The 69,348-nt window shown below is 37.2% G+C and overlaps 8 protein-coding genes, 2 long non-coding RNA genes and 1 pseudogene across 10 annotated transcripts; 5 read left to right on the top strand and 6 right to left on the bottom strand.

Moving 5' to 3' along the window:
• The first annotated feature begins 2,768 nt into the window (after positions 1-2,768).
• On the top strand, positions 2,769-8,231 carry MAB1 (Transketolase family protein). Its single transcript, XM_088247147.1, has 16 exons — positions 2,769-2,927; positions 3,116-3,192; positions 3,301-3,375; positions 3,597-3,677; positions 3,772-3,798; positions 3,918-3,980; positions 4,158-4,244; positions 5,049-5,174; positions 5,285-5,418; positions 5,512-5,584; positions 5,706-5,771; positions 6,938-6,976; positions 7,056-7,180; positions 7,262-7,376; positions 7,577-7,682; positions 7,882-8,231. Exons 2-15 carry the CDS (start codon positions 3,142-3,144, stop codon positions 7,643-7,645), a joined length of 1,131 nt encoding a protein of 376 aa, XP_088103273.1. The 5' UTR covers positions 2,769-2,927; positions 3,116-3,141; the 3' UTR covers positions 7,646-7,682; positions 7,882-8,231.
• Positions 8,232-16,423: 8,192 nt separating this feature from the next.
• LOC110745102 (hydroxyproline-rich glycoprotein family protein) lies at positions 16,424-22,204 on the top strand. The gene is made up of 11 exons (XM_021945180.2): positions 16,424-16,759; positions 17,167-17,239; positions 17,571-17,645; positions 18,256-18,317; positions 18,408-18,476; positions 18,840-18,868; positions 18,957-19,164; positions 19,256-19,498; positions 20,034-20,087; positions 20,598-21,639; positions 21,918-22,204. The coding sequence occupies exons 1-10, from the start codon at positions 16,646-16,648 to the stop codon at positions 21,591-21,593; spliced, it is 1,923 nt and encodes a 640-aa protein (XP_021800872.1). The 5' UTR covers positions 16,424-16,645; the 3' UTR covers positions 21,594-21,639; positions 21,918-22,204.
• A 314-nt stretch (positions 22,205-22,518) lies between these two features.
• LOC110745103 (leucine-rich repeat protein 1) lies at positions 22,519-24,822 on the bottom strand. The gene is made up of 7 exons (XM_021945182.2): positions 24,532-24,822; positions 24,288-24,420; positions 23,714-23,785; positions 23,239-23,382; positions 23,056-23,127; positions 22,870-22,941; positions 22,519-22,752 (listed from the first exon to the last, which is right to left on the bottom strand). The coding sequence occupies exons 1-7, from the start codon at positions 24,617-24,619 to the stop codon at positions 22,674-22,676; spliced, it is 660 nt and encodes a 219-aa protein (XP_021800874.1). The 5' UTR covers positions 24,620-24,822; the 3' UTR covers positions 22,519-22,673.
• A 242-nt stretch (positions 24,823-25,064) lies between these two features.
• Positions 25,065-25,678, top strand: LOC148297748 (uncharacterized). Its single transcript, XR_015834507.1, has 2 exons — positions 25,065-25,366; positions 25,477-25,678. It is a non-coding gene; the product is annotated as an uncharacterized LOC148297748 (long non-coding RNA).
• Positions 25,679-27,034: 1,356 nt separating this feature from the next.
• On the bottom strand, positions 27,035-30,203 carry LOC148297747 (protein FAR1-RELATED SEQUENCE 5-like). Its single transcript, XM_088248108.1, has 4 exons — positions 30,188-30,203; positions 27,620-29,797; positions 27,432-27,523; positions 27,035-27,079 (listed from the first exon to the last, which is right to left on the bottom strand). The coding sequence occupies exons 1-4, from the start codon at positions 30,201-30,203 to the stop codon at positions 27,035-27,037; spliced, it is 2,331 nt and encodes a 776-aa protein (XP_088104234.1).
• A 7,358-nt stretch (positions 30,204-37,561) lies between these two features.
• Positions 37,562-40,027, bottom strand: LOC110745108 (leucine-rich repeat protein 1-like). The gene is made up of 8 exons (XM_021945189.2): positions 39,322-40,027; positions 38,971-39,103; positions 38,820-38,891; positions 38,560-38,703; positions 38,324-38,395; positions 38,064-38,144; positions 37,905-37,957; positions 37,562-37,786 (listed from the first exon to the last, which is right to left on the bottom strand). The coding sequence occupies exons 1-8, from the start codon at positions 39,398-39,400 to the stop codon at positions 37,746-37,748; spliced, it is 675 nt and encodes a 224-aa protein (XP_021800881.1). The 5' UTR covers positions 39,401-40,027; the 3' UTR covers positions 37,562-37,745.
• A 93-nt stretch (positions 40,028-40,120) lies between these two features.
• On the bottom strand, positions 40,121-43,039 carry BBX13 (B-box type zinc finger protein with CCT domain-containing protein). Its single transcript, XM_021945186.2, has 4 exons — positions 41,885-43,039; positions 41,207-41,407; positions 40,442-40,704; positions 40,121-40,348 (listed from the first exon to the last, which is right to left on the bottom strand). Exons 1-4 carry the CDS (start codon positions 42,791-42,793, stop codon positions 40,246-40,248), a joined length of 1,476 nt encoding a protein of 491 aa, XP_021800878.2. The 5' UTR covers positions 42,794-43,039; the 3' UTR covers positions 40,121-40,245.
• Positions 43,040-50,050: 7,011 nt separating this feature from the next.
• On the bottom strand, positions 50,051-50,812 carry LOC148297746 (secreted RxLR effector protein 161 pseudogene; annotated as a pseudogene).
• A 9,094-nt stretch (positions 50,813-59,906) lies between these two features.
• On the top strand, positions 59,907-60,341 carry LOC110760204 (S-protein homolog 1-like). Its single transcript, XM_021962435.2, has one exon. The coding sequence runs from the start codon at positions 59,907-59,909 to the stop codon at positions 60,339-60,341; it is 435 nt and encodes a 144-aa protein (XP_021818127.2).
• Positions 60,342-64,400: 4,059 nt separating this feature from the next.
• LOC110760210 (uncharacterized) lies at positions 64,401-66,016 on the top strand. The gene is made up of 2 exons (XR_002527234.2): positions 64,401-64,711; positions 64,796-66,016. It is a non-coding gene; the product is annotated as an uncharacterized LOC110760210 (long non-coding RNA).
• Positions 66,017-66,289: 273 nt separating this feature from the next.
• On the bottom strand, positions 66,290-67,368 carry GILP (GSH-induced LITAF domain protein). Its single transcript, XM_021962440.2, has 3 exons — positions 66,940-67,368; positions 66,702-66,828; positions 66,290-66,597 (listed from the first exon to the last, which is right to left on the bottom strand). The coding sequence occupies exons 1-3, from the start codon at positions 67,131-67,133 to the stop codon at positions 66,514-66,516; spliced, it is 405 nt and encodes a 134-aa protein (XP_021818132.2). The 5' UTR covers positions 67,134-67,368; the 3' UTR covers positions 66,290-66,513.
• Between the last annotated feature and the right edge of the window lie 1,980 nt (positions 67,369-69,348).

Below are 69,348 nucleotides of genomic sequence, written 5' to 3'. Positions count from 1 at the left end.
TTATAATTCTGCTCTTCTTGTTGATATGATAAATGTAGATCTCATCCTATGTTTGTGTTGCTAGCCAAATGTAGGGAGCTTTTGGAACACCAATGGAATCGCAACATTCTTCGTGTCTATAGGGAGACCAAATTTTGCTTCAAATTTTCTAGCTAAGATGGTTCATCATAAGGATTTGAGTTATCATGAGCTTTTTTCTCCACCTGAGCAGCTGAAGGCTATTTTAGATGATGATAAGAATGTCCTCCTGATGCATAGATTTGTTTGTGTGTAGTCTCTTTTGTTTGAGCTTTGCCTCCTATATTACCAAAAAAATAAATAAATAAAGGGGCCCCATTTTCATGATTTTACCTTCTTTCTCATACATAAACCATAAGTGGAGATACTGGCCTTCAACCTGCCCTTATGGTTAAGTGCGCTTTCACTAACTCCTAGTGGTCTTGGGAGGTTGGTACCACATTCTCAACAACCTTAATGACATGTTTACTAATCAGGAATTGGAATTCTCATCAGGAATTGAATTCCGCCTATAGAGAATTCCTGCGTTTACTTCACATAAGGAATTGAAAAAGTAAGCGGGGCCCACACAAAATTAGGAATTGAATTCCTGATTTTGGAGGAATTCAATTACTGAATGGGAGGTGGTATTCTAATTCTTGGAGAATTCACCCATTAGGAATTCATCTTTTTTACCCATTATATCCTCACACAATTTTCAAAATTCCAAATACACCATCTACTTTAACCAAAAAATGAGGACATTTTAGTAATTAGTACCACTTATACCCCAATTCCTTATGGTTTAGTATACAACTTCAATAGGAATTCGGAATCTAACTCCCCTCAATCCATATGGTTTAGTAAACAACTTCATTAGGAATCCGGAATCTAATTCTTCTCAATCCAACTCCTCCTCAATTCAATTCATCATCAATTCAATTCCCCCTAATTCAATTCCGGATTAGTAAACATGCCATAAGTGGAGATTAATCTCACCCTTTAGGCAGTGCCGGTCCTGAACTTTTCAGGGCCCAGGGCAAAATTAAAAATTAAGCCTATATATATTTAAACTTAATGGTAAAATTAGGCCCCAATTTTAATACTTGAAAGAATAAGAACAGCTTAATCTGGAATTTGAGAAATCCCTCTTTGAGAAATCCCCCTCCACGGAAACAAACTTGATATTTCCAAATTTGCAATCAATTAGAACTTAAAAGAATTCCTGCAAAGAGAATATGTAATTGCATGAGTTCACAAATCTACAAACAAACCAAAAAAAAGATAAATTCATATTTCCCTTTTCAATTGATATCAAATCATAAAAAATTACCTTCAATTGATATCTACAAGGACCAATTTTGCACTGAATAAAAGCCCACACTTTGGATTTTGGAATCTCCCCAATCTACCAACAGAAATAATTTTAACCTGTAACTAAAAGAAGATGATTCACAAGGACCAACTTAGATGGAGGCTTAGGATTTTGGATTCACAAATCACAAGGACCAGCTTAGATGAGGCTTAGGAGAGGATTCAAAACTCTGTAGAAGAAGAGAAAGAAGAAAAAAAGACGAAGAAGAAGAAGAAGTAAAAGCGACCTGGAGGAGTGGAACAGGAATAGGCGCACAAAAGCATTCTTCTTCTTGAGAAGTGGAACAGACCAGATTGTTGGTCTTTTTTTTTCCTTTCCAAAATATTAAATAAGTTAATAGTTATAATAATATAATATAATACTTACTAAAAAAAATATTTGGGCCCCCCTGAATAATGGGCCCAGGGCAGTCGCACTGACTGCCCCTGGTCAGGGCCGGGCCTGCCTTTAGGTGTGGGAGCTCCTTCTGATATTTAACCGAAAAAAATAACGAATCTAAATTACGACTTTTATTTTCAAAGTCAAAAATGGACTTCTCTTGCCCCGTACAAGTGTTTGCAACAAAACAACAGGAACAGCGATTGGGTGGAGTTGATAGTTGAAGGCTGAAGCAAACTGGACCCCAAAACATCGAATACCTTTCCTCCACTTTGGATGGCTACCAAAAAAAAACCTATTGATTTGATTCGATTTTATATCAACAAACAAACATTGCCTCGTTTGGTAGTTGGGTGCACATTGTCCACTAATCCGCCCCCCCACCATAGCCCTGCCTGCCTACCTACCTCCCTTTTTCTCTATCTGCAAAGGAACTAACCTACCCTCTCTGCGCTATTTATCATAATTAATTAATTTATCTTTTAATTGACATTAATCATTTTTTAATTGTCTCTTGTCGTTAACAATCTTTTCAAACTACACCTTGTGCTTCTGCGGCTGTCCACGCCTCAAAGCGTTTTGGTTCCAAAATTGACCGCCAACCAGGGACTTCCCACATAATTACGACTTTACCTTTTTATTTTGCTATTATTATTTAATAAGGAAAGTCAAATAATAAGTGTACAAAAAACTATATTTTTTATTTACACTTATTTTAAGAGCATTTTGCTTTTTTTAAAAATAAAATAAAAAATATAAGCGATAGTTGTGAATGGAGTTTCTCACACATTCTACTAAAATGTCATGAGGTTCGAATTACCACTTATCTGCAAATTAAGGACATTTTCCATTGAATTAGACAAACAGCATTTTGCATATTTTATTATATATTTTTTCCATTTGTTGTTAAAAAAATGTATGTGGTCACTTGTCACGGGTCCTTCGTCGTAATATTACATTTTTCCGAAGCCGCAGAACTCGGTGGAATTTCCAAATTAAAAAATGATAAAAAGGGAAAATGAAATAAATAATAAAAGATACGGAGAGAAAACAAAATACAGAATTATTAAAACGAAAGGTAATTGAAGAAAGAGCGGTGGCTGCAATTGCTTCCCTTCACGCTCATTTTTACACATATTGTCGCCGATCCGATCCCCACTCCAAACCCGTCAACAAGGTTCGTCTCTCTCCCAAATTCCTAGGCCCTCTGATTTATTTCCCTATCAATTTTGATCTGATCTTTTGTTTCCTTATGTCCAGTACATCGTTTTGTTCTTCCTCATATGCTCAGTGCTTTCACTGAAAATTTTCAGTTCCTAAAGAGTTTTTTTTTTCTTTCTGTTTTTTTATTTATTTGGTGGTCAGTTTGATTTTGAGGAAAAGAGACAAAGATGTTGGGGATTTTAAGGCAAAAAGTGGGTGCTGGAAGCTCATCTGCTACGGTACACCCTAATATTTCTGCAATTCTTTATTGTGGTTTTGATTATGGAAGACACTTCATTGATTTACCCTTAATATGATTTGTTTTCCCAATATTTGTGATGGTTCAGATTTTGGGGCAGTCCATGCAGAGGATCCGCCCCACCACATCGGCATTGAGAGCTTTTTCATCTTCCGCAAAAGAGGTAAAGTTAGTTTTCGGATTCGAATTGCTCGTATTGTTCTTTCTGGCATCTACTTAAAAACCTGTATTAGACTCCCAATTTTACTGTCCTGCTTGTATATGAAGTTCTGCTTGTTCACATAACTTTTGGGCATTAGTTTTTATTTGTACCTATGCCCAGTGGCATGTCTTCACTTTCCAGAGGCACTTAATATTTTTTTTGCAAATGAAAATTATGCACAGATGACAGTGAGGGATGCTTTAAACTCTGCACTCGATGAGGAAATGTCTGCAGACCCGAAAGTGTTCTTGATGGGTGAAGAGGTGAGGATACATGGATAGGCTGTACTAATTTTTTACTTAGAAACCAACAGAATTTGTTTTCGTAAGCTTGATCATTGTTCTTTATGTTATGCAGGTTGGGGAATACCAAGGTGCTTACAAGGTTAGAATTATTTACCGAAGAATACATTTGAATTCTCCTTTTTTCCCTCCTTTTCCATTACTATCCCATGTGAACTTACACATCTCTGACAGTTGGCCTTTATGCTCCATTGTATATAGATATCCAAAGGACTTCTCGACAAGTATGGCCCTGACAGAGTTCTTGATACCCCCATCACGGAGGTAATTCCTGTTACTTGACAAGCCATGCAAATTCTCTTTTGTTTACTTCTGTGGTTCTGTAAAATCATTAATTTCTTCCATCTTCTTTATTTCGCTCCTAGACTTCATGTTATGTTGGTCCTGCATGTTTATTTACATTAGTGAAAGTAGCTGACTTATCTCATTTAATGTTTACAGGCTGGGTTCACTGGGATTGGAGTTGGTGCTGCTTACTATGGTTTGAAACCTGTTGTGGAGTTTATGACCTTTAACTTCTCAATGCAGGTTGGAGGATTTTTCTTTGGTTATAAACTTCTGACCTTTTTGTACTTGAGTTTAATGTTATATATTTGATGTCTTGACACTGAAGGTTGTTTTGGATAGTCTGAAACTATTGCCATCTAAAATGCTGACATGGGCACTTATTGAATTTGTTCATATTATACTTGTATCAAATCTTGTCTTGGTCTTGTTCTATAGAAAATCCAGATACCTTCCATCCCAGGAGAAGTGTTCTTGATTTATTTCACCATGAAATGGATTCAAGTTTTTCACTAATGAAATTTTGTGCTTTCATGCTGCTGCCCTGTTACCCTTGGTAGGCTGAGTTGGTGTAAAGATATGCCTTTTTAACCTCTAATCGTTTACTTAAGATTTTATTGTATAGAGTTAAGAATTGAACATTTTTGGAGTTTTTTAAGTGTTTAAACTGTGCTGGAAGGATTAGATGTTATATTAAACAGGGGTCCCTCTTGATTGATTGAGAGAGAGAGAGAGAGAGAGAGAGAGAGAGAGAGAGAGAGAGAGAGAGAGAGAGAGAGAGAGAGAGAGAGAGAGAGAGAGAGAGAGAGAGATTGAGAGGTTTCCCTAGAGGATTTCAGATGTTTCGCCTTCTAAGACTGTTAAGTTGAAAAGGATGAGAACTTTGAAATCTTTTGTTTGGCTGCATTATATCTATTTACTTACAGGTATTTTACAGTCTTGTTCTTATCAGCCTGCTAGATCATTTAGTCCTATTTATCATTCTTTAGGGGATTATGTATTTTCTGTTGTTGTTATTGTGAATCTCAGTTAGGGCTTTTGTTGCAGGCAATTGACCACATCATCAATTCTGCTGCAAAATCAAATTATATGTCTGCAGGCCAAATAAATGTCCCCATTGTTTTCAGAGGACCAAACGGTGCTGCTGCTGGTGTTGGTGCCCAGCACTCTCAAGTAATGTTCTTCAAGCTACTTTGTTACATTGCCATCTTTCATATGTTACCATTTAGTTAGTGTGAATTGCGAATGAATTTTGACAATTAATGGTATTCTTTTTGATCTAGTGTTATGCAGCATGGTATGCTGCCGTCCCTGGGTTGAAAGTTTTGACCCCTTATTCATCTGAAGATGCTCGTGGGCTCCTAAAAGCTGCCATTAGGGACCCTGATCCTGTTGTTTTCCTTGAGAATGAGTTGCTGTAAGTAATTCACTGCAGATTGTCATGTTTATGTTGTTTGTTATCTTGTCAAACATTATGGGTTTGATGTTTCGCTGTAATTTTCTGTTTCAGATATGGTGAGTCATTTCCTGTTTCAGCTGAAGTTCTTGATTCCAGTTTTTGCCTTCCAATAGGGAAAGCTAAGGTGATCACTCAGCTAATGGAAATGCATCTGAAAGATGCTTGTTGATTGCACTCTTAATTCCACGTTTTTTTGTTCTCTATCAATGATGATTGCCTTCTAATCGTAATATAATTAAACTCAGATTGAGAAAGAAGGAAAGGATGTCACTATTACAGCTTTTTCAAAAATGGTCGGCTATGCTCTGCAGGTTTGTTTACTTTACCTCCTTCTGCTGGCTGGATGTGGTGCATGTAATAATAGGGTGTAATTTTTGCTATTAAGTTAGAGCATAGTTACCTGGTAAGGGAACGAGAGAGTATGTGTATAGCAGGTTAACTAAATTAAATATGTAATCTAAAATTAAGAAAGAGCTTTAATTAAGGGTTGTTTATTTCGTTGGAAAAATATAAGGGGAGTAATTTAATTTATTATTTATTTAATGGTAAAATTAGTTGGAAGTTCAGAGGGAGCTTTAATTAAGGGGAGTTTATTTCGTTGGAAAAATATAAGGGGAGTAATTTAACTTATTATTTATTTAATGGTAAAATTAGTTGGAAGTTCAGAGGGTCTTTGAAAGACCCGTGCCTTCATTTCCAACAGGTGCCTCTTTGGAACACCCCCTTCCTTTATTAAATTGAAGGACCAATGCCTTCCTCCTCTTTGCTACACTTATGACCCAATTTCAAAGCTCCCATCGTTCTCTCCCTCCATTGCTCTTTCCCTCCTTTGCGCTCTCTCTCTCTCTCTCTCTCTCTCTCTCTCTCTCTCTCTCTCTCTCTCTCTCTCTCCATCCCTGTCTTCACATCTCTCCCAGTACTGGTTCTCCTTAACAAATGCAGTTCGTGGAATATATTGATCCAGGTGGCTAACGTACCGCGAATTGGTCGCACGCGCGGGGGTTGTGGTTGTGGGGGGGAGAGCAAATTGGGTAAGTATGAGTCAGAGCTGGATTGACGTGACAGATGCTTAATAAGTGGTACTTAATAATTTAGAGGAATTTGAAATGGAACTTGCATGAAACTTTATCATAGCTTTGACAAGAAGCACCTAGTTGCTGCCGTGAAATACTGTTGCCTTTATAATTGTTCAACATTCCATTAGTGGTTTGCCTGCCGATTTGACATCTCCTTAATACTTTTGCCCTTAATTTGTGGGTTATGGGTGCTTATTTGTTGACACGTTTCTTTTATTTTACGTCAGCATAAGAGAGAACATAGAAAGTGTATTTTATAGGCACTTCTATTAAATTCTTGCTTATATAGTCTTTGGTTTGCAGCCAGACTCTCTCTCTCTCTCTCTCTCTCTCTCTCTCTCTCTCTCCCCCCCTTCTCCTTTCCTCCCTTACATTTGTGATTTAATTCTGTTGGTTTTCAGGCGGCTGAGATACTCGCTAAGGAAGGAATCAGTGCTGAGGTAAATTTATATTGGTAACAACACAATCTTGTTCGTACTCTAGCAATAGAGACATTATTGACTATTTGTTTTATTACAGGTCATAAATTTGCGGTCAATTCGTCCTCTGGACAGGAACACCATCAATGCTTCGGTCAGGAAAACCAACAGGCTGGTAACAGTTGAAGAAGGGTTTCCTCAGCATGGTGTTGGTGCTGAAATCTGGTCTGTCTCTTCGCACTCATGTATGTTCCCTGCTGAGTGATTTTCAGACACTTTTTATACTTAACACTTACTTCTTAACAGCACATCTGTTGTTGAGGATAGCTTTGGCTATCTTGATGCACCGGTTGAGAGAATTGCTGGGGCTGATGTTCCCATGCCTTATGCTGCTAATTTGGAGAGATTGGCTGTTCCTCAGGTTCGTTCCCTTCTGATTTTTATGGTTTGGTATCAATTATCAGTGTATGGTGTATTTCCACTGTTGGCACTGAAATATGGTTGCACTGCCTTATAGTTGGTCAACTGGTGCAATAGTTATTTAGTTGTTGGCTCTTTGCCATTAATTGGGCTGTAGGCTAGGCTGCATTGCCATTTACATCTTTGTTAACTGTTTTACAGGTAGAAGATATTGTTCGTGCGGCGAAGAGAGCATGCTACAGATCGGCGTCATTGGCTGCAAGTGCCTAATTTTACTACTCAAATGCAGAAATTTCTCCCAATCAAGGTTAGTTGAAGGGTTTTTTCATGGTTCATGGAATGATTTGGTGCTTACATGATATGGTTATTGTATGCGTGCTACAGATCTGTATGTACAAACATTCTTTAATCAAAGTTTTAGGTTATTCTATGGTTCATAGAGTGTTTAGGGTTTTAATAAAGTGAGTTTCTTTATCTATCTGAATAATTCTTTAATTTTCTTTCAGGAGATATAGAGATTGTACATTATTTCTCCTCATCCTGTGGGGAGGAACTGCTTGTCAAATAACTGGTAGATCATCCTGTGCGGGGAGGAACTGCTTGTGAAATAACTCGGGAGAACATTGACAAGAGCGAGGAATTTTTTTGACTCTGTTTTGTCCTTGATATTTGTGGCTGTCAACATTAAACTGATTGCATTTTGGAAGCCATTTTCAGGGTTTTGTACTTGAATTTCTAAACCACACCATCTTATTCCAGAAAGGGTAATGGTGCTGCTTCAGTGTTTATCTTCCAATGGCATTTGTATTGGCTACCTTTTGTTAATCATTCATTATTGATGTACTTTGCAGAGGTTTATATGTTCGTTAGAACCAAAGCGAAATAAGTGATAAAAAATATTAGAAAGGAGAAAAAATCATTTGAATTTCGAAATGATAAGCATGTTCCAGTTGTATGTTCGTTTTGAGTTTACAGGGTACAACAAACCGATTGAGCAAATATCAGAAGCTAGTTTTGTCGACTTTCCTAGTATGCTTTGTGTTTTATTGAGGAAATATGAATCACAAGGTCAATTGGCTACATAATGAAATTAGTGAGTTATCAAATCCAATTCTAAACACCAAATGTGTCGTTATTTTTTGGTTTTTTTAAACTTGGGATTTCGGATGTAGGGTAAATGTTCTGAACCACTTGAGGCACAAAACGAGCCTTAAGAACAGTGTTTAAACATTAACAACTCTCTTAGCTGCTTCTAATGTTGGGGGGCAACATTATAGTTGCAGTTCATTGGTTTGTCCTTTCTTTATTGAATTTGATAGATACTTTGGTTTCAAAGCTTGACTAATTTATGAATGCTAAAGTGCTGGTCAGCCCATTGGTTGGGGCAAGGCCTCAAAGACAAAATAAACGCCGACTAAAGATTCTCTCCACTGCAAAACAAATTTGTTTGTCTTTCTGTATTGGTAGGTGGGTGGGGGCGGGTGCAAATATGATATCCCACTGAATCCTGAATGTTGGGGTTGGTGTTGTTGAGTTGGGAGAGTACGAAGGAATGTATTTAAAACGCTGTCGTACTTTGCAAGTTGTCCAGTTACATTGCTCTCTGCTGGTGGTTGGGTGATGTAAGGCTGATATCCACGAGTTTGGAGTCTTTAGACCAACTCTATTATTATTAGTTTGGTTCTCTTCCAAAATGAACATAATATACAACTAATTGCTGGCTGCAGCTGCTGATACAGAAAATGATTAGTGACATCCTCATCAAATCAAATAATAACATATCTAAGTGTTATATGGCAAATTGAAAAACAGAAACCCGTTATAAATCCTAGTCTTATCATATGATATGGAGGTCTCTTGTCGGAGTATTTGTCTCACCTGGAAAAAAGATTAGTCTTACATCAATAGTTTAAATAATTTTGGGTATCTCTGCCCACATCCAACTAATTATGGGTTGAATCTTGATTTTCTAACGGTCGCATAGAAAAAACTGAACAAGGAGACAATGAACTTAAGAAACAAGAAGTAAAAGGGGTAAACCCTCCTCATAAAATGAATTCAAAGTTGTAAATTCTTGCAGTGATCCACCATCGAGACATGTATTCATTAAACTGGAAATCTTTTTATTCTTTCTTTTATCCAATTATATGTATATAAGTAAATTATATATACACGCATGAAACTCAGAAATTAAAGTGTTGGCAGCAGTAGAGTAAAAGAGGGTGGGAACCATGTGTTTGAGAGTCTAGGGCCTCGGGGATGGCGGAAAAGCTGGTGGAGGTGGTGGTGGGCTGGCGGGTCGACCAGCTTGTTCGTGGATGACCACCTTCTCCACATACAAGCGCTGGTTTACTTTGATGATCATCTTGCTTCTCTTGCTGGTTATTTGCAGCTCAGGAAGACAGAGAGGCTATATGCTTATATATACTACGTCAAATCACATGCTGATTCATATGGTTGAAAAAACTGGATTTTGAACATTAAGCGGTCACCCTTCTTAATTTGTTTTTATTTTCTAGGACGACTTTCTGTGCCATATACTAATTTCCAGGTGCTTGGCACGAAGGAATTGAATTCTTCGAGGGACATTTCATAGTGTTTCCAAATTGGGCCTGGAAATTGTTTTATGTGATAAACATGATTAATAATAGCTTGATAAAGTTTGACAAAAAATAATAATAATAACTTTGATGAAGTAAACAATCATATAGCCAAAAGTTATAGACACCTCATCACAAAAGCATTTTTGCTACAACTCAGTCAATATTAACGACAAACATTCATTAACTTGGGATATCATTGTCATGCATTTTGATTAGAGATTAAAAGTTATTAGAACGTAAGCGTGAAACTTCCCATAGGATGCCACTCCACCGCAATCATTCACTCTGATATGTTTTAACTTTTTTCATATGAGAGTGCATGATTGACATTTCCGAAAATTCTTTCTTGTAATACATATATATATATATAGCTCAATATATGTTCAACAGTACTTAACAAGAAAAACCAAAAAGATTTATTTTTGTTGTTTCATGTGAAGATGCAAGGCAAGGCACCCATCATTGTGTTAATGTTTCTGAATCTGTATATGAGTTTTGGTAAGAAATGAAAAAGAATAAAGGAAGAATGACTGAGAGAGGATGATTGCAAGATCACTCTGCTATACGTGTAGCAGAGAGCCTTCTTATTCTTTAGATTTCAAGAAGATGAACCATATAGCTCACACTCTTGGTGTGAGCATATTACATGTTATACAATGCCAGCTGGATGCATTACATCACAATGCAATCTCAGCCTTCTATTAAACAAACCAATCAACGTATGACACTTGGATTATAACAAAAACAGAATTACAACTAACTCGAGAAATCAGTTTGAGCACTTATAATTCAACACTCCCCTTTAAGTCTTGAATTGATTTCACTCCAAGCATGCCTCTGAGATAATTGAATCGATCTTTGGCCAAGGGTTTGGTGAAGATGTCAGCCAGTTGTTCATTCGTGGGACAATATTCCAGATTAATGACTCCTTCTTGCAAAACATCCTTGATGAAATGGTATCTCCTGTCAATATGCTTTGTCTTCTGATGGAATACCGGATTTTTAGTGATTGCTATTGCTGAGATGTTATCACAGTGCAATGGAGTAGCTTCAGTTTGAAGCTCTCCAAAATCCTCTAGCACGAATCGTAGCCAAATGGCCTGTGTAGTAGCCTCTGCTGCACTGATGTACTCGGCTTCTGCAGTGGACAGTGCAACACAATTCTGTTTCACTGAGGCCCAAGAGAACACTCCACTCCCAAAAGTAAAAGCATACCCTGATGTGCTCTTGCTATCACCAACTGATCCTCCCCAATCACTGTCACAGTAGCCGATCAGAGTTGCTTTCCTGCCTTTCACATACTCTAAGCCGTAGTCTAGAGTGCCCTTGACATACCTCAACACACGTTTAGCTGTTCCATAATGCCTGTTTGTAGAGCAGTGCATGAATCTGGCTAGCAGACTTGAAGCATACATGATGTCAGGTCTGGTGGCAGTTAAGTACAACAAACTACCAACAATGCTTCTGTAGTCTTCTTCATTTGCAGCTCCACTTCCATCATCCTTAGCTAGTTTCTCAGTGGCAACAAGAGGTGTGGTTACAGACTTGCATTCAGTCAAGCCAAATTTGTTCAACAAGGTGCTGGCATACTTCTTTTGGTGTAGAAATATACTAGACTCAGTTTGAATAACTCCCATGCCAAGAAAATGGTGAAGTAGACCTAAGTCAGTCATCTCATACTTAGCCATCATATCTTGTTTGAATTCAGCCAATAATGCTTGACTGCTCCCTGTGTATACAATGTCATCTACATAGATAGACACAATTAGGATTTCCTTATCTCCCCTTGCCTTGGTATACAAAGTTGCTTCACTTAAGCTTTTCTCGAAACCACATTGAGAGAAATAGCTATCTATCTCTCCATACCAGGCCCTAGGTGCTTGTTTCAAGCCATATAGAGCCTTATGTAGCTTATATACCTTGTCTTCTTGACCTTGAATTGCAAAACCATCCGGTTGATCAATGTAGACTTCTTCTTGTAACACTCCATTAAGGAAGGCCGACTTCACATCAAGTTGATACAATTTCCAGCTCTTTTGAGCTGCAAGAGCAATAAGTGTTCTGATAGTATCTAATCTGGCTACAGGTGCATACGTTTCATTGTAATCCAGCCCAGGCTTTTGAGCATATCCTTTGGCAACTAATCTTGCTTTATTCTTTTGAACTGAACCGTCCAAATTTAGCTTAGTCTTGTAGACCCATTTAACTCCAATCACTGGTTTTTCATATGGTCTTTCCACCAATTTCCATGTTCCATTCTTTTCAATCATCTGAATTTCATCTTGCATAGCCTTAAGCCAAGATTCATCTTGTGCAGCATCTGCATAGTTTTCTGGTTCCATGATGCACAAGTTACATTGTGCCAGCACATCATCTAGTCTCCTCCACTTCAATGGAGAGTGATCATAGGCTTGAGTTCTCCTTTCTTCACTACTTATATCCTGTGAAGATGCCAAAATTTCTTCCTGCAGATTTTGAGTTTGAGGTGTAGCCTCATCATTGTCATCTGAATTTCCAGAATTTGCATCAACATCTACTTGATTTCCAATTGAGTGTGGTGGCATGACTGAACCATTATGATTTTTCCAATTCCAAGCACCTTCTTCATCAAATGTCACATCTCTTGACAATACTAGCTTGTTAGAAATTGGATCAAAGACCCTATAACCTTTTTCACAAATTGCATATCCTACAAATACTCCTTTTGTACTCTTGGGTTCCAGTTTGTGTCTTAATTCATCCGGCACATGAACATAGCACAAAGAACCGAATATTTTCAGATGTGCAATTCCAGGTTTCCTTCCACTATATGCTTCAAATGGAGTGATGTTGCTGAGGGCTTTGGTGGGACATCTGTTCAGCAAGTAAACAGCTGTATGCACTGCTTCAGCCCATAGGAAATAGGGTATTCCTTTCTCATGCAACATTGATTTGGCCATTTCAATGACAGTCCTATTCTTCCTCTCTACAACTCCATTTTGCTGAGGAGTGTAGGCCATTGTGAGTTGTCTTTGGATGCCTTGAGCTTCACAAAACTCCACAAATTCTGCAGACAGAAACTCTCCACCTCTGTCGCTTCTGATGCATTTCACTTTGTGTCCAGTTTGTAGTTCAGTCATAGACTTGAACTTCTTGAAACAACTGAAGGCTTCTGACTTGTTTCTCAAGAAGTAGACCCAAATCATCCTTGTGAAGTCATCAATAATCAACATGAAATATCTGTTCTTTGCAACAGATTCATTTCTCATAGGACCACATAGGTCTATATGCACTAATTCAAGTGCCTTGCTTGCTCTTTGAGCTTGTTCCTTTGGAAACACAACCCTGTGTTGTTTTCCCAATTGGCACCCTTCACACACACCACTTTGTTCTTCCAATTGTGGTAATCCATGCACCATGCCTTTTTCTCTTAACTGGTTCAGACCTTTAAAATGTAAGTGACCTAGTCTCTTATGCCACATCCATGTGCATTGAATGAAACTGGTTTTCATGAGTAGTTGGTTGTCAGCAAGGAAAGATACTGGATAGCATCTGTTACTCTTCATTGGTACTTTGATGATTAGATAATCCATGGATGGACTATCAAACACCCTGCACAAGCCTTCTCCAAACACCAAACAGTATCCATGTTGATCCATTTGCCCAACACTGAGTAGGTTTTCCTTCAATCCTGGCAAATACATTACTTCCCTGATGTATTTCCTGCCCTCTTCTGTGTCAATCATCAGTGAACCAATACCAGCCACATTTACAAGTGCACCAGTCGGCATTTGTACCTTCCCAGCCACATTAGTTCTCACATCAACCAGCAAGTTTAGATCTCCTGTCATATGATTGCTGCAACCACTATCAACATACCATTCTCCATTGGCTTTGATCTCAGTGGTTGTGCACTTGGCATAAAACAGATTTCCTGTCACCTGCATTTGGTTTGCATAATTTGCCTTCTGCACATTCTTGTCCACAGTGCAGTCCCTAGCAAAGTGTCCAAATCGATCACAGTTATAGCACTTTGGTTTTCCCTTGTATCTGCACTCACCGAAATGGTGCTTTGAACACACCTTGCATTGAGGTTTAACATTCTCCTGATTTGTGGAATTGATATTCTGTGCAGGATAGCTGCTCTGCTGTGACTTGCCTTTAGATTCCCATGGCTTCCCTTTAGAGTTCCAATTTCCCTGTGACTTGGATGAACCAGTCTGAGGTCCATTTTTATTCTGACCTTTGGAACTCACAGTGAATGAAGCAAATGCTTTTTCATGTGTATCAGCATTATGCATGTCAAACCGCTGTTCTTGACTCTTCAATATAGCAATCACTTCTTGCAACTCCACTTTTTCCAAATCTTTAGTGTTTTCAATCACAAGACATATAGGATCATATTTCTTACTTAGACTAATTAAGACCTTCTGCACCTGCCTCTCTTTTGAAAGTACTTCACCAAACGTTTTCATTTGGTTGATTAATTCATTTAGTCTAGTAAGATAATCAGATAAGGTTTCATTATCACGCATCCTAGTGTACTCAAATTCACGTCTGAGGTTTTGAAGTTTTACTGACCTAACATGCTCTCCACCATGATATTCTGAGTACAGCAGATCCCAAGCGATCTTTGCAGAGTCAGCATTTGCAATCCTTGGAAAAATCTGATCAGAAACTGCATTTTGGATAATTCCAAGAGCTTTCGCATCCTTCATGAGAATGGCGGCTGCTTTCTCATCATCCTCTTCTTTTGAGCCTTCCTCGGTTATCTTCTTCTTCTTTGAATCTGATGAAGGAAGTCCTTTCTCTACCAGATTCCAAAGGCCATACGATCGGAATATGGTAATCATCTTGATCCGCCAAAACTCATAGTTCTCTCCAGAGAAAGTTGGAAGTCTCGACTCTGAGCTTCCAGATCCAGCCATCTTGATTTCTGATGTATCTGAAAACAAGTTGTTTTGAGACCTAAAATTGATCGAGCTCACTCAGCTTCGCAAGCTTGAAAATGAACTTCACTTCGACCGATTTTCTTCACAGAATGAACGCCCCCTGCTGTTTTAGCTAATCGAACCTGGCTCTAGATGCCATGTTAATGTTTCTGAATCTGTATATGAGTTTTGGTAAGAAATGAAAAAGAATAAAGGAAGAATGACTGAGAGAGGATGATTGCAAGATCACTCTGCTATACGTGTAGCAGAGAGCCTTCTTATTCTTTAGATTTCAAGAAGATGAACCATATAGCTCACACTCTTGGTGTGAGCATATTACATGTTATACAATGCCAGCTGGATGCATTACATCACAATGCAATCTCAGCCTTCTATTAAACAAACCAATCAACGTATGACACTTGGATTATAACAAAAACAGAATTACAACTAACTCGAGAAATCAGTTTGAGCACTTATAATTCAACACATTGGAGAGTTTGGAGCAGATTGTCAAGGCATGGAAGAAAATAATAAAAGGAGCATAAAGATAGATAGAGGTTCATAATTTCGTACTTGTGGCTTAAGAAACGCGCATTGTTGACCCAAACAAGGTCCTTTCTGCATGCCTTTCCAATTCCACCCTTTCCTTTCTTTCCATAATTTCATTCCATTCCGTTTCCCTTTGCTCCTTCCTTTCAACCTCAGCTTGCTCTGGCCAGCAAGCAGTCACCCTCACGACCTTTGACGCCGGTATTTGGGAACCTTTCAATTTTCAAACAACGCACCACTCAGAAATTAACAGTCACCCTCTGCCGTCTCAACATCTTGCTTTTTTTCTTTCTCCAGTAATTTCCCATCACTTTTCCATTCTCATTTTCTTATTCTTCATACAAATAATAGGCGAATACTTACAATGTACTTTTATAATGTGCTAATATGCCCACCTAACACTCTGGTATTCATGTACATCGAATTTAAGATCTCGGGTAATCTATTGGAGACAATAAATAACCATTGGACCAAACACTAGTCGGTCACGTTTTCATTATTTTCAGAACAAAAATAAATAACTTTTTCTTACAAAAAAAATTATTAATTAAATGAACATTGCCGTATAAATTGAGTGACATTTATAATTGTATATTAGAAAAGGAAAAGTGAACGCACATGGTGACGCTGTAGACGAGTCAACCAAAAGATGGTCAACCGTACTTATTTTTCGCATTAGCAGTTAATTTTCCGCCACTTCTGTCTAGTATAAAAAACAAAAACAAAAAAACAAAGAAAGACAAATTGACCAACTTTTTTCCTTTTGGCTTTTGGTTGGTCATCAAAATATAAATTGACCAGTTTACCATCCATAATTAATTAAATCTAAATGACCAACATCTTTTCTTCTAAATTCTAATTCTCAGATTAACCATAGTTAAACAACAAGTATAATTAAATAACAATAGTGAAATGGTGGTGATGATGATGTAATATAATATTGATAATAAATAAAATTATTAATTTGTCAGATTAACATAACATAAGCATGAATGGCTGAATGAGGAAGTGGTTCATTCATCATATTAAACTTCTTCTCTTCTTCTTCCTCTTTATCATTGTCTATACCCATCTGTGGTTGAATTGAATTCGCAGAGAAACAAAGAGGGAGAGAGAGAGCGTTAGAAAGAAGAAAAGCATTAGCTTAGGGAGGCTTTTGGTCTACTGGGTCTGTTTCGTTCCACAAAATCACAGAGAGGAAGGCAATGAAAACCTCTCTCAGAAAGTTGCGAGGTCTCGCACTTCACAAGCACGATGCTAAGGACCGGAGAGATCTTCGGCCTTTGCCCCAATTGGATGAGCTAGCTCAGGCTGCACAGGTACGCCTCCTCCTCTTCTATTTCGTTGCTCACAGATTACACCAACCCAAAACGGAAGCTTCAAGCTTTACGACGCTCATTGTACAAAGAACTCAATTTGATCTAATTTGAATTCATTTTCACCGTGTGGATGCACGGGATGCGAATTACAATTTTAGGGTTTTGACAATGGCGGAGTCGTTTATTTAGGGCTTGAGACTTGTTCGTGGATCTCGACCTTGACCTAATCTGAAATTACTTGCTAAATTTGTGTTTCAATTGTCAATTTAAGCTCTTCTGTTATGTTCAACTTGGTACATGTGTTTCAAATATAATTTTTGTTTTCTCAGTCTCCGTCTCTGCGGGCGCTTGTTTGTGCATAATTTAGCTATTACTTATTTGCAATTAATTTGTTCATGTTTATACAGGGAATGCAAGATATGAGGGACTGCTATGATAGCTTACTTTCTGCAGCTGCAGCCACAGCCAATAGCGCTTATGGTATTCTATTTCTGTTTTCTGTTTCTTAAAAAATTTATATATAAAAGGGGTCTATTTTTTAAACTTATTTGTGCTGTGTATCGTCAAAACAAATAAACAGCATGGGAGAGAATGATAGTTACATGCTATTAGTAGGGAAGCTTTATTACCTACCCTTAACAAGTTTGCTAACTTGTGTAATGCACATAAACTGGACTCTATTAAACAACAGCATTTATTAGCAAAAGCTGATGAATAATTGGTTCTATATTCATCTAATTGAGTTTTAAAATTGATCCTTAGAATGCTAATTCGAAGTTTAATAGTCTTATACATTCCAATTTATTTGTAGAATTTTCGGAGTCACTGCGGGAAATGGGTTCTTGTCTTCTTCAGAAAACTGCACTAAATGATGATGAAGAAAGTGGTGAGGTTCTAAACTCCCTTATGCATATATTTATGATTTGTCTTTAAGTAGTGGGTGATGCATTGTTTAGTCGTGCTTCACTGAGGACTGAGTTTGTCACCTTGATGTCTCTTGGGGAATAAGCAACCTGTTAATTTTTGTTTCTCCCTTTGGCATCCTAGTCACCTAAAATGTTTGCGTGGTATTATATTGAAATCTTGCTCTTGGTGATTGTTTTAATCTTCAAATTTGAAATAGAAAGAAAATCAATATCAAAGTTCTAGGACCATAGTTTGGATCTGTATTGGAAGTCAGAGTGATTCCTTATTTTTTTTCTTCATCTCAAATGCTTTTATTTTTATCAATCTTAAATCTTCAGGTAGGCTTGCTTCTGTTTGTGAATCCTAGACTGACTTTTATTTATGAACTGGTATCAGACCCTAATAGTTGATTTGGTTTTCTTCAAGTACTGTAGGAATGCAAATGCGTTTGTCTGTTTCCAATTCTTCTTTGCATTATTCCTCTCTCTCGTACATATTTATGTTCTTGTGTATTTAGTAATTTTTTTGTTACAAAAACCATTTTGAGGAAATATAACTATTTATTTTTATTTTCCTTAATTGTCTTGCAGGTAGAGTTCTACTAAAGCTAGGGAAATTGCAATTTGAACTCCACAAACTTGTTGATAGCTATGTGAGGCTCTATTGTTATATGCAAACTAGTTAAGAAACCTTTCCTTGAGTTTTTACTCTACTAATAGTTTCGTTGCTTTGCATATTACAGCGCTCTCATATCTTCCAGACAATTGCAGTTCCATCAGAATCTCTTCTTAATGAACTTCAAACAGTTGAGGTGTGTTTGCTTGGACCCTTTGATCTAATAAGCTTATAGCAAGTGTTGTATGGGCACCTTTTTTTCACGCACAAGTTATACATTGCTGTAGGTGTTTCCATCCTATGTTTTAATTATCCATTTGTATGTTCTCTTCATTTCAAGCCTTAACACTTTTCTTTTAGGCACGGGAGGACAGAAGGGGGTTGATTATTGTTGTCTCCTTATTCTCCGTTACTAGTTTTAGTATTGTTTAGACTATTAATATCTGCCCCAAATGCTTTATTTTGCCTTGGCAGACTTTTTATATTGCGGTTAGTGCTTCTGTGTGAACATTGCATTTACATATGTTAAAGTGATGTTTGTTCTTTCATGTTGATGCAGGAGATGAAGCGTCAATGTGATGAAAAAAGGTATTACAAACATTATATGTTTTCATATGAATACATTTGTATATCTGTGTTTAAATGAATGTCCTCTCATATGGTGCATGATCTACAGAGATGTATATGAGTATATGATAAAGAGACAGAAAGAGAAAGGGAGGTCAAGAGGTGGGAAAGGAGAGAGCTTTTCTGTGCAGCAAATACAATTGGCTCGTGAAGAATACGATGAGGAGGCAACACTATTTATTTTCCGGTTGAAATCTCTGAAGCAAGGACAATCTCGTAGTCTTCTCACACAGGCAGCTCGTCATCATGCTGCTCAGGTTTTTTCTTTTTCTTTTTCCCTCTGTTTTTCTTCTTGTTCATCTTCATTAAAGTGTTCTTAGTTTTTTTCTTTTTTCCTGCTTGGAACAGTTGTGCTTCTTCAAGAAGGCACTTAGATCTGTGGAGTCAGTAGAGCCACATGTGAAATTGGTAACCGAGCAGCAGCATATTGATTATGAGTTCAATGGGCTAAATGATGAAGGGGATGGCGACAACGATGATGATGATAATGACGATGATGATAGCGATGTGAATGATGATGGAGAATTGAGCTTTGACTATGGACAACGTGACCATGATCAAGATGTTTCTACATCGCGAAACTCAATGGAGGTCTTGCTACAATTTAATCTACGTTTACTAAACTACATTTGTCCTGTTGAAATGCATTTGAAATATATTCAGAATAGAGTTGGGAGAACCAGCTGTAGCTTTTTACCAAGGAAAATACTTTGAAACAGCTATGACCCAAAAAAGGGATTTTTTTTCTTTCTTTCTCAAACAGCTATATGTCATGCATGTTTAAGTAACAGAATGAAAAATCAGTCTTAAAATAGTGCGCAAAACAGTCATTTCAGAAGCACTTTCATGCAATATATTCTTGCAACAAGCGTGATATTATAGGGATATGGAAGGATAGAGCATGAAGAGTAACTGGAGTTTGATTTTTTTTTTTTTTCTGTCTTGTCTTTTGTCGGGGGGAATGCTTAACTATTAGTTTTAAGCAAGAAGGGTCTGATTCCTGAACCACTTCTGTAGTTATTATTTTGGACATGGGGACCTTGTTGCCTTGTTCTCTTTTAAAATTTCTGAGACATTTTGACATAAATATTATGCTATTTTGACATCAGCCTTAACTTTAATGCAGTTGGATGAGGTGGACCTTACCTTTCCTAAAGTAGCACACGTGGAAGCTCTCAAGGTAAACATCCACTCTGTAATCAGTTCATCTGTTCACTAATATAGCAGATCTGTAATGCACTTTCTAGTCTGCTCTTTGTAATGCACTTGAGATGCATAGTTGGATTGGGTTGGTCTGCAAGAAAAAAAAAATTGTTATTGAATCCTTCTATCTATTCTATCCTCTGATAAGTTGCAAGAAGGTAAATGTCTGCAGTGGTATCTCTATACTCTTAGAAGTTCATATACCTTTATCTAGTCAAACTGTGTCTTGTATGACTCAAGGTTGTACTGTGAGCTTCTAATTCTAATTTAGTTGTTGACTGGTTTTTTTCTTGCCTTTTTACACCTGTGCACTTCAGCACATGCTAAAGGTACAACACAGTCCATTGCACAGTTCTTGAACCTGGAGACGTATTTTTACGTTCAGTTCCTACATGGATGACTTTAAAAACTTTATCTTGAAGATGCTTCGAGTTTCTAATTTGTTGTAACTTACGAATCTCATGCTTATCATTTGACCTATTACCAGGACAGAATCCATAGGAATTCATTTTCCTTTAAGGGTAGGACGGTCAGCCAATCTGCTCCTCTTTTTGCTGAAAATAACTCAGATCGAGCAGAAAAAATGAGACATAGGCAGCCATCATTCTCACGGAAGTTCCACTCGTATGCACTACCTACACCAATTGATAAGAAGAGTTCAGTTTCTACTGGATCAGATAATCCAGTGCCGCACACTGTACAGACAAGTTTAAGTGAGCGAACGCAGAATTTGTGGCATTCATCACCTTTGGAACCAAAGAACGAAAAATCCATGGGAGAGAAGAAAGTTTCTGGAACCAATTTTATGAATGTGCAGTCAGTACTCAATGAGAGCAACAATAATATTGCATCGCATCGATTACCCCCTCCTCTCACAGGTCGGCATTTGTTTTTGGAGCAGGTTCCACTGGCTGCTTCTTACAGTAAAGAAAGAAGAAGACAAGCATTCTCTGGTCCATTGACAAGTAAGCATTGGGCTTCCAAGCCTGTGACCTCAGACCATCACCAAATGTTTTCTGGACCTATATTGCGAAATCCAGTGTCTCAACCTCTGTCATCTTCGCCTAAAGTATCCCCAAGTGCTTCACCTACCTTTATGTCCTCGCCTAAAATAAGTGAGCTTCATGAGCTTCCAAGGCCCCCTGCTAGTTCAACCTCTAAGTCTTCAAGACCTCTGGGTTTAATTGGTCATTCAGCTCCCTTGGTTCCTAGAACACAAATGCAATCTGTGACAAATAAACCAGCAGTGTCACCTACAGCAGCAGCTCAATCTGCAACAAATAAACCAGTGGTGTCACCTACAGCAGCTCCTCTGCCAACACCTCCGACCATCGCCCGTAGTTTCTCTATACCCTCGAGGGATCCTAGAGCTATGGAGTTTCATGTAACCGAAGCACAGGAAGGTTCCCCTGTTCCTGAAATGGCTGAAGACAATGGTTCACCTCCTTTGAGTCCACTAGCCTTACCTAACACAGCTAAGTGATAATCAACCAGCTCTGACATTGTCATTTGGGCTGTTCAATTCAGAGGTAGTTTGAACACTCAAATACTGTTTCTTTCTATTAAGGTTAAATATGAATGTTGAGGCTGTGTTCTAACAAACTAATTCTATTATGTGTTTCATTACCGAAAAGCAACTTCTAGGGACTTATAGATATCAATTGATCATACATTTAACATCTAGGTCACTAGTTGGTGAGATTATTATAAAAATCTTTCGTTTTGTTGGCTGTATAAATGGGATTTATGTACTTTTGGGACGTGGAACTTCTTTGTTTCTAAGTGGAAATATATTTTTTGAATGCAGGTGGGGATGGATTATTCATTTCGTGGTGATATTTTGTTTCTAACTAGGCAACAAATTGTTTTGGGGGGAGAAAGATTGTGTTTTCTTCCACTCGTAGAGGTGCACAAATGTAAATATATCTTTGTCCATGATATTTGTTAGTTGTTTATCGCCATTTTTACTAGCTAGTTATTTTGTGTTATTGGGCACATGGCATAAATTGTAAAATAATTGCCATCTTGTTCCATCATCTGAGGAATTTTGTAACTGTCCCCAGCAATTAATAGTTAATAATTCTCATTCTCCCATATATCCCACTTTTCCTTTCTCTCTTGTTATCATCTTCCCCAACTTTCTGATCGTTTTGATATAGAAATTCCATAATGAATGGTTGATATAGAATTTGTCCAAGTGCTCATTAAGGTGATTGTGTTATGACTTACCAGATACAAATCCAAACCCAAGTGAGGAGGAGGAAGATCTGTGTTGGCTACCCAGATATGTTATACCATGAGGCTTGGCTTAGTTTACACAGAACATGCTTTGAGGTTGCTGGAGATTTGATGGAAATAATTACAGTAACAGTTCCTTTTAACTTTGGGTGAATTAAAGAAGCCAATGGTGTAGTAAGTTGTGGTAATCACATTAGTGAAACATAAAAGGCTGTCTCATAAAAAAGGAAAAATGGACAACGTAAATACAAGTGGAGTGGAGATGGAATTTTGGCAACCCTTTGTTGCCTTTTAGGTATAGTATATACTATATTAATGGTACACATCATTTGCAGCTCCCTCTGGTATCGTATCTCACAAATCCCATCAGTTCTGGTCCTTCCAATCTTGGGTTATTCTTGAAACTACATCCAGACAAACAATAAAAATACAACCCAATAAGAACCAAACCTCAAAACTAAACAAACAGAAACAAAGTTGTTAATTCAATTTGCACATGCGAATGGTTAAATGTTAATCACCTTTCCTCTGAGAACTTGGAGAAGGAGCCCCAGGTTGGGAAAGTACCACATAAATCGTTGTTGGATACATCACTGCACAGGTTTATTTATTTATTTACTTTTAATTTAATGTAACCTGATGAGATTAGAGGGAGGTGGAGAAAGTAATTAAAGGGTAATGTTGGGTTTTGCATGAAGATGACTTACAGGATCTTCAGATTCTGAAGTTCGGTAAGTTCCCTTGGAATTCTTCCAGTCAGTCTGTTACCATTCAGTCTCCTGCATGGGAAGGAACACTTGATTAAATGAGCTTACCGCTAATTAAGGGGTAAAGAAGTTATTAATCAAAAAGGGGAAAGAGAAAAATGAGTGATGTGATGTGGTGCTTACAAGAATTTAAGATTGGAGAGGTTGGAAAGGGAGGGTGGGATGGCCCCAGAGAAGTTATTGTGGTAGAGATCCAAGCTCACAAGGCTCTTCAATCCTCCAAGCTCTTTTGGTATACAACCCATCAAGTTGTTCATGTACAATTCCCTATTATATTATATAACAAGAGAAACACACACCAACCCAATACTTGCCATCAGTCACTAAACTAAATGCTCCTCTTACAATATTAATTCCAGATGCATGATCGTTTATAATCCGACGGTGGTGGTCTGTCTGGCTGGTGGGGTTGGTGAGATTGAACATAAATGTGTCCACTGTTGTTGCCGTATAAGCCAACAATTCAAGTGATTAAGCATTGAACCCTTGTTTGTTTGTTTGCTTTTTATATATAGATTTATTATTTATATGAGACGAGCAAGCCAAAGAAGAAGAAAATATAAAACAGTGAAGCTGTAAATGAAATTGGGAGACTCACAGATACTGAAGGCGCTCGAGCTTCCCTAACTCGGGTACTAGACTGCCCGACAAGTTTGCATTTCCAAGGTCTCTGCGCATACAATATTATTCTAAACTACTTACTACTTCATCTTTACAAAATAAAATCAAACAAAAATCTCGAACAACCCAAACAACTTCATATCAATCTTTTTTCATTTACACAACACAAAGAGAAGGGAAAGAATAACAAAAGAAGCTGAACTGCAAACAAAATGAGCATGGTTTTTCTTTTTAATTTCTTTTGAACTGTGTGTGAGCCGCCTGATCACGGGCTTCCAAGGAAGGGGGAATGAATCATATATAAAAAAACGAAATGCAGTGTACTTCCATGTATTTTATAAGTAAACAAAAACAGCAACCTAGCTCATTAATAAAGAATGTTAATAATTAAAGTAAACCAAGTAGATTATTTTGGAGAATCTAAGAACCAGAGAGCAGATAAACACACAATCCTTTTTTGGCAGAAAAAAGAAGAAGATAAACACACAATCTTAACCAAAGAATTTAAAACAACTCAAAAAAAGAGAAGAGAAAGTGAAGAGATGAATTACAGTCGTGTGACCCGATTGTCGGCGTCGCAAGTGACATGAAACCAAGTGCAGGGATCAACCAAGGTGGGATCCCAGCTCTGCAGAACACTCTTTGGGTCATTCACAGCTCTTCTCAACGCGTACAGAGCATCCCCTGTTTCATTCACAGACAGACAACGTTAATACACTGGAGAGTTGCATATAATATACTTAAGATAGTGATTAACTTAAGGGACACTTAAACTTATTGTGCATGTTTGTATACCTTCTAAGTTTGCACTTGTGGGTGCCAAAGGGCAGGAGAGAACGAGGGCAGCAGCAGCAACAAGATGAAGCAAACCCCAGATCGCCATTTTCTGAAGCTTAGTTGAAAGTAGGGGTTGAAACTTAAAAGCCTCAGTGGACCTTAAAAGATTCAAGATGCTTATGGGTACTTTCAGAAAGAGTGTGTGTGTGTGTGTGTGTGTGAGAGAGAGAGAGAGAGAGAGAGAGAGAGAGAGTTTGTTTTGCCTCTTTTCTTCAAAGCAAGGAAGCAAGGAATCAAAACTTTGGTGGGGGAATTTATAGAGCCCATAAAAAGGACTGCTCCTCCTCCTTTCTGCATCAAAACAGTAATTACCAAAATTTAAATGGCGTGGGTCTTGTATTGTTTTCTTATATTATTTATATAATCTACACGGTTATATTCTCGCTCCTGTGTCCATTAGATGCCCCCTATCTTTTTGTCAACGAGACAAACCTGCCTCTCTTGTTTCTGTTTTTTTTCTTTCTCCTATTCCACGAGAAATTATACAATAGTACGGTACTACCACGTGTCAGTGACAGGTGGTAGTACGCACCAATTGTATAATGACATGTGGCATGGCTGCTTTTTAAGAGAGAGAATGTTAACATCCAAATTTAATTGTAACACCGTTAGTAACCAACTCTCTTTTTTGTTTTTGTTTTAAAATATAAAAAAGAAACCCTATGACACGTTCTGAGAAGAAGGACGAGTGGTGCAGCCACAAAACTATATTCTGAGAAGAAGGAAAAGTGGTTGTTTTCCAATTTCTGAGAAGAAGAAAGACTGGTGCAGCCATACCGTTCGATTGCTGCAGGTTATTTATTTTCCGATTTTTGAATGTCATTTTTATTCGCCCAGTTTGTCTCTTGTTTTTATTTTTTTGCCGATTGCTTCATGTTTTTTTTTCTTTCCCGACTTCTGCAGGTTATTTATTCGCCCACAACCGTTCGGAAAAAGACGACGCGAGATCTCGTCCTCGGGCTACAAATCCTACCCAAGACCAAACTTTCTCCGTCTCTCCTGTGTGCTCTTCTTTCTTTTTCTTGTTAAATAATTCCGATTTGGGGTTTAATACTTTTTGGCTTTTCTTTGTCAAATCTGAATCTTACTGCAATTTCTTGTTTAAGTTTCTTCAATTTTTGTCAAATCTGAATCAACTGCAATTTTTTGTTCTTTTTTTGGCATGATTTGCTTCACTTTTGGGGTTTTGGTTGTGTTTTAAATTGTGAGATGGAAGGGGTTTGATTTAGGTTTGTTTTTTTGTGGCATTCCATTCAGGTTATAAAATGATATGGTACATTGGGGTTATATTTTCTTGTTGCAATTAATACATGTTGATTTTATTTCTTAATTTCTGGGGTGTAGAAGTTCATTCGATTTGGGTATATTATTAATGGATAATACTAATTGCTCTGTTCTTTTGCTATTTGTTTTAGCTTACAATTTGAGTATATTGTTGCTATCTGTTCTTTTTTGGCATATGTCCTCCCCTGAAGGTAATTGTTAAGCTGATGGGTCTTATAGCTTCTTTGTTTTCACTTTATTTCCTTTCATTTGATTAAATACAGTTCCTTTCTTTTGAGTAATCATTTTATTTCCTTTCATTTGATATGCTCTTCAAACTTTTATGGAACTGCAGCGTGTCATTTGGATTCCATGGAAGGAGAAGGAATGTTGTGGGAGATGGATTGTACATCTCTTTGAGTCTGTTTCTCTAAGTTTTTACGGGTTCAAGTTTGTGTGGCAATGTATTGCAAGAATGGAAGACAACTATAATTTGGATTGGATTTCTTTAGTTTCTTTTTCTGGTGCCTAGATTGAAATAGCTATTTGTTTAGTTTGGGTTTGCTGTATCACGACATGTGCTTCTTGTCATTTGTTTGTACTTTGTACAGACTAAAATTTATGTTTAATGAAAATTTCATTCATTTTAAAAAGTTATTGGTAATTCTTCAATAATTTTATAATTTTTTGGCATTGTACTTTCTTAGTGTTGTGCTACTTCTTCTCATTTGTGAAAGTGGTCCACTGTTCAATTTATATGCCTTACAACAATTCTCTACGAGAAATTCCGTAAGAATAAGAGAAAATAATCATTGCTTTGTAATCTCAATGTTTCTTCCAACTAAAAAAAGAAAAGGTGGTAGAAGAAAAATATGATCATATATTCCATTAACAAATGATTACCATGAAGTACATCAAGTTTGAATAAAAAAAGTAACGACAGTAACAAACAATGACCATGAAGTACATCAAATTTGAATCAAAATAAGTAACAATTTCCAAGCATAAACGATTCTTGCATCTGCACCCAAAATTATACATCAAGTTTAGTTAAATAAGTAGACGAGTTAAAAGTAACTGAAAATAATTATAAATTATTTTAGTCTTAGACAATACCTTACGGAGACATTACTTCTATGGATTATGTTGCTGCTCATAAGTATGCGAATGTGAATCCTGCATTATATATAGCTTCATGTCAATCAAATATTTCAAAATAGGCATAAGCTATAGATAAACCATCCTGATTCAATGAATACCTTATTCAAATGTGCCATGAAATTAGTACTTTGTAGCATGCTTGTAAAGGACAAATTAGGTTGATATAATGTCCTTGTAGAATTGGAATCCTAAAGAGAGAGAGAAAAAAAAAGAAGTGTTACACCATTAAATTTTCTAGGTTCATAAATGAAAACACAAACTTGATTTTTAAACTAACAAATTGCATTACTTTGTTAGATTGAGGCAAATTTGCATGACCTTCGGTAGGTAACAATCTCATAGTTGGGTAGACCTATATAACAGTGGTGAGATTATACAATTAGTTGACTTTATAGAAGGAAAAAAAAAAAGAATTAAAAGTCTTTAAAACATACATGATTACTAATATTTGTACTCATTGGTACACTGACTGGTGTATGAGCTGAGCTATATGGATGACCTATCTCCCTTGATTGCTTGGTTTTCCCTACAAAACAATTTGTAATAATAAGCATTACTGATGAGAAGAAATTAATAATAAGAGATTGTAAACAATATAAAACAAGACATGGAACTTTCATACTTGATGAAGCAATATCTTTTGATGTCCTTTTTCTTCGTTTCTCCATAGCGCTTTTTAATCTGGCATTGCTTATACCTTTTGGCCTTACACACGGGGGATTCAGTACTGGTGTCTCATCAAATATGCAACCACTTGCATTACAATCAAAAACGTTATCAGAAGTTTTTTGATTAACTTCTTCCTTTGACTTTATCATTTCTTTTTCAATCAATTCTTCCATCTCTCTCAATTTTTTCATAGCAATTCTAGTAGTAGCTTCTGTCTCTGCTGCCTTACTCAATACATCATAAGTTGTTCGCATCAAAGCATTTCGTCGCAATGTGATCGATGATTTACCATTTACCTGTAATAATTCACCATGCCCATTTGCCTCCAATTCCTTTTTGGCATCTTTTGTCCATCGCTTCAATATATATTGTTCTGGTATTTGACTCCAACATTTGACATTTAGTACCCTTAGAGCATGACGACACAATAAACCCATAGATTCAAACATTTTGCAACTACATGAAATAGTGCAATTGAATGAATTTAGTTCGACAAGGTAAACTCTGTTGTGACCCTCTTCATTAAGTTGAAATGAGTGAATTGTGCTATCACTTCCAACCTCATGCATCATCACTGCCAAACTATCTACAAACTCCTTTTCAAATAATTTAAATATTTTCCTTGTGTAGACAGTAGCAGCATGATTCAAAATTCCACTGCTTTTGGCAATTCTAGAAGGGAGTCCTTTTTTTTTTTTTTGGTCATAAGAAGGGAGTCCTTGATTGCAACGAAAAGACTCTTCTAATTCACTTGAACGCATTTTTTCCGCTTGTTTATCATAGTGATGCACAAATTGAGTAAGACTCATTGTCTTAGTAGACATTTGATGAAAAACATTGTTTGTGCTCTCACTTCTTTGTGAAGATTTTATCCTAGCAGTAAAAATATGCCGGCTAAATACTGGACACCATTTTGCACGAAGATTATATAGTGTCATCAACCATGGGTTGCCTGTAAGGTTGAATTTTGCCAATAAGTCATCCCAAATAGATTGAAATTCCAATTCTGTCTCACAATATCCTTGAAGACACTTATTGAACATATGGTTAAACTCTTGATTACCATAATAACTTCCCAAATTTCTTGCAGCATTCTGAGATATGTGCCACGAGCATAAACGATGACATACCCCAGGAAAAACATTTTGAATGCCATTTGCCATTGCCTGACATTGATCAGTAAAAATAGTCTTTGGTTTTCGACCTCCCATTGATTCTAAAAATGTCTCAAATAACCAAATAAATGAATCAGTTTTCTCATCCAATAAGAAAGCACAACCGAATAGTACATTTTTCCAATGGTGGTTGACGCCGACAAAAGGAGCACATATCATGTTATACCTATTAGTTCGATAAGTAGTATCAAATACTACCACATCTCCAAAACAGTCATAGTCAATTCGTGACCTTCCATCTCTCCAAAAAAAGTTTGTCATTCGATTTTCTTGATCAACTTGAACTGTGTAAAAGAACATAGGATCTTCAGCTTGTTTGCGCTTGAAAAGGTTCATCAAGCTTTGAGCATCCCCTGCTTCAATCATGGCCATTTTCTCCTTGTTCACAACATTGTAGCAATCTCTTTTTGTAAAACCAACATTTTGAGACCCGCCAACTTCTTCTGCTAAATAAGAATATGTATTTGTGGTCCTTATTCCTGCACCCACCATTGTTTTAATGACACCCAAATTTGAATCTGAAACTTTTCTATTTGATCTCAAAAATTGCCTCTCTTCTGGCTTAGCAAGTTCATGGTTATGCTCAGGAACAAAATGAGAAACTTTCCACGTATCATCTTCATCCTGAAATGCAAATCGAATGCTAGCTTCGCAACCTGTTCTTGTCTCTAATTTGCTAACCTTGCTCAATTCCGAAGGGTCACTATCTAGTCGAAAACCTTCTTTTGAACAAAGATAACTAAATTGCCGTAGAACTTTTTTGGTATTGTATCTCTTTTGTCCCTTCCGAACACTAAATCCAACTCTCGTAGCGTAATTGTTGTAGAGATTATAAGCTTCCTCTTCAGTGGACACAACCCTTCCAAGCAAATCTTCATCAATATTTTCTACACGGTTAACGATCATTGGATCTTTTTCTCTTACGTTTTCTTCATCACTTTCAACATCAATGAATACTGACACAACCCACAACATCATCTTATATAACATAGAAATAATGATAATAATAATAATTATATATATATATATAAGAGAAACAACCTGTATAACCTCCTACAATCGACAAAAAAAGAAGAAGCAGCAATAGACTGAAAAAACAAACTGCAGCAATCGACAGAAAAAAAAAAAAGCAGCAATAGACTGAAAAAAAAAAACTGCAGCAATCGACAGAAAAAAAAAAAAGCAGCAATAGACTGAAAAAAAAAAACTGCAGCAATCGACAGAAAAAAAAAGGCAGCAATAGACTGAAGAAAAAAAAACTGCAGCTGCAGCAATCGACAAATAAAAGCTACAGTAATAAAATAAAAAAGTACGATTGCAAACACAAATCAAGGATATTTGTTTACCTCTGTCACTATCCATAGTTTTATAGCTGTAAGCTTGACCGAAAAAATAAATGGCTGCAAAAGTCTTCTTTTCATAACAGTGGTACAAATTTCGATAAAAGTAATTATGTTTTAGGGTTCCTTTTTTATATTTTAAAACAAAAACAAAAAAGACAGTTGGTTACTAACGGTGTTATAATTAAATTTGGATGTTAACATTCTCTCTCTTAAAAAGCAGCCATGCCACATGTCATTATACAATTGGTGCGTACTACCACCTGTAACTGACACGTGGTAGTACTGTACTATGGCCATCCAAATTCGATCAATGCATATATTTTTGCTTGCCAATTTTATTTTATTTTATTTCTAAATCAAGTTTTATTAATATAGAGAGCCAAATTCAATTATATCATAGTGAACTTAAAAAATAAGTTCAAACAAATGCAACATAAAAAGACACGAAGCCCGCTACAGTCATAAAACTCAAAATAAGTATAACGCTCACTACTGATATTACAACTAAAGCAAAAAAGCCCACCAAACGTCGAAGGACCACTGCTGCCGCTGCCTCCATGAAGAACGGGACATCACCACCATGACTAAGGAGGGGGTGAAGGAATTGCAACTCCACAAGAACACACAAAAACATATACAAAAACCACAAATTTGCCAACAAATCCGAATATCCCTCACAATACATAAAACCACCATCTCAACATGGACGACTTTGACTTTTGAGTGGCCCAGGGTCACAAATTAAAATGTGACCCCTTTTTCTTTGTATGCAATCATAATTTAACAAGGAATTTTTGTTGTTGCTTAAATATAGTATTAAATAAATTATTATTAAGAAAATACACATGCATGTTATAAAAAAACCAACCAAGGAGTCTCATTAAACTACATAAATCACATTATTGACAACAAAAAACCCATCAAACTAGAAGAACTAAACATTTTTCATGAAAGATTGGATTAATTGACAGGACCCAACCCAAATTCCACTTTGGAATCTGAGTCGAACCCTGTGCATGTTCGACACTTGGCAGGTGACGAGCACTTTTGACCAAAATGCCCTTCTAAGCTTCCTAAATTCTTTTCTTGAAATTTGACTGCTACCAAAAATTTGGCAGAGTCTCCTCCGTAATTCGCTCGTTTCCCAAAAATTTTACCTGTAAAAACATGATTTTATAATCCCAAACGTTCAGCATGCATAAAAATAGAACTCATGCAACCAAACATCACATTATTTGGCCCCAAGCCTTTTAAAACCAAATAAATCATTCTGCCATCTAAAACTAATCTCAACTTTTAGAACATCAAGAGTACGTTAGCAAATTTCAAAATAGCTTAGCAGGACAACCCTTCAACACTTGAACTTGCGGCTGCACCTAGAAACTCTAGGTTGCCTACGTACCCTTCTAGGGGATCAAGCCACATGTTGTTCTTTCGCTTTTCACATTTGCACTTGTATAACTTCATCAATTGTTATTTCTCAATGAAATTTGCAAATCAAACCATTGAAACTCAAGCAAGAGTTGTTGATTTAAGCACAGTCTTCCACTCATCCCATACACGCATATACAAATATATATTTAATTACTTATTACAGATAAGTAGCAAACGAGAAAATTATTAAAATACCACTGACCCTGTGAAAACCTAAATGTCATTATCAACAATTTAAATAAAAACCTGCTTCTCTTTCTTATGTAACAACCAATTTATTTCTCAAGAAAATAGTTATGAATTGTATAAACTCTTTAAAACTTAGAACCCTCAATCCTTGTCTCACACATTGGAAAATATGTATTAAAGCTTTTGCCAATAATTATCAAGATAAAATCACTAATTTTAGTTTAAACCTCTCATTTACTCTCCACCAAGGTGTACCCCTATTCATATTCCGTCAATTCCCTTAATATTCCATCAATTCTGATAACATTCCGTCAATTCCAGGTTTCCTGTTTGTTACATCCTCGCAGGCCTCGGAAATACAAGTCAATCCGAGTCGCATTCCTCGCAGGCCTCAAGAACACAAAGTCAACCCTAGCCGCATTCCTCACAAGACTCAGGAGACCACTAGTCAGCCTGAGCTGCATTCCTCGCAGAACTTGGGGGACATGTAGTAAGCCCGAGAACATATATCATCGCTCCACACAGTTCAGGCGTCCCTGAAACTCCTGGGGCATAATCATAAATGACAAAACTATTCCAAGGCAACTGGGGGATACTCCAGTGGTGGGTTTGAAAACCATATTCCGAAACTTATCCTAAAATTTCCCATATTCCACAATCCCTATTTCAAATCTTTTCTCAATTTTCCAAAAACCAATTATCAACTACCTTTGAATTTTAACCACTACCCCTAGAGATTTCATCACTTCCAATAATACATAATCTTCATATATCGGAAATAATATTTAGAAATACCATAAAATACTATAATATAATCTCAAATATCGAAATAATAGAAATACTCACAATTAGCAAACTATATATATATATATATATATATATATATATATATATATATATATATTCCTTCCATAATCATATAAATCCATAGTAGATTGCATGGTAATTTAATCAATGAAAAGTAACAACCTTTAAAGAAAATCCCATATCGAATCAATTCCCAATCTAAACTCATTAAGCAAGGAATTCCATACTAAAAGCACTACGTACTCTTAATAACAAAGGTCCATTGATTTACTAATAATCATAGCCGGGCCTAAGGCTCACTTCCACAACCCACCAAACTAATATTCCAAGCTCGCCCATTCTATAACTTCAATTGTCAATGTAATATCCCAGAATTTCCATAAGATATTATGAAACAATCTCCTAATCTCAACATAATCAGGATAACTCAACTACAGGTTAAGACTCGTTTACATGGTCGTTCTAGTACTTCTCGAGGGGTGACACTGCCTCAGAAGACTCACGGTCAACCGAGGGGTCAAACTGTCCAAACTTGGTCAACCGGGCCCGCTGGGCCCACGACCTCCAATTACCAATCTGAGAGTTCCTATAGGTTCAACACACTTTACTAAACATGCCCTGTAAGTCTGGTTCAAATCAAACAATCGGATTGCTCACGATCGTACGATCGAACGATTATCGTTTAACGCAAACTTTAAGTTATTGAATCGGAACATCCGAGGCTCCGAGGCTCCGATTCACGATCCTAGGAATGTCTAGATCAACATTTATCAAATTAGAGTCGATCCAACGGTCCGAACATATCGAACCCGGATAACGCCTAATATGCGATATCCAATCGATGATCAAGCAATAACCAAATTCATATCCGAGCATACCGTCATGCTCGGGACAACATGAGGAGTATTTTAGGACCCTAAGACTGGCCAAAAATTGAGCCAAGCACCGCCCACACGTGGGTGTCCAAATCAAATTCCGGCGATTGGAAAATCTCCTAACCGCCGGTCAAGACTTATACCTGCATGATCACCACATATAGTGAAGCAACTTTTGTTCTTGGACCTACCTTAAAAAGTCAACGGAAGTGGCCGGAATCAGAGGCCAAAAATCGGCAGATTTTCAATCGTTTATTTACGTCTCAAAATGTAAAAATTTCCCCAAGATTACACAACCAGCAGCTAGAACACATTGAGAGGATTAGAAAGCATACATGAATCGCATGATTTGGTTGCTGGAAGCATTCAAACGAGCTTGAGAAAAATTCACCAAAGACCGGCCAGATTTTGGGCTTTTCCGGCTACTACAACGGCGGGCTGTAGCGGGGAACGGGTGGGGCTGGCAGAGGATGGTGGCCCAGTCATTTTGGTACCGGCCCCTTCAAATTTGGTGGCTTGAAGAGAGAACGGCCGGCCAAAACGTGGCCGGTTGGGTGCTGCCGTCATGAGGGGAGAGAGGTTCTGCGGGGAGAGAGAGAGAGAAAAAAAAAAATTAGGTTAAAAAAAAATCTCATTTCAAAAAAATTACGATTTTGCCACTGGACTATTTTTTATCGTAACTTCTTCGTTACAACTCCGATTTAAGCCCATTACGTGTCTACGAACTCATCTCAACGTGTTCTACGCAAGGGTATAGCTGAAATCCCCTAATTCTTTCCTGAACAAAAAGTCAACTTTTAAACTATTAAAATATTCCTGGAATAAAATTGTCATTTAAATGAATAAATTAATAATTAAATATTAATTTAAGTTCGGGTTATTACATTAATTGCATATTTGTTGTTCGAAAAAAAATTATTAGTTTTTAAATATGGGGCCTTGTATTGTTAAAGATTTGAACTCGTTTTTATTTGGGCCCTTATATTTTTTAACTTAAAAAAAATCATTTTATTTATAGGGTGTAAATAATTATATATAATATATACATATATTAAAAAATTTGGGCCCCCTTGATTCGGGGCCAGAGGTCGTCACCCTCGAGGTCCAAGCCCAGGGCTAGCCCTGCTCACCAACTCCATAAAGAACGAAATCACCAAAACACCAAAAAGAAAACAGCATCCAATCAAAGAACAAACTCGGGAATACACTTCCCAAAGCCAAGGAAACCAACGACCTAAGGATGGAAGGAGGTGGTGCAAGCACTTGAGCAAGTGATCTACACACCTTCCGAAAGGTACATGGAAATTCGTGTTTGGGATTAGTTGCTATAGCCAAATGGGATTGATAGGTCCAATAGGTCAGAAAACTTTCTTGTAACGGGGATAACATTGTTTTGTTATCCTTGACCAATAATGCAATGACACGTGAAAAAGTTATCCCGTTTACGCTATTCAGCGAAAACAGCAAAAAGTGCTATCCCATGAAAGTCTCCTGGATGAGCTAAAAATGGAGGGAGGATTGCAAGTCTAGAGTTTGAGAGTTTGGTGCGGTGCTCTCAAATGTTGCTTATGTAATTCTAGTGGTTAAAATAGTTATTTTTGCACATGCGGTCATGTATTTGAATCTCCTCTTCCAGTGCTTGTGTAATTTTTTTTTGCATATTTTGCTTCAATTACTTACTAACTTAATGCATATTTATCAAAATATGACTGAGAGTTGAGACAAACAAAATTTTCCATTCCCTCCCATTGTGTTCAATTTAATTTTGGAGTGTTTTCTTTGTCTTTTGTAGTAAAATGGAGAATAATAATGGGAAAACAGAGTAGATGATTTGCGTGCATGCCAGCTTTGACAAGAGAGAAGGGTGGGAGAATCCAGACATATCTTTTAAACCATGTCGGAGGAAAAACAATAGACTTGTTGTATAAAACTCTGCACAAATTATTATCAGTTGCAGGACGTCTCACACAAAATAAAGGAAAAAAGAAAAATTGCAGGCGGTCCCATAAGCACTGCACAGTGCATAATTGAATTGAGGGATGATGTATCATCTAAGTACTGATTCCGCAACAGAAGGAGAGACTTCTTTATAACCTGACACTGCTTTATCCAATTCTATAAACTTTTAATAATAATAATAATAATACTTTGTTTTGCTTGCTTTGCTTTAAACAAGTGCATGTTTTTTAGTTTGATTCATTTGGCTTTTGTTTTATTCCCCTGGGTTAAAGCATAGATAGATAGATAGATATGGACAATTATAAAGAGCATTGGGGAATAATATTAATGCAACTTGGAAATCTGTGGTGGTGGTCGGGAATAACCTTAATTGGCCAATAAAATCTGTCTATTTTATATACAAACTGGATTAATATAAAACTTTGATACTCAGATTCGGCATTGAGAGGCTTATCTTTTAAGGGAACAGGGTTCCATTAACATTACCAAGGTCAACCAACTTTCACCAAGCATATTTCTTGGCCTCCATTTCAAATTCTAGAAGGATGATCCGCTGCTGCAGTTCAATTGTTGTGCTGCTAGCACAAGGTTTTTAGAGAAAAACCCACATACAATATCCAAGTTTTGATTCGTTTCGACAGTGCACAGTAGTTTTGCTTTGTAACTGCAGCAGGTCCACTCTGCCACCAAGAAAGAATTACAGAGAGATGTGGTGATTGTAGTAGGCATGTGATGTGAGACTCGTCTTTTAATGGCTACTGTGACAATATTTATATATATATATATATAGAGAGAGAGAGAGAGAGAGAGAGAGAGGTGGGGGTCCATGTCTTGTTGGTTTTAAGTAGTCTCCATCTTCTTCACGAGTCCATGACTTTTTATGTGGTTGATTGATCTGCAACATGTACATGTGTGTGTGTGTGTATAATAGAAGTGTAGAGTGTTCCATTTTATTAGATATAGAATTACTTACAGATGAGTGTGGTTTGTTGGTGTGGGGTGGGGCAATCCAAAGACTTTTGGGGTATGCATGATCTTAGATAGATAGGCATGGATCAATCATTCATGCATGCTCATTGCTCACCACCACCACCTCTTCCTCCTCCTCCTTAAAAGAAGTGAGACTTGACAAAGCCAAAGCAAAGCACTAACACTCTCTTTTTTACTTCATCATGGAATTGGAAAAAGGTGGGAAAAAAGAAAAACAAACTGTGAAAAGCCATCCATTTGATATTTCATCTTCTTCAAAGATAAAAGCTTTCTATATATACGGACCATTGAGTGTATAATCACTACCCCTCGGGAGTTTCTCTCAAACCTACCCTACCCCCCATTGCTTTAAGAGAGAGAGAGATGCAAAGGTTGACCATTGACTCCATCCAAAGCTAGATTCAAATCAGCCCATTACTTTTACCAACTCCATTCAAATACATAAAATCTCAGATCCAACTTACAATTTTGACATGATGGAATGCATGATACTTACAAATTTAGTAGTTAATTCCAGAGCAGGAGGAAGAAGGGTCAAAAAAAGTTATCTTTTTATTAGTTTTGAATGATGAATTATTGACTGATTCACAATCTTAATGATAAAGTCCAACAGCTTCCCGCTGCTTTTGACCTTCGCTACTCGAATTTGATTTGTACTTTATAAAGCTGGATCATCCAAAGTCACTTTTCTGGTTGTCTCTGGGGCCTCTCATTTCAAATCTCCGGTGCCAAATTTAAATCAAAGAATTCTAGTTTGACTATTAAACTGCTAACATGTGACCCTAACAAAAAGTTTAAAAGAGAAAAACAAAGTTGCCAGCAAATTATTAGGTTTTGGTCACCGAAGAAAAGTAACGTTGGACCTGGTTCAAGGTAATTAACGGGCCATACTGGGCCGGTTACACAAATTTGGAAGCTCTGCCCGTGGCATATTGTAATAGGCTTTCTTCTTTTACCCAAAAATCATTAGGGAGCTTCTAATTTTGTCTCAAAAGAAAATTCATGAATCCGCCGATAATTTCACTCGCGTATAACTCAAATTTGACATACTTATATAAGTGAATCTCACTGCTATGAGACATGTGATGGCCAACATGATTAGTAATTCAATTAAAATATCGAAGAATTATAATGATAAATAATTGGAATTGATAAGTTCTACATGACTTTAACAATAATTCCAATGGTGGATCAAAAGATAACACACACCAAAAAAAATACAATAAATACAATAATTGGAATTGATAAGCTCTATGAAACGGATTTTATTTGATATATAGCAGTCGCTTCCTTCACTTCGCTTATTTCTAAGCTTGTGGATCTTGTATTATTGTGGTAACTCGAAATCCTTCAACACACACCAAAAAAAGAAATTAATAAAAAAAAAAAGAGGTTAATTTAAACTAAGATTAATCAATGAATAAACAAGGATGATTGGTAAGTAAATTAGTAATTTCTTTGATTACTTGTTGAATTGGTGCGGTGTACAGTCCCTGCCAACAGATTGTCTGAGACATCCCTGCAGACAAAATCAAAGTTGAAACAATCCTCCTAATGGTTAGATCAAGAAGGAACACATGCCACCTTTTTCTAGACGACTTAACAAAGGGAACCAATGAACTCACAAATGCTTCAGCTGCCCAAATCGAACCAGTTCAAGGACCACAGATGGTAGAGGGCCAGTGAACCTGTTACTGTTTAATTCCCTGAAAAATAAAATAAAAACAAAAGCATGGTTGACTGAGTAAGAAAGAAAATTAACAGATACGAATGCTTCTTATATATGTATATACAACAGTAATCAAGTTGGCTAGAGCAGATGTGTTCCCAACTCTGCAACCGAGTTCAAATATTAAAAATAGAATATCGATTGTATCAAACTTACAGGATTTCCAAAGATGTCAAATTGCCAAAATTTGGAGGAATAGGTCCGCTCAAGCTATTGCTAAAGACCCTCCTGCCAGTAGAATCAATATACAGGCCCCCATATGATCAGAATTCAGAAATACCAACACCAATATTGTTGTTACATTGAGCCAAATAATTCAAACGGTTTGAAGGAATTCAGACAACTCGAGGAAAATTGCATTTTTTAAGGGGAGATATAATATATTTACTTACAAAAACCTCAAGGAATGCAAGTGTCCAAATGATTTTGGAATTATCCCTGTGAAATTGTTCTTGTGGAGGTCCAAGCTGACCAAGTTTCTTAAGTTACCAATTTCATTTGGAATAGATCCAAACAGTTTGTTGCCAAACACATTCCTGCAATGCCATTAATAAATTAATAAATTAATTAATCAATGATTCATTATTCATTATACTCAATCAAGAAGACTAATCTAATATGTAGTTTGAGAGATGAGAGATTAAGGTCTTACAAGTATTGAAGGTTAGTCAAGTTTCCAAGCTCAGGGATAAGAGGTCCTGACAGATTTGCACGCCCAAGGTCCCTTCATATGTGAACAAAGCTAATTAGTAAAATTTGCATGAGCTGGGCATGTTCAATGTTGTTAATTTAAAACCCCTTACACCCTTGTAACGCTGTTTTCGGAATTGCAACTAACGTGGAACCAGGTGCATGGGTTGATCAAAGTTGGGTCCCAGCTCTGAAGGACATTGTTTGGGTCGGTCAACTGGGTTTTCCAGGCATTCAGAATATCACCTGTTCAAAAATTGAGCGATGAAAAACCCAATTATTAAACCAACATAAGATGAATTTGGCTTAGATGCGAGTTAGGTCAGTTAGGCAAGGCAATGAGCCGGTCCCTTGTATCTAAGTTGGAATACCGCTTCCGGTAAATTAGATTAATAACATGAAATTGGGTTGAATTTTCCCATGATCGTGAATGAACATAACAAGACTTCAATTTGCTTGCATACCTTCAGAGTTGCAATCCACTGATGCAATGACTGCTGCTACTGCAAGCAGAAAACCCAGCAAAACTCGACAACCCATCATGCAGAAGAAGAAATCAATCAACTCTATAAACCAAAAGGTCAAACTGCAACTCAAATGGCAGAGTAGGAGGAGCTGGGATTTTATGCAGAAGAGAATATAAGCCAACCAGCATGGACGTTGATATATATATATATAGATGAGGAGAAAAGGCTGACAATGTGCTGCTGTTGTTGTTGGGACTATTAAATTTGTGACCGGCGGAATGCTTCAACATTGAACAAGGTTGACGCCAGAAAAAGTCCAGATTCAACACAACTTGGCCTAGAAAGACCGATATCTATACTGAGTGAGTGAAAGTCAAACAATTCTGTAATATTTTACGTTGTGAGTTTGTAACGTGAAGCCGCCCTTCCACTTCTAGAACAAGCCAATAAAATCATAAACCAATCATAAAAAAATCAGAGAAATTGTGACAAAATGTGGAGTCTGTAGTAAGATTTCATTTTCTATTTGGCCAAATGAAATAACATTTTTTTTTCTTCTAATTTTGGCCAGAATTCAAAGTGTTGACTAAGAAGAAGCCAGAAGGTATATGTCATAAAGGATTTTTTTTTTGGACAAATATATGTCATAAAGGATAACTTTGTTTGAAACCCTTATCTTTTTTGTTTTTTTCTTTTCGGGAGAGCAGAGGTTGCTGTTTATATGCATGCGTGCACACCAGGGAGAGAGAGAGAGAGAGAGAGAGAGAGAGAGAGAGAGAGAGAGGGAGAAACAGAAGAAAGAAATAATATTTGATTTGATGAAATAAAGACTGCAGAATTTATACATTTGCCTTGCAAGGAAAGTAACCAATATTTACAAACAAAAAGATAGGAGAAGCCCCAACTCAACATGGATCTGATCTAACCATCAGGAGCCTCAGTAGCCTTCACAAATCGACCCTTGATTCGCTTCCTAGTATCAGCTCTTGCTTTTCTTGACTCATATCTTATGTGTTTATCATATCTACTCAGAAGAAAAGGGAACAAGTCTATTATATGGTGATGGCAATGACAGGACGGCCTATAGTAAAATAAGAAGACAAAAAGGGCAACATACCTTCGGGTTTTCTTCTTCTCTTTGTAACGCAGCATAGCGTTGCCCCTGTTCTGTGCAAGTAGCTCCATGTCAGCCTTTGTCCCTACCGTTCTCAGACTGTCACCTCTCATCAGAAAAGATTGTTCCATAAAATTGAGATCTGTAGAAGCACCAGAGCCTTTGTCTTCACCAAAAGCTGACCCCAATGACGGCCGCCCAACAGGGATGTTTTTGCTCTCAGATGTTGCTGGCCCCTGACTGGATGCGGGGTTATTGGAGTTGTTCTGCATTTTGGAATTATAAACATCACAATATTCAACTGCCCCCTCACAATTAAAGAACCAAAAATTTGCATACATGAAGAAAAGCATAAGCCCTGCTTACAGATGGTTTAGTGATATTCATGTATGTAAAATGTGTGAATCATTAATCAAAACTCCACTTACATAGACTAACAATCAAAACACCATTTGTTACCAATCTTGACCGTTTTGGTAAAATTTCTACTCGAACTGCATAAAAAAGAGGGATTTAACATATGGCATTTTGTACATTTCTCCAGACTGAAAAAGCGAGGTTCAACAAATCACATACAGGGGTGCTAGTGTATATTGACAACAACTACACACTAGAAAGCTGTCAATATTGATTGAGATACCAAATACTTGAATATGACAAAAGGTCGCATGAGAGGACAGTATGGTACTATTGATGTACATAAAATGCCTCAGGGAACTTTAGAAAAAAAAATGACTGAACAAACAAAGGAATACATAAAGGACTCACATTGAATTTTATATCATCATGTCCAACAGGGCAGTTCATCTGGTACATATCCCTGAACATTTTTGTTTCTGTCAAAGATGTTTCTTTCATAAGTTCACCAAAATTCTTAATCATAAATCCTGAATCGTTTGAACCATATGTGACTTCCAATGGACCTGATTCTTCTTGATCCCTCGACCGTCCTAAATGGAAATCCCATATCTGCAAGCCAGTAGCAAGTTAGCACGATTGTCACAGGTGCACCCAAAACACAATTGAAATCTGTCCGTAGAATTATGAGTAAATTGCCTTGCAGGGGGATCTAAAGCAGATGAAACCTTTAATACTGCAAACAATTCACCCCTGTCAAAGCTAATATATGACTTGCAAATAGTAAACCAAAAAACAAAAGAAAAAAGAAAGGGAACCATGAGGAATGAGAGTTCGCAATTGACATCTCATGAACTTGAAAAAACTAAATCTCTTTTGTCTCGAACATGCTACTCTAAAATTTTCTAGATTTAGTATTAGACAGATGAAGGAATTATAAGAAGAATTGTTCACTACAAAAGGGATGATAGCAGTAAACTAGAACAGAAACTTGTAACTCTTGTTTCCATTGTCTTCAAATAAACAAACAATGGAGATTCGTTATCAATGCGTTTTAACTAAGCTCCGTTTAGCAATTGAAGACAATACCTGACTGCTCTGACCATGGGGGTTGCCATTCCACAACATGTCACCGTCGACAATGCCACGGTTCTCTTCGGGCATCATAAGCAGAGACGTAAAGGGCGCTTGTGGCTGCAACAATGGCTGCGAAGTGGCAGCAGAAGCTACAACCCCATCAACACCTCCATTCCTATTCCCCAGATCAAGCGGTTCAAGACCTTCCACGTTCCCATTTCCATTGTCCTCCTGCCAACCACTCCTTGTCGGCGTCCTCGGCACCACCAAATTCTCTCCACCATCACCACAACCACCGCCACCGCCACCGCCACCGTCCAAGTCCCTCTTAAGCAACTCCACCAGCTGCTTCTGTATCCCCTGCTTCTGCTTCCAGCTAATGCCCCCGCCACTCTCTCTCTTCACCATCAGCTCATCATTCGGGTAAACGACGACGTTCTGGTTATGGTTGGGCACCATCAAGTCCTGCAGGCCCATCCCACTCCAAGAAGAATCCAGGGAGGGCATACCCATATCCCAGTTCTGGAGCTGCGGGTCAGGTCGACCTGGAAGGTTCTTGTCGTGGAGATCGAGGCCCAGCAGGGAGGCGAGCTGGAGCGCGGAGGGGCAGCCGGAGAAGCCCTGGAGAGGGATGCGATCGTGTGCGGCGGAGACAGAGCAGCTACCGTGGGCGTCCCAATCGCACTCCTGACAGAGAACGAGGTTGTCGGTGGAGCAGCGGACGGAGACGGGCTCGGACGCGCAATTATCACAGATCTGAGAGCGCACGTGCTTCCGGGAGAGCAAGTTCGCGGAGTGCACGTGCTGATCGCAGAATAAGCAGAGCTTGGCGGAGTCGGCCTTACAGTAGAGAACCGCCGGCTGATCAGTGCAGAAATCGCAGGGCACGCCCTCCCCGCATCTGGATTTCGGGCTCGCCATGCTAATTTTTCTTCCTTCCTAATCTCTATCGTCTTGAAGCAAACTATATATCTATGGATTCTTCAAATCTGCTTTGCTTGCTGTTTAAGACTGATTTCAAAACACAATTGGTTTTTTTTTTTCGTTGCAGATTTTTCAGAGTAGAAAATTTGTAATGAGCAAGAAATGACAAGGGAGTGTGTTTTTTAATTTCGGCTTTTCGATTGTGATGGTGATTTTTTTTTTATAAATATATTATTTTGCTAAAGTGGAAATGGGAAGTGAAGTGTATGATTGGGAAGACAATCTATCTTTCTATCTTGGGAAGTCGCTGACGAGCTCTATTATTAAAATATTACATTTTTTTTTTGGGTGAACTGTGCACGGGGAGGAACCCCAATCAACACAGCATAAAAGATTTATTTTCCACATCACCATCGTCGACATCTTTTTTCTCAGGCCTGCCATTTTAATTGCTAGCTTCTTAATTTTTTTTATTTATTAATATTAGTTTTTACCCCAACCTTAATTTTAATTGCTAGCTTCTTTTTAATTTTATTTTTCTGCAAGAAATCATGTGTTTGTTGTAAATTGTAATTGATCTGGACGGTGGAGATGGGTCGTGGCACAGTTGGGTTGGTCAGCGACAAAAAGGCAGGATCGCTATTAATACGAATGGGGATGGAAGAGCTCGTGACTACGATGCGGGAAGAACGAGGGCACTTTTAATTTTTTTTTTTTTTCTTTTATATACAATGTGAGATCATAATGACATGTTTAAAAATATTTGATGAAGAATAAAATGTTATATTATAATTCCATTTAATTTATGCTTTTTTTGGTTTTTTCCATTTAACTACTCTTACGTGGTCATTACTGTTAGGGCTACTCACTTTGAACATAATTCCAAGTTCAACATCTACTTTACAATTTAGGTTAGAGTTTAGTTGAATTTGCTTTAATTCTATATCAACCTATTTCATAAGATAAAATCATACATCTTAAGTAGATTAAATTAAATGTTACATTCCATCATCTAAGAATCTTCTCCAATTTTCAATTCTTTCATCTAAACAGAGGTTAACTATAAGCATAAAACCCTACATTGAGTTGGTAGAGCAAATGCCGTATTTGTCTCCATAAGTGAAAAAGTCCAATACCAACATATAGAAGAGAATTAAAATTATATGGTTAAGTCATTTTGAATGAGTATAATTTGAGCAAAAAACTTATCACAAGCAGGGGCGGATCCACAGAGGAGCAAAGGTGGTCAATTGACCCCTGCAACCTCTGAAATCCTCCATTAGAGCGGCCAAAGTTGACCCTCGCAAAGTGTTCGACGAAATGCCCCAAAGAAGAAGCACAGCGCGAGCAGTGCAGATGGAGGAGAAGAAGCACAGAGCGCAGCGCGCGCCTTCTTTTTTTGGTTAGCTCGACGTCAAAACGACGCCGTCCCATTAAACCACAGCCAAAACGCGCGCGCCTTCATATTTGTTTTGTTCGCTGGACGCCAAAACGACGTCGTTCTACTAAAGGCTTTTTTTTTTTTGGTTGTTGTTGGTTTTTTTAAAACCTGGCCAAAATGACTTTGTACAGATTGCCTTATTTTCATTTTCAACATTTAAGTAAATGTCTTTGTCCTTTTACTTTCATTTATTTTTATATTACTCCATTTACTTAAGTTTACAATGTAAATAAGGAAGTACCCCCTATTTGGATTCAAATAAAAATACTAGAAAATCAAATTCCCACCAAATCAAAATATAAAAATTGGTTTTAGTTCAATATGCGATTTGAAATAAAAATGAAGGCTTATTAAGTCAATATATACTTCATATAAAAATCTCATAAAATCAGGCTTTCTTATTTGATATGTAGGAAATGAAAGCCGCCAAAAATTATCTTCAGAAATTGATAATTCTGAAAAAGCATTTTTCATACTTAGCCAAAATTATCTTTGTCCTTCAATACTGACAAAACTGCTGTGGACGAGACAAATTATTTTAGTGCTCATTGTGTTGCTTCGGCAGCAAATGTAGGATTGCATCTGCTAGCGAGGAACCAAGAGTGTGTCTCATTGACTGCTTTAGTCACAACCTTGAAGGCAGAGATTGCTAACTTGCAAGGGAAACTCAAGCAATCGAACCAACATATACAAGCACTAGAGAGGAGAAATCGAGACTATGCTGAGCTGGTGAAGGTCTTACAAACTCGTGTATCAAGAAGAGAAGGATGAGGATTTGAGATGAAGAAGTTGTTGTTGTTATTATTATTATTTTTTTTGGTTTAGTAGAGATGTTTCTGGTTTATTGCAATGTGTATCTATTTTTTGAAGTTGATGCAGTTCTAATGAACATGAGTGTTTTGTATGGTTTTATCTATTAACTATGAATTCGAATATTATCGTTTCATTTCGATGAGTTTATTTTGTATAGAATTTTTTTTACAACCTTTTATACGTTGACCCCCGGAATGAAAATTCCTGGATCCGCCACTGATCACAAGAGTCAAAATCGTAGCGTCGGTAGACCTAGATATGGAAGAAGAGGGAAGATAAAGGAACCCAAGTTTGGATTTTGCTCAGTCAGCCTCACCCATGGATGATACTATTACTAGTGTAATCATACTAGGCTTCTCTATTCGAGTCTCTCCTCCTGGGATAAACAAAGACTAAATAATTGAGCTTAAACATCCTGTTCTTGTTGGACCCCGCTTAATAATTGAGATTAGCAAAACATTGTTGTAATTGTACGACCTATGATAACATGAAAATAAATGATGATGAGGATGCAGTGGGAGATTGCGGCCTTCTCTTGGAGACTCACTTGCCGGTTGTCGTCATCCATGACGTAGTACCCACCGTCCTGGGGATTTTCATTTTGTCTGTAACGTAATATTGTAACTTGGCTATCCAAGTATTTATCTTTTCGTTATTAATTTATAACAAGATAATAATATCGACTACATCTTTTCTGAGCCAAAACGTTCAATTTTTTTTTTTTTTTTCAATTAGTTTTGTACGAGTCTGGAAATTATATTGATTTACAAATTAATGGTTTTAAGTTCGAATTTTAATGACACATTAATATTGTGTATAAGATTTCTTCCTTATGTTCGTGTTCGTGATATATATAAGGCCTCTGTTATAGGATAGTCCAAAAGTCTATTTTTTATTTTATTCTGTATTTTTAACACAAAAATTTAAGCAATAGCATATAATTTTTTTAAATATATCTATATATATAAAGCAAAAGGCAAAGAATGGTGAAACATTCAAAATACTAGAAAATGCCTTTGGTTAATGCAAACATTAAGAATTGAAATTATTAATTAAATGAGGATAATATGGCAAATTCACACTTTTTTATATTTAAAAAAATTAAAATTAAAAGAAAAATCGGATAATGGATCTTATTTTTATGGAACACAACTACCCATTATCTTTTTTTAATTTTAAAATAAATTTAAATTAAAAAAAAAAAGCATCTCGCAGGCGCGGAAGCGCATGCAGAGAGGCTAGTATATATAAGGTAAAAGGCAAAGAATGGTAAAATATTCAAAATACTAGAAAATACCCTTGGTTAATCCAAAAATTAAAATTATTAATTAAATGAGGATAATATGGTAAATTCAAACTTTTTCATATTAAAAAAAAAATTAAAAATTTAAAAAAATCAGATAATGAATCCTATTTTTATGGAACACAACTACCCATTATCTTTTTTAATTCTAAAATAAATTAAAATTTTTTTTAAAAAAAAGCCTCACACAGGCGCGAAAGCACGTGCGAAGAGACTAGTAAATATATGAATTTTCTATTTAAACCCCACACTTCTTTTTGTTCACCTCAATACTTAAATCATATTAAGTTTTAGAAAAATACAAACTCATCTACATCCAATTGTCATATTATTCTTCTCTTTTAAAGACGTAGAATATTAAGGAGCCTACCTCTTTAAAATCTGCATGGAAGCTGATGGAAAGGCTTGTCGATTGTTTGGCTGTAATGATCTTATTCTCTCTTCTCATGTATACTACAAATATTATTTAATTATTTAAGTATTGGGGTGAACAAAGAAAATTGTGGGGTTTAAATAGAAAATCTCTTTTATTTCTTATTTTTTCAGCTTGAGGTGTATTTAAGGGTATTTTAGGAAGATAGTGGGGTTTTCTTAGAAATTGTGAAAATTTAAATTAGAAGTTGGAATGAACTTAAAACATGGGGTGAACAAAGAGAAGTGTGAGATTAAAATAGAAGATCTCTAAATATAAATACGCGAGAAATTGATACTTTTGTGTCGTTGGTCGAAGGAGCCATTGCAACTGCCCTCTGGCACAAATGTTATTGAGTTACCCACCAACACCACCCAGCAGCATGCGAGAGAGGCGGAACTAAGCCACTACTGTGGTGGGCTGTAGCCCAGGAAAGCTTTGAAGAAAAAATATATTTAGTCTATATCTACATGGCCCACTAAATTTGCTGCTTTTAGCTTTGGGTGAATCCTCCAATCAAATTGAGCGAATCGTGCAATTGCTTGGCAGCCTTGGTTTTTTTTTTCCCTCAAAGCAGGTGGCCTTTTGCTTCTTTTTTTTTTTGGCAAAGTCAATAATCGTTTTTTAACCACAAAAAATAAAAAGGAAAGCTTAGACGCTTTTAAAAATGGAATATTAAGCTAATTATATTATTCTTGTGTTTACAACTAATATATATGTGAAATTTAATTATTTATATTTTTTCACTTTGTATTTATGAAGCTTAATCGGTTGATACCAAGAAACAAGAAATTTGAATAGGTACACTTTCAATTATATTGTTGAATATATATTAATTTTGATAATATATATTTTTTGGCAGTATTTAATATGTATTTGTCTTATGAAGTTTATTGAAAATTAGTCAATGGAAAAAAAAAAAAAACAAAAATCATTAGAGTTAAAGTTAAAAATTCTAGTAAAAAAAACACGTTTATTTTCTATACGAAGTCGTACGAGAGAACAAATGTGCAATTGCATGATGAAAAACGAGCTTCCTTTGGTCCATTGCTTTTGCTTGATGTATCACTTTCATCGTAAGTTTGAAGGAAGTTCTTGTATCCCAACACAAAAAAAAACACGTTTATTTTCTGCAAGTGTGGTCTTCGGAGTTGTTTAGATTCAACCCATTGATAAAGATAGGACACTGACAGCAACGCCGTACCACGTGGTCGGGCCTATTGTTGAGCTGACTTCTGTAAATTTTACACCTTTTTCTCAGTGATTTTATTCTTATATGGATCATTTTCGTACTTACTGAATTTTTCCAGTTATTTGTGTAAAAAACCATCATCTTACACACATTTACATTGTTGAAACTCAACCCACTGATCAAGGCACGACACTTTATTTGGTTGGGCCTAATACAAGTTATGCTTGATTCAAGACCCTTGATGGACTTTCTACCGTTTCACAATTTCGGTCCTTTTTATGCATAGCATACGTAATGAGAATAGAAATTATAAAAATTTATGTTGTCATACTGTGAATTTAGATTACAAATACAAATATGTCGCTAAAAAATCTTGGAAAAAATAATAATAATAATATTTTTTTTGGGTCAAAGCAAGAAAACACTACTTATACATACTTAGAAACACTTGTAATAGTAAGACCACCATGTAACCAACCAAATCTATTATACAATGTACACAAGTATGTGAACTATGTAAGCTTGCACATATATCATGTATATACATATAACCACCCCAAGTTTTGAATTTCATACCATTTTTATCCACACTAAGTATGGCAACCATTTAGCAGAAATGGTTAAATTCTATATGAATGCAATATCCATACATATATCAAAATATCTTCATCAAAAATAAATTATAACATCATAAAATGCAGAGAAAAGCAATTTTCCAGTTATACAGCTCTCTCTTCTTCCTTGGGTTATTAGCATCTCTTTCCCAAGGCATCACGTTTGTGACACCTTTTAACAAGTACTTTGTTCGCATGGTTAATAACCTGGACAATAAAAAGCTAGACTTCAAATTTCAATCCGCAGACGAGTCTTGCTTGGGGATGAGTTTGAATTCGAATTTCGTTTGAACATCGAATTAACCACATTTTATTTCTGCAATTTATGGTACTTGGATTACCATGTTGGTTTTCCTGCATTTCTAATCAACAAACAACTTCTAACCCAGTGTGGTGGAGTCCATTGCATATAGAAAGCGCAGGAGTATGGGATCTACTCGTATAACATCCAGTGGGGCAATTGGTTAAGGAAGTATTTTTGAGAGAAGAAAAAACCTCATCAGGGGAAATAATTCTTAATATTAATTAGTATAGCTGTTAAGACTCAAATCAAAGCGCGCAAATGCTTTAAATCTTCACATTGTGCCTTTTATTTGTCTTGTAATATCTTAGAAGGAACTCATTGTGTTGTTTCTTTCTTTCTTGCTTTGTTTGGGGGTTAGGGGTCATCTTGTGCCAAGTTTCATATGTCCTATATATAAAATACCCTTTTCAATTTCTGTTAAGAAGGAAAAATAAGGCTTATATATCAAATCCTTGGATAATCAAGGATAATATTCCGATATTGATCTAAGACTTAAAAAACATGGGTACCACCTACGACTATTTGGGATCACTCCAAAGATGTGGGCCAATCCAATTAACACTCCACGTCGTACAAGAGAACAAAAAAACACTATTTAATGACATATAAGGTCTCTATGTATGCTTAAAAGGAAATGGCAAATGCACTATGTCCATTGAACCATCCTAATGTCATGACACCAAGTATATATGGTGAAACCACATAAGCATATGGTAGGCTTAGCGTATATGGTCACTATACATGCAAGTCGGTTGTGTATGTAGAATTCATTAACTCTATAAATGCACAAAGGATGCATTATATATCCATATACCTATTAAAATCTCTTCATTAAAAAAAAAAAACAGAGAAAATCAATTTTCCAGTTCTATTGTTTTCTCTTCTTGTTATAAACTCTAAGCACAAAGCAATTCAGAAGAAATATCTGAAAAAAATCGTATTGAATTCAAAGCAAGCTGTTGGCTTATATAAGCCTTACAAAAGAGATAAGATTGGAAACAAACAACCCATGTTTTACTGATCCTAATACCGTGGTAATTGATTAAGGAAAAAGTCAGACTCTACCTACATATCCTAAATAATATGATTTATTAACTGAATAAACTTTTGACAATTTCAACTATAACTATAACAACCCCAACAATTCCTCCCCTAAACTGATTGCAGTAATGCTTTCAGTTTAGTCGTGGTACCACACACACACCCATTGATTCGCACAGCTTCAAGAACATATCCAGCTTAAGTGGTTTTGTCATAATGTCTGCAACTTGTTCTTGTGTGACACAATGCTTTAGCTCAACAACTCCATCTCTGGTCAAATCACGCAAGAAATGAAACCTTACATCAATGTGTTTGCTGCGTCCATGCATGACTGGGTTCTTAGATAGCTTAATGGTAGAAATGTTGTCACATAACACAGTAGTACACTTGCCTTGAGAATGACCAAGCTTCTCCAATACTCTCCTCATCCACACCCCTTGACAAGCACAAGAGGCAGCTGCCACAAACTCTGCTTTATTAGTGGACAAGGTAACTACATGCTGTTTTTTAGAGGACCAGGACACAGCTCCTTCACTAAGTAGAAACACATAACCAGAAGTGCTTTTCATGTCATCTACATCTCCTGCATAATCACTGTCTCTATATGCCATCAATTCTCCTTTACCCTCCTTGCGATAAAAGACTCCCAAATCCACAATACCTTTCAAGTATCTTAACACCCTTTTCGCAGCTTGCAAATGCAATTCAGTTGGACTTGCCATGAATCTGCTAATGAGAGACACCACATACATCAAGTCTGGCCTTGTTGCAGTTAGATACATAAGACTTCCGACCAATTGTTTGTACATGGTAGCATTCACCTTGGATCCTTCTTCATCTTTCATTAGTCTAACGCTAGGAACAATGGGATTCTTCACACTATTACTCGTCTCCATCTTAAACCTCTCCAAAACTTCTTTTGCATACTTTCTTTGACTAATATAAATGCCTTCAGGATTTTGTAAAACCTCCACATCGAGAAAATATTTCATCTTTCCCAAATTGGTCATATCAAATTCAAATTTCATAGAAGTCTTGAACTTAACAAACATACTCTCATCGTTACTAGTAAAAATTAGATCATCAACATATAAGCTAACAATCAAAATTTTACCTCCCATCTCCTGTTTTTATGAATAAGGTGTGTTCACAGCTGCACCTCTCAAATCCTTCTTTGATAAAATATGCTTCAATCCGGCTGTACCATGCATGAGGGGCTTATTTAAGGCCATACAACGCCTTCTTCAATTTGTACACCTTATACTCTTCACCTTTCTTCTCATAACCCTGTGGTTGCTCAACAAACACTGCTTCATTTAACTCTCCATGCAAGAAAGCACTTTTGACGTCAAGATGATACACACTCCAACTATTTCGAGCTGCTAAAGCAATCACCATTCGAATCGTATCCCACCTAGCCATAGGTGCAAACACTTCAGTATAATTTATGCCATGCTGCTGTGCATACCCTTTCGCCACCAACCGAGCCTTACACTTGTCAACCTCGCCATTTTCATTGAGTTTAGATTTGAAAACCCACTTTACTCCAATCTTCTTCATTCCTTTAGGCAAGTCTGTCAGCTCCCAAGTCCCATTTCTTTCAATCGCTTCTATCTCCAAGTCCATTGCATCTCTCCATTTGGAACTTTGAACGGCTTCTTCAAAGGTAGTCGAATTTGAATTTAAGGTGAACAAAACCAAATTGTTGTGCTCAACTTCTTCTTCTGGAAATTCTCCCCCACTCACATAATCTTCCATTCAAAACGGTACTCTTTTGTTCCTCCCTTTTGGTGAGCTTTCTTCAGATGTTGGAGAATTTTCTCCAGATGACTCACTTGAAGATAAGCTAACCTCTCCTCCTTCTTCTGCTGCCACCTCTTCTTCAGATTCTTCTTCACTTTGATCGTGTTCACTTCCTTCTTCATTACTATCTACCCACTCGAGGATATCAAGTCTTGCTTTTTCATTACTTCTTCCCCAATCCTAGCACGCATTTTCTTCAAAAAACACATCTCTGCTTACAATTATCTTCTTGGACGCTAGATCATAAAGTCTATATGCTTTAGACTCTTCACTCATCCCCAGCAGCACACACTGAAAACTCTTATCATCCAGCTTCTTTCTCTTACTATCTGTGACACATGAACATGGCCAATGCATCCAAAAACCCGAAAATAATCAGCATTGGGTTTGACACCACTCCAAGCCTCTTAAGGGGTTATATCCTTCACTGCCAATGTAGGACTTCTATTGAGCACATGTGCTGTCCAATTTACTGCTTCTGGCCAGAAATTCTTTGGAACTTGCTTCTCAGATAACATACTTCTAACCATGTTCATGATTGTCCTGTTCTTGCGCTCAGCTACTCCATTTTGTTGGGGAGTGTAGGCCGCAGTGAGCTGCCTGCTAATACCATTAGTTTTGCAAAAGACATTGAACTCGTGAGAGGTGAACTCTCCACCCCTACCTGTGCGCAGACAACGAATAAAAGCTCATGTCTCTTTCTCAACAAGGTTTTTATAATTCTTGAAGATAGTAAAAGCTTCATATTTTTCAGCAAGAAAATATATCCACACCTTACGACTGTAATCATCAATAAAGCTTATGAAATACCTCTTCTTACTATTGGAAACAGGTTTGATGGGTCCGCAGTTGTCAGCATGTACTAACTGCAGTCTTTGTGATGCTCTCCATAAATTCTTCTTTGGAATTGCATCCTTGTGTTGCTTTCCCACCATGCAATCAGTGCATATTTTGGATGGTGCCTTCAATTATGGTAACCCTCTCATTATTTGCTTATTTTGCAATGTTCTCAAACCCTTAAAACTTAGATGCCCATATCTGCAATGTCAAAGGTAAGTATTGTCTTCAAGAATTGTTTGAAAGCAAAAGGGAGCTTTCGGCAACATTTTTGCAAACAATATGAACATCCTGTTTGCAGACATTGTTGTTTGCATAATAAGCCCTTTCTCGGGATGATACACTCTACATTCTCCATGTTGTATCAAAATAGCTACACCTCTTTCTTGTAATTGTCCAGTACTTAATAAGTTATTTTTCAACTTATGTATATAGAAAACATCAGTGAGTACCTGAGTAACTCCAGCAATTTGCAACATAATGTGACCCTTTCCCAACACAGCCATCTTGGAATTATTCCCAAGCTTCACAGATTGCCGGAATTCCTCATCAAGATCCGAGAACCACTCCTTATTCGCACACATGATTGCTACACCCTGAGTCAAGGAACTAGACATCTTCTCTCCTTGATTGATTAAGCTCCACATATGACATCATCAACATTTCTTCTTTCTCCTCAAGCTCAGCATAATTCGCTTCCTTCTCCCATTTAGGACACTCATATTGAAAGTGCCCTAATTGATGACACTTATAACACTCAACTAGAGCTTTGTTGAATGCTTGTCTGCCTCTTCCTCGAAAAGCTCCATGAGCTTGACCGCCTCCTCTTCCACCAATTCTATCATCGGAGGTCACCTTTAATGCCCGCTCATCTCCTCCATGCCCGTTCATCCTCTGCTCATGTACCAGTAAGTTGCTCTGCAAATCATCAATGGTTAAGGTGTCTAAGTTATTAGACTCTTCAACCGAACACACAACATGAACTTTGAGGTCATTGATCTCAAGATCTTTTCAATGATCACCATTGTCTGCATGTTTTCACCATGAATCTTCATCTTGTTTGCTATGATGAGTGTTCGAGCACCTCCTTTCATCTGGAGAACCTCAAACTCCTTCTGAAGAGCTTGGAGCTGTGCTCTTTTAACCCTTGTGGAACCCTAGTACTTCTGCTTCATAGAATCCCAGATGTGCTTGGCAGTGTCTTTGTTGAGTATTGTCTCCATAATGGTTCGATCAATGGCTTGGAACAAATAATTCTTGACCTTCAAGTCTTTCAGCTTCTGGTCTGCAATTGATTTTTATTGTGCTTCAGAAAGCTCCACTGCTTCAGAAAGCTCCACTCTAGTCTCCACCAAACTCCAATACTCCTTTGAACAAAGGAAATTTTCCATAAGCATGGACCAATGATCGTAATGGCCATCAAACTTAGGAATTGCAGGTTGAATGAAATTACTTTTAGCTGCCATACCTCGATTCTCTCTCTTCTCACTCTCTCTTCTTAAGAAACTGCGGTTTCTTCTCTCACAATCAGGCCCCGTGATTGAGCTCTGATACCATATTGTTATAAACTCTAAGCACAAAACAATTCAGAAGAAATATCTGGAAAAAATCGTATTGAATTCAAAGCAAGTTGTTGGCTTATATAAGCCTTACAAAGAGATAAGATTGGAAACAAACAACCCACGTTTTACTGATCCTAATACCATGGTAACTGATTAAGGAAAAAGTCAGACTCTACCTACATATCCTAAATAATAGGATTTCTTAACTAAATAAACTTTTGACAATTTTAACTATAACTCTAACAACCCCAACACTTCCTCCTTGGGTTAGCATCTACTGCCCAACGGGACACGTCTGTCATACCTGTGAAGAAGTTCTTTGTACGCATTGTTAACAATATGGACGCTAAAAAGCTGGACTTCAAATACAAATCACAAGAAGATGTTATTGCGCATAGCCTTGTTGCTCGTGGGGATGAGTTTGAACTTGAATTTCGTCTCGATGTCTAATTAAGCACATATTTATTTTGATCAAATCCATGGGAGGCTGCTTCCATTTGTTGTTCTTCACATGCTGCACACTAGAGGAAGAGCTGAAATTAAGTTTCCAATAGTCCATACCCATTTGACCGGTAACATGTAGGACTCTCGCAGGATGTGGGGAAACGTCTTGGAAAACACATTTGTTACAAGCGTCCCAAATTTGTCAGCAAATCAATAAGGCTTTAGTAAGAGTGTCCATGCCATCACGAGTGGATTTACTAGAGCGGGTAGATAACCGAGAAACACCATCAAAATCCTGCGGGATAGATATTGGGAGGAGTGAGGTACATCTCCGAATGCTTACAGCAAAAAGGCACTTGAAAAATAGATGGTTGATAATTTCACTTTGACGGGGTTAACATGAAGAAGAAATATGTGCAAATGACTTCTCACTTGGAGTCTCCTTCTGATAAATAACCAAGAAAAAAGCTTCACCTTAGGAGGCATGGTGATCCTCCACATTTTCTTCAGGAGATCTACTTTAGGGTGGATAATCTCATCCTGCAATTGGACATAGTGAACACTTTTAATAGTAAAGTTGCCATTGAGGCTAGGCCCCTAAATCAATTGATCATGCAATGGGGAAATGAGGAGGGGGATAGTAAGAATTCTCTCACAAATATCTTCATCAACGACTTCCAGCAGTTTATCTCTATTCCAAATCTGATTTAGGATAAAATTTGAAACTAGAACATTATGATCAATATAATTCCTTTGCACATAAGAAAACAACTCAATAAGGGGGAAAGGGAAAACCTAATGGGCATTCCAGAAAGAAATAGAAAGACCATTACCCAAACGAGCATCTAAGATAGCTTTCCACGCAAGAGAATGTGAAACTTTCTTTTTGACTGAAAGAAAACAATCTTTAAAAAAAATATTTTTTAGTTACAATTTGGGACCACCAATTAGAATTGTCAGTTAAGCAAATCTAATTAAGCTTAGCCAGAGCAACCTTATTAAAATGAGCAGCAAAACAAACTTTAAGACCTCCCATAGGCTTAGGAAGGCAAATGTATTTCCATGAAACTGGGGGGATTTTATTCCCATTACCCCAGAAAAAACGCATGTTGTAGTTATTCATTGCCTTACTAACTTCCTTTGACAATTTAAAACAAGCAGGAGTGTGATTGGGGATCCCAGAAAACTTGCCTGAATTAAAGTGAGTCTACCAGCTCTAGACAATGTTTGAGCCTTCCAACCAGCAAACTTGTTGTGGATTCTTTCAATCATGAGTTTAGCGCTATCCAGGTCTTTTCAAAAAACAATGTTATGAATGCCTAGATACCGTCCTAATGTAGTTTTATGTTGAATTTGTAGGAGGTTAGAAAGTAATTCTAGCTCTATTGTGAACATTAGCAGAGAAAATCACCGTGAATTTGTGTAAATTGATTTTTTGCCCACAAATTTTAGAGAAATTTTCAAGAAGATTGCTAATGTTATTAGCAGCCTTCGAAGTAGATCTCGCAAATAGAAAACAAACATCTGCAAAAACAAGGTTAGAGATTCGAAAACCACCAGGCGAAGAAAGAAGACCCACATGTGTCTTGGAAGACATTGCCATAGGATCAAAGTGTCTAATAAAGAGTTCCATACATAAGATAAAAATGTAAGGAGATAAAGGACCCCCTTGCCTTATACCACAAGAAGCCTTAAAATGACCGTGAGAAGTACCATTAATCATAATTGAGAATGAAGTGCTAGTAATGCAATTCATAATTCTGTCACACCAAGCATTAATGAAACCATAATGACTAAGGCAACATCTAATATAACCCTTATCAAGCAGGTCTAAGCCTTTCTAAATCAGGCTTAATAGCCATAGCTCCTCGAGAGCCCTTCTTTCTCTTAAAGTCATGAAAAAACTCATGGGCAATGAGAATGTTGTCAAAGATAGATCTACGTGGAGCAAAGGCTCCTTGATTCTTATAACTACATTTTGTGAGTATAGGTCTCAACCTATTGGTTAGGATTTTTATAATTAGTTTGTAAGAAACATTACATAAACTAATAGGATGAAATTGATCAATAGACTCAGGAGCATTGACCTTAGGAATCAAAGCTAAATTTGTATGGTTCACATCCCGCAGAGAGACGTTATTGATCAAGAACTCATTAACTAAAATCTTCAAGAACGACTTGCTTTTATCCCAGAATTTATGGTAAAAGATAGCCTGTAAACCATCTAGACTAGGGGCTTTTAGAGCTCCAATGCCCCTAATAACTAGATCAAGCTCCACATCAAAGATATGAGCTAAGAGGTTAGAATTATCCTCCAGAGAAACACAAGGCTCAATAATTTTAACAAAGTTCATAACAAGACTTTGGTTAGGAGTGGACTCAATAGTTAACCTATGTTTAAAGGAACGAATAAAGGTAGGAGGAATGTCATCTCCTTCCACCCAAACCCTACTAGAATCCATAATTCTCAAGATTTGGTTTCTTTTCCAACGTATAAGAGCTTAAGTATGGACTTTGTTGGGGTCTTTTTCCATTGGAAGGCTTGTCCGGGCTTATTGATTCTTAGACCGCCATGGAGTGTTGAATCAAGCCTTCGTTGCCCCTTTTTCTGAGTTAGCGAGAACTAGGCCCAAAGCATCCCGAAGAAGAAGCAAGTCCTAGGGGAGTACTTTGTTGTTCTTCCAGCAGCTGCGTGTTTTGTGTTGATGTTTTCGGCAACTCTGAAAATGGGTGAAGATGATTTGCTGATGTTGAACTGAGATTATATGAGCTTAACATGAGAGCTTGGAGTGTGGGAGCTAAAGACCCACAAGTTTAGCAAATGAGAATGCATGTGCTTGGGTTAGTGTTTGATATGCTTGAGTTTGGGTGTTGAAAATTTATTTTTTGAAGCTATGGCTATGGTGGTTTAATTGTTTGGATGTGATGGTTGTGGGATGCTTATAGCAGTCAAATGAATGAGGTTTCAAAGAGCATGGCTAAAGAAAGAAAAGCTTAAGGATTTTAAGGATGAGAAAGTAGGATACATGGTTGTGATGGCTATTGAGATTTTTGGAGCAGTCAAAAGAATGGGTTAATGGTTGCTAGAATGCTTGCAACGACAAAAGGAAAGGATATGATAGCTACTGGGATGCTTGCTACAACTCAGAGAAGGGTGAGTTCTCATGGTTGCTAAGAGGCTTCCAGCAACCAAGAAGAGTTGGTTTTGCCTGGGCAATGCCTCCCAATTTATAGAAGGTGAAGACTCTCTTTGGTTTCCAATAGGTAAAAGGAAGTATTGGAATCGGCTTGTTTCCAGCGTGTAATAGGGAGCATTGGGACATTCTTATTTCCAGCGGGTAAAGCTAGGCATTGGAAAATGACTATTTCCTATGGGTAAAATGGAGTGCTTGAATAATATCTCATTTGCTCACCCACATTGGAGAACTCCAAGTAATGGGCTTGGACTTTGGTGCTCCCAAGTAGCTTGCCCAAAGTCTCCATTATCCAAGATCTTCCGTAGGCCTTATGGACCTCCGTAACCTTCCACACCACAATCCCTCGTGCAAGCCCTGTAAACCACATGACTTGGGTTCATGTGAACTTGGTAGGTGATTGACATATGAAAAATGTATTATTGACTTGGCATGACATGCACACTATTTCTATATTTATTTAATGAATTAATTCTCAAAATACAACTTGTATTAATGCATGACCAACATTAAATGTTATATTGGGCTTTAAATGTCTTTAGACTTCTTGTGAATTTTTTGGGCCTCAACAGAAGTATTTAGTATTTCTATCTCCAAGTTGAAGCCAATTAGCTCTGGCTTTCTTAGCATAGAAGACTTCTTCCTGTTCCAAAAGGAGTTTGAGTTCCGCATTTAGGTCATGATCCCTACCTAAAAGGTAGGTGCCAAAGGGTTTAAGAGCTAATTGCTCTTGAATCACCAACACTTTATCTTGAGTGTCCTTAAGTTTCTGAAAGAGGTTGCCAAACACTTGTCTATTTCACTGTTTCATTTGGTATTTGAAAGTATTACAACACGTGTTTAACTGTTGGGCAGGATTACCACTATAGCTTTTCTCCCAAACCTAGTTAACTACATTAGGAAAATCCTGATGGGCTAACCACATGGCTTCAAACCAAAAAGCTCTAGGGATTTTATTTTGAGATTGATTACTGGTAAGGAGAATGGAACCATGATTAGATCTTAAAATAGGCATATTCTTGAGCTCACAATGAGGGTAGAGTCTTAACCAAAGAGGGTTAGCAAGTACACAATCTAATCTTTCATAAATGATAGTGTTATCTTTATGTCCATTGCACCAAGTGAATGGAATACCAGAGGTAGTCAAGGAAAAAACTTCACAATCATGAATGAATTTATTAAAATCCATCATAGCTTGAGAAGCAATTTGAGTAACCCCAATCTTTTCTTGGAGAAGACATATATTATTGAAGTCACCTAATAAAAGCCAAGATTAAGGGTTTATTGGTTTTAGCCTAGTTATTTCAGTTCACATCAATTTCTGTTTTGCTTTTTGAGGATATGCATAAACAAAGGTGACTAGCAAACTATTACTAGCGCATGGCCTAGCCCAGCATGGACTGAGAGCGAGATCTCGACTTTTCTGGACAAACTGTGCTCCCCCATGGCTAAGCATTCTGTTAGATAAGGATAGAACTATGGCGTAGATTTTTGTTTGCATTATTGATGTGCGGTGGTACTCTTTTTCCTTGACCGGATTTTCCTTCACTGGGTGTTTTTGATGGCAAGGTTTTAATGAGGCCACATTAACGCCCTCCGTTCATCTGTAAACTTTTATCGTTTCTTTGGTGTTAGTGATGAATGAAATTTTTCTATTTGATCCAAAAACAAAAACAAAACTATTACTGGCATCTAAATCTTGCATTTAACGACCAAGGAAAAATAAGGCTTATATATCAAATCCTTGGATAATCAAGGGTAATATTCCGATATTATCTAAGACTTAAATAACATGGGTACCACCCAAAACTACTTGGAAGCACACCAAAGAAGTGGACCAATCCAATTAACACTCCATGTCGTACAAGAGAAAAATAAAACACCATTTAATGACATATAAGGTCTCTATGTATGCTTAAAAGGAAATGGCAAATGCTTGTATATGTCCATTGAACCATCCTAATGTCATGACACCAAGTATATGTGGTGAAACCAGATAAGCATATAGCAGGCTTAGCGTGTATGGTCACTATACATGCAAGTCGGTTGTGTATGTATCTATAAATGCACAAGGGATGCATTATATATTCATATACCTATCAAAATCTCTTCATTTAATTTTTTTTTTTTAAAAAAAAAAAAACAGAAAAATGCTGAGAAAATCAATTTTCCAGTTCTATTGTTTTCTCTTCTTCCTTGGGTTAGCATCTGCTACTCAACGGGACACGTCTGTCACACCTTTGAAGAAGTTCTTTGTACGCATTGTTAACAATCTGGATGCTAAAAAGCTGGACTTTGAATGCAAATCACAAGAAGATGTTATTGTGCGTAGCCTTGCTGCTCGTGGGGATGAGTTTGAATTTGGATTTCGTCTCGACGTCCAATTAAGCACATACTACTTCTGCGATTTATGGTACTTGAATTATCATGTTGGTTTTCATGCATTTCAAGTTGATGAACAACTTTTGGACCTCTGTGGTGGAGTTCATTGCATATGGAAAGCGCAAGAGGATGGGATCTACTTGTATAACATCCAGCGAGCTAATTGGTTAAGGAAGTATTCTTGGGAGAAAATGGGAAAATGATTCGTAATAATTAATTAATTTAAAGCTGTTAAGACTCAAAGCGCAAAAGCTTTCTTCACATTGTTTGTTTTATTTGTCTTGTAATAGCTTGTTATGTTTCTTCTTAAGTTAATGTCTCTTTCTTTCTTGGCCAAGTTATGTAGTTCCCTTTTCAATTTCTGTTAAGAAGACAAAACAATGCTTATCAATTCCTTGGATACGGATAAAATTCCGATATTGATCTAAGACTGAAAAAACATATAAAAAAATCAGAGTACATGAAAGAAATTGGATTAATTCCGAATGTATGGTGTGGCTGATAGATTTCTCCAACCAAGTTTTTGGCTTAAAAGTGAGGTCCATGAGAGAGAGAAATTAAAGATAAGGAAAGAAAAAAACAAACAAACTTGCTAATGCCAACAAGATAAGATACACGTCCAGGCTCCGTGCACTGTATTTTTCTTCTTATTCCATGGGAAAGGACAGCCAGCATTCCAACATTCACTTATACATATATAGTATGTCATGCAAGCAAATATCCGAAATTATTCGACAAAAAAAAATTTATGCGAGCAAATATCATGTATGTACAATGCACACAAGCATGTGAACCAAGCTTAGGCATATACATTTAATCATCCTAAATTTTAATTTAATACCATTCACCATCTAACCACTCAGTAGTCTCAGCAGAAATGGTTACTATGGATATACTATATCTATATAGCATTCTTTTTCAATATAAAAGCATATGGAATGCATACATATATCTCGATCAAAAAATTAAAATCTCTACCTTCATCAGAATTATCTGAAAGAAAAATGGAGAGATAAGAAGAGAGGAGCAGTATTTCAGTTCTGCTGTCTTGTGTTCTTCCTAGGGCTAGCATCTGTTGCCCCAAGGTGACTCGTGAGCCACACCTGGTAAAAAACATTTCATCCGCATTGTCAACCACCTTGACAACAAAGAGCTGGCCTTCGTATGTAAATCCACAGATGATGTGATTTCGCATAGTCTTCCTCATCGCGGGGATCAGTTTGAATTCGGATTTCGTCTGAATTTCATAGGCACCACCCTTTACTTCTGCAATTTAAAGTACCAGAAAAACCATGTAGTTTTTTATGCATGGAAACTTGATAAACAACTTTTGAGACTGGGGTGGTGGAGTCCATTGCATATGGAGAGCGCAGGAAGATGGGATTTACTTGTTTAATACCCAATGGGGCAATTGGTTAAGGAAGTACGTTTGGAACAATTAACACCGCCATGAGTCCTAATTAGGAGCTGTTAATTAAGATTCATCAAAGGCATAAGCTATAATTTCTTCACGTTGTTTATTTTGTTTGTTTGTTATATCTTAGACGATATTACATGGAATAAAAGAGATGTAAAGTCTCATTATGTACACCTTTATTTTGTGTATGGTCTTGTAAGATCTTATACAACATTACAAGGAATTACTAAAAGTGATTTAAAGTCTCATTAGGTTCTCTTTTGTGTTTCTCTTTTGCTTTGCTTGCTTGGGTTGGGGGGGTTAAGGCGGCCGGTACTCTATGTAATATTGCTTATGAAACCTTGGATAAGGACAATATTCTATTGTTCATCTAATTAAGAAGAAAAGTTTTGCATATATGGGCTTAGCCAAATTGGTTAGAGTAGATGTGCTTCCCATTATGCACCTGAGTTCGAATCCCCCTTCCCTTAATTTAGATTAGATTAAAGTAGAATATCATTTGTATATAATAAAAAAACAAAGCTTTCTAAATCATTATGTATATTTAATTCACACCAACCACAATGTGATTATGTGACCTGACCAACTAGCATAACCCACGTTCGCATTGCATATATACTCAAAAGGAAATGACAAGTTGCCCAAGGCGACGAGCCTGTCACACCCTTTAAGAAGTTCTTTGTACGCATTGTTAACAACTTGGACAATAAAAAGCTGGGCTTCGATTGCCGATCCGAAGACGATGTTATTGATCGTAGTCTTCCTGCCCGTGGGGATGAGTTTGAATTTGGATTTCGGGTGAACTTCCAATTCACCACATATTTTTACTGCAATTTGTGGTACTTGGACCACCATGTTGCTTTTTATGGGTTTAAAATCGATCAAAGGCTTTTGACCCTCTGCGGTGGAGTCCACTGCATATGGAAAGCGCAGGAGGATGGGATCTACTTGTATAACTGCCGATGGGGCAATTGGTTAAGGAAGTATTTTTGGGATGATAAACCCGGTCAAGGGAAACTGATTCTTAGTGATTAATTAGTAGCTGTTAAGACTCAAAGCGCGGAAAAGCTTTCTTCACATTTATTTTATTTTTCTTATAATATCTTACAAAGAATAAATTAAAGAGATGTGAAGTTTCGTTATGTTTCTCTTTAAGTTAAAGTCTTGCTTGTTTTGTTTGGATAGAAAAAACTTGTGAGAAACGAGAATTTGCACTGCTTTGCTTTCACCAGTCATTCATAGACTAACACATGAAAAAGTTATCACAAGTGGCATGCCGTGATTGGCCGGAAATAATAAAATAGTGTTATTTCCGTTTTCACGCAAGTGTTTCTCCTATTTGGGGGTCATCTTGGCCAAATTGAGGATAGTATCTTAATCGATTTAATTTTCCATATTAATATGAGAGAAATTGAAATACTTGTGTTCTTCCTCTGACTCAGAGGATTTGCAGCTGCCTTTAACAGAAATGATGTCAAAATTATGTGACGCTGTGTAACATTTAACTAAGACAGACCTTTAATTTTGCTTTCAATCGTTTTGAGACTTGGAATTGAGAGTCCACAACTAGATATAACAATTGAATATATGGAACTCCCCCCATTTGGATTAATTCCAAATGTATGGTGGCTCAAAAAGGGAGGTCCAGGAGAGAGAAATTAAAGAAAAGGGAAAAAGAAAACTAAAATGCAATTTATATCAAGTTGGCCTGTAAATGCCAACAAGATAAGATATATGCTTCAATGCTTGACACACGTCGAGTCCAGGCTCTCAATGCACTGTATTTTTCTTCTTATTCCATGTACAGGAGGACAAAGATGAAAAGAGACGAACATAAATTCAGAGGAGTACATAAATTAATGGTGTTTTGGGTTCTTTCTTTATAGAGGAAGCTTGGTATATATATTTTTAGCTAGTGTTCAGCCTTTAAGCGTTGAAATCCCCAAGAACTTCAATGATTCATATCACATGAGTGTGACACATACACAAGTCAAAAGAGCTTTCTCATATCATACTACCAATCACAACACGACACATGTCCCTCGGATGCAACCCCAAAAAGCTGATCGATTTGATATGTGCTTTTCATGGTTTTGCTTTGGCTCAAAGATATAGACTAGTTGATTTGTCATGGGTCGACATGTGGCTTTGGTTGACACTAATTGTCGGAATTGGAATAATACACAGTGAGGAAGAAAATGCGTGGAAGAAATTCATTTTATGTTTGAACTTTGATCAACTTGACAAACGAAGACAGCTAAATATATTTCCTTTGAGATTTTGTTCCTCCCAAGTGGATCTCCAACCCTTGAAAGTAAGGTCAAAACCCTAAATCATGAAAAAGGAAAGAAAAAAAAAAATGGTGTATGCAAATGCAAGCATAAAATATGGAGGGCACAAAATGACATGAAATCAATTTCCCATGACCCTTTCGAAATAGCCAAGAGGCAGAGATGGTAGTCTGAGCAATGGCAGAGTGACATGTGAGCCTTGCTTTTCTATTTTGGAGATAATGGATGAAAGAACTGACGGAACATTTTTAGAAGGCAGAGAAAAAAGAAAAAAGAAAAAAGCTATCTATCTGCATTATCAACAACATATCTAGACCCATCCTTGAATATGGGCGGCCTACGTTGGGCCATGAAATTTAGATCCCACCCGAGAATATATTCCACGACAATAACTTTGATGATGGGATCATGCAGAATGGATATATGTAAGAGAATACTAATTAATATTTTTGCACTTTTACGTAGTGATGAGATGAATCTACTGCACGACGCTCATTGGCTATAAATACAGGCTCTGAAGCATTGCATTGGACAAGCCAAACCCAGCGGGGTGATATCTTTATAAATATATCTTATATTAGATATGATGACGACGAGGGAAGAAAGGTCCTACATGAGGATAAAGAGCCTTGTTTTGTAGCCAAGGATGACTTGCCTGCAGCCTCCCAAGGGCTCTCTCTCTCTCTCTCTCTCAAAATATAATGTGGCGCTATAGCTAAGCTTGGTTTAGAATCCTTGTGTGGTCTACAGGCAGTCTCCTTGGCTACCGAGACAGGTTCTTTTATCTCATGCTGGACCTCTTCTTCCATGGGGCAACAGATTTCCACCAGGATGTATTGAGTTTCTTGAGGAACTCATAGATGAGGTACGTGTTTCATTTCATTTCATTTCTTAATGTTTTTGCTGACAATGCGAATCTGAAACCAAATTTATTTAACTGTGACGAAAGTTGTTGTTTGGAGGGCGGTTGATTTATTGAAGATTAATAATGTAGCGGGAACTGATGATTCTGATCATTGTTCTGTTATTTGTATTATTCAATCAAGTTCGAAATGGTCATACTGTTAATCCAAGTCAAGATAGTCATGTGGTTGTTTCTGATGGATCGAAACACTTGGTCTGAAAGATGACTGCACTCTCACTACAAGGGGGTGAGCTCAAATAGGAAGCCTACAATATGACGAGCTTTTATAATAAGGGGCTATGTTGAGGGTTACAATGAGGAGGTTGAATTCAGCAGTACAATAATGATTCTGCACTTGATCGGACGGCTATTAAGACCGCCTCATTGTATTCTCATGTACAATATGTGACCAAATATACTGGCACTACTAGCACCTGCTAAAGGCATTCACAATCGTCCCTTTTTTGTTTGTCGGGTCTATGGGGCTAATCACTCCCGTCATGAAAACATAAAACTCTTCAGTTGAGCAAATAATGTGACTTGGCCCAATTAGCGCAGCTGCAAATTCTAACTTAAATGTATTCTAACTTCGTCATTATGGTATAGCTAAGATTATAGGCGCTCTTTCACCTCCACCTATGTGAGCAGAGATTTGAAAACTCCAGGCACCTAATAAATATTTGTGTAAACCCCCTTCCCCAATCGCTCATACTAAAAAAATGTATTCTAACTTCAACTCTTGTAAGAAATAAAAAAAATCTCTCAGTATCAAACTGAGCCGTTTAGTGACGATTTATAAAGAATTCCCAATTTGTTTTAGTAATTGCGTCGTTGCAACCTTCACATCATTTATTTCTGTATTTTGGTTCTGTTTTCGCACCTGACATCATCAATTCGAGATTTGAGATATATAGAGCCATAGCGCTCATATACAAACATTTGGTTTGGTCATTTTACGCACCTAAACTGCAAGCGCAAATCCCTTCGTCAGGGGATTTGCAATTTACAAAAACAATGGAGAAGTTCGTAGACACCAGATGCGAAATTCACTGATAGCGGTCTCAAGTTCCTAAAGAAAGTTGGCATATGCAAAGCAAGTTCTAAGAAGCATTGTCTTGCTCAAAAATGACAGTCACTGGATTTGCTTGATATCTGTAATCTTTACCCCAACAACATTGCTTTTCCATGGAAGCCAATTTCAAACAACTCTGTTATTCCTGATCAAACCACTACCAATCTGGAGACACGGTTTGAGCAAGTTCAGATGGAGTTCAAAAAATGAGCAGTGTCAAGGTTGCACAAGAGCTACATGACCCTGCTGTGAACTAGACCTCAGAGGCCTGGTTTTGCAGTAAAGAAGCACTACACTGGAAAAGTGTTTCCAAGCTTTTGATTAGGAACTTAATGACTACATTTTGGTACCTTATTGATCAACCTAGTATGGCTCCTCCTGATGAAACAGCTCACAAATGTATAGGTGTAACAACATCTCAGGCGCAAGAATTTGAAATTGCAAATACAATCGCATGCACATTGAAATTGACAAAAGCATTTGATGAAAAAAGTTGCACATATTACAAAATTACTATCAATCTGTATTATTACGCAGCCAAGCCACCATTTTTCCAAACTCCATATAGATGCCAAGGGGGAAGTAGTAGATTTATACAGCGTCTTAAGAATACATGATCACAAAATATGTAAATATGGGGTTCAATGACAGAAGTAGAGAAGAAGTCGCATACACAAAGTGAAACTACAGATCATGCAGGCAGTGCAAAGCTGTGTTCTGTCCAGTGTGGAGGATCCGCAACAATACAAGTATCTGACTTCTCAAAATCACCAACCTAGAAAACAAAACAAAACCCATGATGAATTTCTAACCAAAAATCAAAGTGATCAAAGTATACAGAGTAAGATAGGCTCTGAATCGAGAGAGTGGTTAGTTTACCTTCTCTTGGCAACTTGGGCAATGATGATATTTATGCCAGAGACAGTCGCATGAAGGCAAAAGAAAGCAGCATCCAAGAAACATAGGCATCATGCAAGCCACAACAGCTGCCAGGCTTGGCTTTGATCTGGGATTCAAACATCAAACACCATCAACGATCAAAACCAATTTTCAACCATCAACAATAACATGAACAAACACCAAAATCTCCTGCGCCAAAAGAAATCCCGGAATTTACCTGACGTGGGTAAGTCCGGAATTACCACAGTGAACGCAGTTGAAGGGAGCGGGAGTGTCTCTGTAAATGGTTTGGTGGATAGGGATACCCTTCGGGTCGCCATAGACGGCGTTTGGGGGGATCGCGCCTGCTTGGTAAGGATTCTGTACAACGTAGAACGGAACGCCCATCACCGGCTCGTCCACCTTCGACATCTCTCTCTGTTTTGTTTGTGAGTGGGGATCGATCAAATCTTGTGATCTTTGTGTTGTGAGGGGTCTGGTGAATCAAATTGAAACAGAAATTGGCTGATTTCACAAGAGAAGAAGCAAGAAGGGGTTTTTGAGCGCAGATGGAAATTTTGTTCTTCTTTTTTTATAATGACTAGAATGTCCCTCGGGCTCTATGGGATTATTGACTTTTATATTTCTAGAAACCATGAAAGTTCCAAGTTCTTACTTAGATTCTCCGTCACCTCTTAACTTCCATCGAATTTCCTCTCTCGTGCTATTACTGCTACACGTATTAATTTTTTATATAATTGTTTTTTGTTTTGTTTTTGTTTTTGTTTTTTGTTGTTGTTGGAAGGGCAGGCCCAAACCCAAAAGCGTTGCACCAATTTCAATGTTGGGCTTCCAGTTTCTCAACCCTGGACTGGACTTTTATATGAACCTAACTTGTTAGTTTACGGTCAGCGGCATGAATTAAGAGATGTAATTGTTTGTAATTGTCAATTAACTTTAATTTCTTTCCTTTTGATTTATCCAGGAGTACTAAACTATGATAGATTTCCATCAAGTGATTGTTTTTAAACACTTAATGCATTGTACCCTATTGAAACGACCAAACACAAAGAAAATTTTGCAGGCAACAAGGACATGTGAAATGGGATGGCTTAACCAATCCCATCCCATCCACACCAGGAGTCCCACTACTTAACACTCGTTGCCGTATTGATATTGGTCATCCAAAGCCTTCAAAACCCTCTGTTCATCCTTTTTTTTCAGGTACATTTATTTTTAACTTTCTTTCTTCGTGAGCAAATAAAACCAAATTCCCTTGGCATTAGTGCAATTGCTCAAGTTGGGCGACCGACACAAGTTAGCAGCTTAAATATCTCTTGGCTTGTCTTATTTTCTGTACTAATTACCCTCATTCAAATTTCAACCCATTGCTCTCATCGTATGATTTGGATCCAACAACACAAATGTGAGATGGATGTAAAAAAAAGCATATTAATTTATAGAGAGAAGAGCAATGTAGTGTAGGTGCCGTGCAAGAAGCTTTATATGGAGCTTCCCTTCCAATGAACACAATCGACAATATAAATAAACTGCGTGCGCACCCCCACCCAGCAGCAGGAGCGAGGGAGGGAAGGAGGGAGGGAGGGAGGAGCACGTCTAAGACCACTAGCGGATGTTCCCTTCCCTTGGCCCCCTCAACTCACATAACTCATCGCTACATGTGCAGGGAATGAATTGGAAATCACGCTCAAACATACCCAATATTTCATACTTTTTATATAATCTTCCTTCCATGTTGCTAATCTAGATTTCAACCCTAATGTGATGTTTCAGAGAGAGAGAGAGAGAGAGAGAGAGAGAGAGAGTGTGTGTCTTGTACATCTTGACTGATGCCATGATTCCATGACCTGCCATAGCACTAAGTTAAAGCTGAACAAAGGCCCATGGGGTAATGCATATGTTTTGAATAGAACCCAAAAATAATAAAAAAAATACAGGGTCACTACACTAATATTTGTGAAAGAAAAGCAACAAACCAGCCATGTTTGACCATAAGTACACATGCAGTATGGCAATTGACTCACAGTACCGATGAGTGTTTGAAAATAATACTTTAATAACAATATTGCTTAGCTTCTTTCCAATTCTGAGCTTGGAGTTTGGCTTGTTAGGGTATACGATATTTTTTCTTCTGTTTAATGAAAAGAAAGCGGCATGCCTTTGGTCATGAAAAGTGGGACATCTTCTTCTTGCTTAGAGAAATTTGAAATTAAATTAGATAATTAATTAGCAAGAATTTGAAATCCGTGAGATGGATTTCCAAATTTGCATACAAATACAAAAGCAGTGGAACATCCCAAGGACTCTCCCCGCTGGTCATCGCAGCAGAGGGAATATTAATGCAGAGAGAGAGAGAGAGAGAGAGATAGAGTTTCTGAGTTGCTGAGTTGGTGTCAGGAGTAAGACTGGTAAAAGTAGGAGAATAGATTCCACAAACAGGAAAAATCCGAGTGATATTGGGTCTCAAACCTCCCACCAGAGCAAGCTCAGACCCTAGCTAGCTCCCTCCCAATATTCCCCACGGCCCCCAGCCATCACCCATCTCGTGAACTTCATCACAATAAAAAACTAACACAAACCCCATTTTGCTTAATTTATATATTCCGCACCAATAATATTTCTACCT

Source organism: Prunus avium, chromosome 1, assembly GCF_965620075.1.
Source record: "Prunus avium chromosome 1, drPruAviu1.hap1.1, whole genome shotgun sequence".
Lineage (NCBI taxonomy): Eukaryota > Viridiplantae > Streptophyta > Magnoliopsida > Rosales > Rosaceae > Prunus > Prunus avium.
The sequence above is the reverse complement of the archived record's forward strand: the minus strand, read 5'-3'. Positions and strand labels throughout refer to the sequence as shown.

Coding starts and splice junctions, on each gene's coding strand:
- MAB1 (XM_088247147.1), top strand. CDS start 3,142: ATGTTGGGGATTTTAAGGCAAAAAGTGGGTGCTGGAAGCTCATCTGCT. Junction 3,193..3,300: donor CTGGAAGCTCATCTGCTACG/GTACACCCTAAT, acceptor GTGATGGTTCAG/ATTTTGGGGCAGTCCATGCA. Junction 5,585..5,705: donor TTCCAATAGGGAAAGCTAAG/GTGATCACTCAG, acceptor AATTAAACTCAG/ATTGAGAAAGAAGGAAAGGA.
- LOC110745102 (XM_021945180.2), top strand. CDS start 16,646: ATGAAAACCTCTCTCAGAAAGTTGCGAGGTCTCGCACTTCACAAGCAC. Junction 19,165..19,255: donor CTCGTCATCATGCTGCTCAG/GTTTTTTCTTTT, acceptor TGCTTGGAACAG/TTGTGCTTCTTCAAGAAGGC. Junction 20,088..20,597: donor CACACGTGGAAGCTCTCAAG/GTAAACATCCAC, acceptor ACCTATTACCAG/GACAGAATCCATAGGAATTC.
- LOC110745103 (XM_021945182.2), bottom strand. CDS start 24,619: ATGGCGATCTGGGGTTTGCTTCATCTTGTTGCTGCTGCTGCCCTCGTT. Junction 23,786..24,287: donor GACAATCGGGTCACACGACT/GTAATTCATCTC, acceptor TTGTATGCGCAG/AGACCTTGGAAATGCAAACT. Junction 22,942..23,055: donor CTTCAGAATCTGAAGATCCT/GTAAGTCATCTT, acceptor AAACCTGTGCAG/TGATGTATCCAACAACGATT.
- LOC148297747 (XM_088248108.1), bottom strand. Junction 27,524..27,619: donor AAAAGATATTGCTTCATCAA/GTATGAAAGTTC, acceptor ATTGTTTTGTAG/GGAAAACCAAGCAATCAAGG. Junction 27,080..27,431: donor GTACAAATATTAGTAATCAT/GTATGTTTTAAA, acceptor TCATTGAATCAG/GATGGTTTATCTATAGCTTA.
- LOC110745108 (XM_021945189.2), bottom strand. CDS start 39,400: ATGATGGGTTGTCGAGTTTTGCTGGGTTTTCTGCTTGCAGTAGCAGCA. Junction 39,104..39,321: donor AGTGGATTGCAACTCTGAAG/GTATGCAAGCAA, acceptor ATTTTTGAACAG/GTGATATTCTGAATGCCTGG. Junction 38,396..38,559: donor TTGCATTCCTTGAGGTTTTT/GTAAGTAAATAT, acceptor TTCTACTGGCAG/GAGGGTCTTTAGCAATAGCT.
- BBX13 (XM_021945186.2), bottom strand. CDS start 42,793: ATGGCGAGCCCGAAATCCAGATGCGGGGAGGGCGTGCCCTGCGATTTC. Junction 40,705..41,206: donor ATGATGATATAAAATTCAAT/GTGAGTCCTTTA, acceptor TCCAAAATGCAG/AACAACTCCAATAACCCCGC. Junction 40,349..40,441: donor GAGAAGAAGAAAACCCGAAG/GTATGTTGCCCT, acceptor TCTTCTGAGTAG/ATATGATAAACACATAAGAT.
- LOC110760204 (XM_021962435.2), top strand. CDS start 59,907: ATGCTGAGAAAATCAATTTTCCAGTTCTATTGTTTTCTCTTCTTCCTT.
- GILP (XM_021962440.2), bottom strand. CDS start 67,133: ATGTCGAAGGTGGACGAGCCGGTGATGGGCGTTCCGTTCTACGTTGTA. Junction 66,829..66,939: donor TCCGGACTTACCCACGTCAG/GTAAATTCCGGG, acceptor TTTGAATCCCAG/ATCAAAGCCAAGCCTGGCAG. Junction 66,598..66,701: donor GCCCAAGTTGCCAAGAGAAG/GTAAACTAACCA, acceptor TTTGTTTTCTAG/GTTGGTGATTTTGAGAAGTC.